The 63,064-nt window shown below is 39.7% G+C and overlaps 2 protein-coding genes across 11 annotated transcripts; one reads left to right on the forward strand and one right to left on the reverse strand.

The window, feature by feature from the left end:
- The first annotated feature begins 34,919 nt into the window (after positions 1-34,919).
- On the forward strand, positions 34,920-37,841 carry LOC133745109 (uncharacterized). Of its 4 annotated transcripts, none has more exons than XM_062173103.1 (3): positions 34,920-35,553; positions 35,806-36,440; positions 37,737-37,841. In XM_062173103.1, the coding sequence occupies exons 1-2, from the start codon at positions 35,157-35,159 to the stop codon at positions 36,426-36,428; spliced, it is 1,020 nt and encodes a 339-aa protein (XP_062029087.1). In that variant the 5' UTR covers positions 34,920-35,156; the 3' UTR covers positions 36,429-36,440; positions 37,737-37,841. The 4 variants fall into 4 exon arrangements, with proteins under 4 accessions (XP_062029087.1, XP_062029085.1, XP_062029086.1 ...); XM_062173101.1 differs by lacking the exon at positions 37,737-37,841 and adding an exon at positions 36,574-36,823; XM_062173102.1 differs by lacking the exon at positions 37,737-37,841 and adding an exon at positions 36,585-36,823.
- A 12,777-nt stretch (positions 37,842-50,618) lies between these two features.
- On the reverse strand, positions 50,619-55,686 carry LOC133745845 (uncharacterized). Of its 7 annotated transcripts, none has more exons than XR_009863819.1 (7): positions 55,199-55,686; positions 54,951-55,112; positions 53,874-54,011; positions 53,533-53,685; positions 53,160-53,449; positions 51,745-51,817; positions 50,619-51,028 (listed from the first exon to the last, which is right to left on the reverse strand). XR_009863819.1 is itself a non-coding variant. In XM_062174011.1 (3 exons), exons 1-3 carry the CDS (start codon positions 53,419-53,421, stop codon positions 51,001-51,003), a joined length of 363 nt encoding a protein of 120 aa, XP_062029995.1. In that variant the 5' UTR covers positions 53,422-53,482; the 3' UTR covers positions 50,619-51,000. The 7 variants fall into 7 exon arrangements, 1 of the variants encoding a protein (XP_062029995.1); XR_009863818.1 differs by having other exon boundaries at positions 53,160-53,440; positions 54,951-55,118; XR_009863817.1 differs by having other exon boundaries at positions 53,181-53,449; positions 54,951-55,118.
- Between the last annotated feature and the right edge of the window lie 7,378 nt (positions 55,687-63,064).

A 63,064-nucleotide genomic window follows, 5' to 3' on the forward strand; every position in this document is an offset into this window, starting at 1 on the left:
ACTAGGATGAGAATGACTCTCTATTATTCATATAAAAAACTAAGAACCTTTTCTTCCCATCCATAACTAGCTACTGGTTTCATCTGAGGTCTCTGCAACTTCGGCAGCAGTTAATGGTGGTGAGTTAAGGAGAACAACTCCAAGACCTATTTCATTACCAACTACAATAGGATTCTTTACATTATAAATTAGCACATCGTTAGTTGACTCATATCGTACATTTGAAAATTCCTCGTCATACTTTAGAATGTAACTGAGGTCCTTTCGAAGACTTTCGATTGAAAAAGTACTTTTGTGTGTCATCTTTGACCTCTTTTTCAAAGGAATATGAGTCTTGCCAATATTTTGTTGGACAACACCTGCATATTTAGTAGTAAGAAGAACAAATACTAATAATCCATACATGTAATGTCTATATCTATGCAAGGAATAAGTTGATGTCAGAAGGTCTATTCTCTATATTCTATAACATGCAGGAACATAATAGATATAATATGTACCAATATGAGTTGGTTTTGTTCTTCGAAGAGATTGGAGTACATTCTTAGGAGCATAGTTGTCCAGAGTTCCCTTTAACCGGTACCGAGATCCACATGCATTGCACAATATTGGCTTTTCTGGTGGTCCATTTCTCCAAAGTGGAGAACCTATATATATTTACGTGAAAAAGGTACTACATTTGATTAATTTATTTTAATTCATGAAAATAGTAATTAAATTAACTCAGCTTATACGTTTCATGCATTAATCATATTTATGAGTTGGTACATATATGCAGGCATAAAACTTACGTGCCTCTATGTATGGATATGGAATAAGAAATTCATCATATTTCGAAAAGTAAGAAACCACTTTTGTACTCGATCTTTTTACCCAAAATTTATAATGTTATCTATGGTAGTGATGTAAGTTATATCAATGGTTAGTTGACCATAAGTTCAGTCTATGTTAATTAATTCAAGATTTTGTGGGACAGAGAAGTTCAATTGCATAGAAATTGTAATATAAACCGTTCACAATTTATTTATTCAGTATAGTATTAGTCATAAACTCATTAGGCAAGCCTCGATCAACAAAATAGAAGAATATGTTGTCATGTAGTATTCCCAATAGAAAATAGTAATGGGATTAATATCATAATCAAATCATATATATAGTCAAAACTTTTGGGTATGTTTGGGATTTTGTCTGAAAGACTTGAAATTGCTTTTAAAATTTGCAAATAACTATTTTCTACGAGGAAGCACTTGTCATGTGTTTCTGAAAATCACTTTCTAGTGCCAGTAGAACTCATTAAAGAAGCAATTTCATTTTTTCTACAAATATTTTTTTAGTGATAGTCAATTTTTTAATTAATTTAATATCTTTTTTGGTTATCCGGCAAGTAAACTCAAACAAGCCTTTATCCTATTATTGTTGTAGAGAAATTTGTCATGATGTACTTTACCATTTATTAGCAATACATTCTCATGTATGCATTCAATAATTTGATCTTAGGGCCTAAAGAACTAAAGAACATTCAGGAATTTTCATGGACATGATCGATCATCATATATATTTTTGTTTGCAAATACAACCAATTTTTCATGTACTTAAACACTCATTAGCAATACATTCTCATGTTTTCATTCAATACTATGGCCTTGGGGACCAAAGAAAATTCAAGAATTTTCATGTAAATGATGATCATATATTATTTATATTTGCAAATACAACCAAATTTTCTTTTTTGGACTATTCAGCTAGATAACGTAATCATTAACACTATTTTTGATGTTTATTACATTTCCTGTTTAAAATGATGTTCTATTATTAAGTTTTGCAATCAATAGTTGGCTTATAATGACACTTTTAACACGTTCACAAGAGCTTATAGTGTGAGAATTTTTTGCCAAGGGTTTCAACCCACAACAAAGTTTCTCTAGGTGTTGACTTACTTGGCATTATTTTAATACAGCAGAAATTCGTTATTATTTTCCGAGGATTTTCCGGAATTTAATTAGTGGTTATTGGACGATTTCGTGGTTCGTGGATAGAGCGGAAGTGTTTTGGACGAATTTTTATTCGAAAAGTATGGTTTTAGGGAGGGCGCAAAAGTTGACTTTTTATACGTTGGGTTTCTCCTAAAACATCCTTCACGAAAGTCGTAGAGCGCGTCGATATGAGTTCGTGGACATGTGGCACGTGTCAATCGGAGTTTGTATGAGAAAGTTATTTGCGATTGAAGATTGGGGAAAATTCTATAAATAGGAAAAATTATGAGATTTTTTCATAAATCCCAAAATTTTCCATTTTCTCATTTTCTCCCCCAGATTCTCTCTGTTCTCTCTCCTCCGCACAACCCAAAGCCGCGCGCAAACCCGGTGACCCGACCAGAATTTTCCTGCCAGCTCCGACGTCCCCCGGCGGTGAAACCACCGCCAACCGTCTCAGACTTCCATCCTCTCCTTCCCCCAGCCATCAAATCACTCCCAAGTACACTACAAGCGACGGATCGAAAGGCGGCAGTGACGGCTCCATCGGACCCGATCAGAATTTCATTTTCTGGCAACATCTCAGGCCGATCGTCATATTTCTGGAATCCTCTCCTCCTCTAGATCATCCCCATACCCGCTTGAAGGACAATTTTGCGTGTGGAGTGAAAGATCAAGGTTTGAAGAACAATGGTGCACAACGAATCTGGAGCTTGATCAGATTGCAGAGATTGATCGATCCTGCAAGCTTGATCTAGGACTATCTAGATCGATCCAGACTTAGCTCTAAGTATGAAATTTGCTCAACTCTTCATGATGAACATGTTTGATGGCCTTGATTTTCCGGTTGTCGAGTTTGACCTAGCTGCGGTGCCACCGCCTGTGGCAGCGTTATGGTGGGGTTTCGACCATGTAAGGGACAGTTTCTGGTTTTATATATCATCTACTCATCGATACGAGCGTTTTGATATATAATACGTAATTTTTGGAGATCGTATGAATATGTTATGATTTTTACGGTTTCGAACCGTTCGATTATTCGATCCGTGAGGATTCGAGTGTTCGATCGACTTGAGGTTTTGACATATCGATCGGAGGATTGTTCTGAAGACTTTGGCTGGCCTCGGATGTGGTAGTTTAGCCTCGATTGGAGTCACTTTTGGGGATTTTAGTTCAAAACGGGGGTTTCAGACTTAAATCGCTTGTGATTTATATACTAAGTTGAGACCGTATGTGATTAGGTACTTGACGAAGTACTTTTGGACGGATATTTTGTGGTTGTGCTACTCTGTTATGTATAGAAGACGCAGCAGGATTCAGAGGTGAGTAATCTCACAATGTTCATTTACGAACGGAGTTACCTTTATCATTTTGGGAGTTATTTATTTAACTGCAAACTATAGTTGGTATTAGTGGCATTCCTGAGTGAATGACTACGTGTGTGTGTGTGTGTGTGTGTATATATATATTTATTTATTTATTTACGTGAAATATGTATATTCTTATGGGTTGATGTGTGATTTAAACAATATGGATTGATGGGTTTCATTATATTGTTTTGAGGCTTGACTTTTCGGGAAACATTGTTTTAGAAATTGGGAATTTCTATTGTTTGAAAAGTGTCAAGATTTGGTGTGAGTTGCTTTAATGAGATTTGAACATTTTGATCTAACGACCGGGGGTCTGAAGATCTGAGAGTCACAGGTAATGATTTCTCATTTTGAGTTGATTTATTATTTTGGATCCAGAGTGACTTGCTTAATGTTTTGATCTGGCGACCGGGGAGGTCTGATGATCGGAGGTGACGAGGTGACATCTCCTTTTGATTTGGTTTAACATTCTGAGTGTAGAGTGACTTGCTTAATGTTTTGATCTAGCAACCGGGGGATCAGATGATCGGAGCTCACGGGGTGACATCTCCTTTTGATTTGTTTTGATCTGACAACCAGGGAGGTCGGATGATTGGGGGTCATAGGTGGTGGCATCTCATTTGAGAGTTGAGTAGGGCTGGGCATTTAAGCCCGAAAACCCGCAAATCCGGACCGGCCCGTGAAAGCCAGACCCGTACGGGCCGAGCCTTATTTTTTTTTCGTCAAAACGGTTCGGGCCGGGCTTTAACTTTCGAAATACGGTTCGGGCCCGGGCCTGGACTTTCAGAAATGAAAAAGCCCGTCAGGCCCGTTTGACATAAAAAAGACATGTGTCTCTATACTATTGGCTATAAAATAGCCATTATTTTTATGTTGTTAGTCTTCATTACTAGTATAGACCTCCCCACACCAAATCATTCTCTTTAATATTAATTCCTAACCCTACTCTCTCTCCTATCTTCTCTTTTCACACTGCATAACCCCATTTCTCTCTTCTCTTTTCACTCTGCCGCATAGCCCCATTTCTCTCTTCTTCTTTTTTGGTTACAACAACTCCATTCTCTCTTTTCTTCCTTTGATTCTTTGAAGCTTCTCATCTTTGAAATCCAGAACCTTCCTCATGGCCATCGTCTCACCGATCTCATCGCCTCGTCTTCACTCACCGATCTCATCGCCCCGATCTCATCGTCTCACAGATTCCCATAACCTCTTTCTCTCTCCAATTGGATCCTCCCCTTCCATGGATCCCACGGTTTGCTCTTCCTCTCCTGCCCGCCATGGAAGGATCAGTTAATTGATTCAATTTTTTTTTGTTTTGTAAAAATCAGATTTGATAGTTATGTTGTTCGTTGATAATTAACTATATGAACATGGTACTCATATCTTTGTTATGTTGTTCAGTTGTTTTGGATTTAGAACGCTACTGATCTTCTTCTTGTTTTTTTTTGTTTTTTTTTTGTTGTTTTTTTTTTTTCTGTTAATGGTAGCATTATAAGCCTTAATGCCCAGAAAAAGGATATCTCTATTCAGCCAAAGCTTAATGGAGGCATTAAAAGCTTAATTGATTTGTATTTGGACTTTGAATATGTTGAGATCTAGAAATACATTAAAAGCTTAATGGATTTGTATTTGGACTTTGAATATGTTGAAATCTGGAAATATAATGAAAATTGGTATTTGGGCCCGAAAACCCGGAAGGCCGGCCCGAAATGAAACGGGCCGGTCCCTGATGGTGGAAAAACGGGCTTTGGGCCCGAACCGTAAAAAACGGGCCTGTTCCAGGCCCAGTAAAATTTTAGTTGGACCCGGCCCGTGCCCAGCCCTAGAGTTGAGTAACATTTTGGTCTTGAGTGACCGCTTTTAAATGTTTTGATCTGACGGCAGGGGAGGTCTGAGGATTCGGGGTCGCTGGGAGTGACCTCAGGCATATATATCGGGACTTCACGCTTTTGGCTGGGTGAGTGGATACGATTAGTTAGAGCTCTAGTCTGTTGCCATTGTACATCATGGGGAGTAGTGGGGAGCTATTTGATGCTCATGAGTACGCGTTTTAAAAGGGAGTTTCGGGAATTCTTTCTTTTAAATGTCCAAGTGGGACTTGTGGTCATATTGAATTGTCAGAGTTTCAATTAATATGATTTTGTCACAGGGTGACTTTTGTTGTGTTCTTTGGGAAAAAGCATATTTAATTGTCAGAGTTTTAATTAATATGATTTGTCACGGGGTGACTTTTGTTGATTTGAGAACGTATTTTAAAAGGGAGTTTCAGAGATTCTTTCTTTTAAACGTCCAGGGTGAACTTGTGTATCATATTTAATTATCAGAGTTTTAATTATTATGATTTTGTCACTGGGTGACTTTTGTTGTTTTCTTTTGGGAAAAGAATATTGTTTTGGGAAGCATGGTATGCGTTCCTTTTTCTCGAGTTAAAAGGTTTTCCTCGTTATGGTGTGAGTTGTGTGGAGTTTTGTTTTGAGTTACTCATACGAGCTTTCATAAGCTTACCGGGTTTGTTGTGTGACAACCCGGTGCACTATTCCATGGTGTAGGATTTTATCCTGTAGGTCAGGATAATTGTGGCTGAAGCTGAGCTTCCGATAGTTGTAGCTTTACGGTAGGAAGCCAATTTTGTGACTTTACCGTTATTAAGATTTCCGCTTGTACTAAGCTCTGAGGAGCATTTACTTATTATATTGTTGTGGCAATTAATTTAATTTGTAAACTTGTGTGTAATATATGACTCTACGGAGCAAGTATATATTGACATTATGAGTTCAGGACATCAGTATGTACTTGGTTTAAAAGGAAAAAGTTTTCCAGGTATTTTGTATTGATGACTGAACCATCACGCATGTATAATTATGAGATTATATATTGATTTTTTAAGTGTGTTTAAAAATCGGGGCGTGACAATTATCTTCTCTCGCCTTTTTTCCTCTTATTTAGCATGGTCATGGATGTTGACGATTTTTAAAACTGTGTGAACCTGAAATTGAACAATTTGCCCTATATTGGTTATCGTTGTTATTTTATCTTTGATGTATCCATCTTCACTTGTGTGATCTTATGTCAAATCCAATTTTTCAGCAATGTCTTTGCTTTGGTGCAACAATTGTAACATCATATCAGAGTTGATCAAATTACTTTGGTCCATGCAAATGTTGTTCTAGCATTAGTTCCTTTTATTTTAGGTTTTCTTCTAGAGGACAAGTTTGGTCTTGATCACTTAAATCATCTTATATTAAGTGATTGTGGTTTGGTTATTGTCTCTCAGATAACTTTGTTTCGAGAATTGTTTATACACAGTTTATATCCTCGGAAGTTCTCATTTCAATTGTAATTCTCTTAGATGTTTATAAGTTTTTCGCACTTTTGCAATAACTTTATAGAAGCGGGTTTCATATAGATCATTCTTCGGTTATAAGTTGGTGATGTACACTGCGATTGCCTGATATTTTTGTAATCTTTGTTGCTTTAATGAGTTTAGTTGCAAAATTATACTCATTTTTATTGCATTTAGTGCAAGTCTCAAATTTCCTCTATGCTTGTTATTTATCTGTCTCTTATATATTGGTTTTGTTGCAATTAGTTAATCTTTGATATGTTTTTTTTGTAATGACTCATTTCTACATTAGATTTCTTACAATAAAATATCCACATTTTGTTTTTAAAAAAATTAAGGACGAATCTTGATGCATATATTAGAGCATGGCTTTCAAGACTTCCCAATTTATGAAAAGAGCCGAGAAATGCATCTTTGCCTATAAATGAAGACTATCAAGTGAGGATTTATGTCTATGTTAATAAAAGGACCAAACTAAATATGAGTCCTTGATCCTCCCATATTAAATAGAAGTTATCAACTTGATCTTTATAAAGTTAAAAATGAGTTCGGGTGGATCCATCTTTTTCTTCTAATACATGATTAACATGAGTAAATCGCACAATCGGTTAGATAATAAAAATTAATTAAGAAATAAAAAAAGGTGTGTTGATAACAATTTGAGTGCATTGATAAGAACACTGCTGATAAGAAAGATTTAGTAAGTCAATTTAAGAACACTCTTAGATAAGTTTCTTTTCAAATGTGGTAGATATTTTAATTATTATTTCTATCTTATTATAGATCTAGGTATTGTTTTATTAACTACATCTGTACTTGTTTGCACCAATTAATGCTTGTTTCCTTATCCAACTTTTTTGGGCTTTTTCTACCTGGCTTGTTCATATATGTACCTACCTTTTAATTTAATTATTTACTAAAAAATAATTTAATTTTTATACTAAAAAAGGGATAATATGCATATATAGCATGTTTGTATGCACAACACTTTCAATCTCTTTTCTGTAGTGATGTTTCAATTGTGAATTATTATTTTTTAATTGAAGAAGGCACAATACTAAGTATTTTACATTCATATTGAGGGATGCGAATGATTAAAATGCTAAAAAGTACATTCAAATGAGACAATGGAAGAAAATAATGAAAAACATATTATATGCCACTGAAAAGAGAACTTACATTTAGTTCCACAATGAAAACAAGGTCCTTTTTTTCCCATTTATCGATTTATATCCTCCAAAAGAATTTTGCAAGTATGTCTCAGTTTTAAGAGTGAAAGATAAATAATTTACACAATAAACAAATAAAATTGTAAAAGAATGTAAAGGAAACAAACTCATAAAGAACCGGTAAGAATGAAAAAAAAACTCACCAAATAGATCTTATCAGGACCTTCAAATTCCTCAGAAAGAGAGAGAGGCGCCCGCGGGGGGGGGGGGGAAGAGAAGGTTTTGTTTGAATCTATTTCGGTTTGGGCTCTAATTCACTACTCTAGGTTTTAAGGATGCATATAAGGTAGCTTGTAACTTCACTTATCTGAGTTGTGTAGACTCAAACTATTAAATATTAACATATATGGAAATTTTATTATGTTGGTAAGTGTTATTTCTGTCATCTATATACAATGCACTTATAGGAGGATAAGCGCAAATGACACATCATTATATGCATTAACTATAACCAGTTCATATTTATATTTCTAGTTTATCATTTTGCACACCAGAACTAATCTTTTGTGATCCAAAAAACACACTATTCGACTTAAGAGAAGCAATAACATTACCCATGTGATGCCCCGGAAATTCGTATTTATTTTCCGAGGATTTTCCAGAATTAATTTTATGGTTATTGGATGGTTTCGTGGCTCGTGGACGGAGCGGAAGTGTTCCGGACGAATTTTTATTCGAAAATTGTGGATTTAGAGGAGGGGGGGGGGGGGGGGGGTTCAAGGTTGACTTTTGAAACATTGAGATTCTCTGAAAATTTCCTTCACGAAAGTTGTAGACTGCGTCGATACGAGTTCATGGATATGTGGAACGCGGAAATCGGAGTTCGTATGAGAAAGTTATGATCATTTGAAAATTTGGAAAGTTACCATATATAGGGATTTCCGTTTTTGGAAGGTTACTATTTTCATTTTGGCAAGTTTCCATTTCCGGAAACTCACAAACTCTCCGTTCTCTCTCCTGATTTTCGACTAACCCGACCCGGATCCGCCCGATCCGACCTGACTTTTCCGGTGAGCTCCGGCGGCGAAACTTTCCAGATCGACTCGCCACCTTGTTCCGCTCCTCCCTGTGGTGACCTCTAACGGCGATTCTCCTCCACGGCGGCGCTGCAAGGTGGCAAAAATTTGTGCATTCGGACCTGATCGGTTCTCCGATCTCCGACGTCGGTAAAGGTTCAAACTAGGCTTGGGGAACTCGCAGCAGCCTCCTTGATCGATCTGTGGTGTTGTTTAGGATCGATTCACGTCGGAATCGGATCAACTCAAGGTGAACAGTTCACGGCGGCTTGTGACGGCGATCTAGGCCGAGTTGGCTTGAACCCCAGGTATTAAAGTTGATCTATTTGATGTTCTTGATATTTTGGACGGATGGATTAAGCTAGTTTTGAGTTTTGGCCGGCGGTGGTGGTGGTGGGTGCAGCACCGACTGTGTAACGCCCCAAGCTGCACCTCACCAGCTTAAGCACGTCACAGTGCCGCGAGCCTCTAAAACATAAACCGAACGCTCGATTTACATTCTAGAGAACCGCTAGGCATTTTGTTTGAAAACTTTTCGTAAAACACAGCGAAAGCTAGAAATATTTTTGAGGTGAAAATCTTTGAGTTGCCCAAAAATCATTTTGTTCGTCCAGACTTGAAATGAATGCTCACTCAGGAGGCACAAGATTTAAGGACTAGGAATTTAACCACGTTTGACCCAAGAATTCTGGGACACAAAGTTCGAGAAATAAAAAGCAGAATAAAGCCCAGAAGGCGGTTTACCAAACTTGTTCCGCACACCCAGCTCCGTCCGCCATTGTCCCGTCACCAGTGCACAGTACCTGCATCCATACTGTTGTAGGGGTGAGCTTTCGTCCTCGCTGCTCAACAGGAACTCTACCTCAACTAGACTCAAAACCAATAAACAAATATTTGGGCTGCCCAGTATGAAAACATATTTAAACCAAATATTTAAAAGAACGACAAACTTTAATGATTTTCAACTTGAAAACCGATGCATGATGCTTAAATAAATACGGCGCCAAATCCAAGTATTACCTGATGGCCGGTCCCATAGACCCACTACACGACCTTACCTCAAATTAATTTATCACCAGGTAAGCGTAGCGAGAGCGTCCACTACCTAGCTACACACACGTACCGGGCCCGTCATTACAATCGGAATACCCGGACGACCGGCGTAACTAACCCTCCGGAGGTTAAGGGGATCGAACCCAAGGAAGTCAGAGCCACCCTTCGCTCTCAAGCCATCACACATTTTCTCACGGATTGGTTAGTATGCATTGCATTTTACATAACCAACCCATACCACTTATCATGCATCACATTAATAAAATATAAAAGAAAATCACCAACCGAGGAGAGTCCTGAATCCCTACCTGGATTCCGACGCTTTCTCTCACGTACTCCGAGAGTCACGAACCTTCCGTTCCTCGGGTAACTGGAGTCCTAGATTCTGACATTTCAATAGTCAATATCTTTTGAACAATTATACGAAATCTCGACGATTAATATGTCGTCCAAACCAAGTTTTCCTGGTTTGACCAGGAGTTGACCAAGGTTTGACCAACCTTTCCTGGTTTGACCAAGATTGACTAACTTTGACCATTGTTTGACCAATTGCGACAAGTTCGATAATTAAACTCCAAATTACCGAACATTTACTTGAAATTTACAATATCGACCAATTACGACTATGTCGAAGTAAATCAAGCAACGACTTAATTTCAAACATATTAGGCGTACCCGAAATTTACTAAGGCCACCCAATATGCTATTTTCATTTCTTTACTTATTAGCCTCACAAGGTGTGTCCAAACTACTAAGGACACCCAAAATCACACGTGACCAAGTTCACTCTTCACAACCATTTCCTTGATAATTTACCTTATAAACCATAACAAAACATCAAGTTTACCAATTATCCACTTCAAGATCACAATACCCGATTATCAACTCTCAACAACTTAATAAACTTGAACACACAACCAGGGTAATCCGAATTCAACCACAACACTGTTCATAACACATACAAACAATCAACTCCACCAAACTTAATTCCTAATTCGAGCATAAACTCCAAAAGCCATCAGTAAACTAACTTAACACAATCGATATCAGATAGAGATTTCATCTCACCATACCAAACCAAACTCAGTTTCCTATCTTCCAAGAACCAAACCAAGATCAAAACTTGATTCGAGGTTTGAAATATACCTTCAAAATCCCACTGCAATCAAGCCAAACCACGTGCCGAAACTAGGTAGCTGAGGGACTGAGGATGTTGACGTAATCTACCCAGAAAGCTGGCCAATATCTTGCCTACAGTTGCAGTCGAGCAAGAAACAAAGCCCATCAATGCCGGAAAAGCTACCGGCGTCGAAGAATTTCGACGGAGCCGAAGTCACCCAAGAACGAAAAACATCAAAACTTAATCCAATTTGTAAACTATGTACACAAACGTGTAGAGCATGACGAGGGGATAGTTTTTCATACCACTTGCAGCTCCGACGGTGGCCGGAAATTGCAGAACTCGCCGGAGAGACTCAGACCTTCTCACTGACGTTTCTCCCTCCTCGTCCGGTGCATGGGCAATCGAAGACCATAGGAGTGACGGCGACGACGAGAGGAGGCGATAGACATAAATTTCTCGGCCAACGGTGGCCGGAGGTGAGATTTCCGGTCGGGTTTCTCTTCCGGGTCGGCGCTCTCCCTTCGGGTCAGAAGCTTCGAGCTTCTCTCTCGAGATTTCTGGATCACTCCTCTGATCCCAGGCCCATTTATAAACTCCTTTATTTGTTTTTGGACGGCAGTGATCAAGCGGTGCCTAATGGACGGCCTTGATTGCACCGTTGGTTTTCTTTTTATTTTCTAAAATCTCTAAACTTCAGAAAATCACGGTAAATAGCTCGAGTATCCGAAAAATCTCCCGAAAATTTCCACGAACTCGTCGGGTCGTGTACTTTATTATCCAACTCCTAAATTGAGGATTTCACTTTATGAAAATTTCTGAAAATTTTCTCGAGCATCTTGACATTTATCGAGATCATAAATAAATAACTTGTTGAACGATCTCAATTTAAGCTCGATAAATTTTCCGGGGCCCACAGTTCCACCCCCCTTAAATAAATTTCGTCCTCGAAATTTCCTGATTGGTCAAATGGTCAACAATACTTTACTTTTCATGTTGGACTCCAGTACCCATAACTATTTCTCAGTCTAATTTCTTGTGGTACAATTCGACTATTACTAGTCATACATATCAACACCGGAGCTAGCATTTCTCTTTACCAAGTGTTCCTCAGTTATCACCAACAGGATACACTTTGCTCCGCTATTTTTCACTTTTCTGTAACCACAAGACTTTGGTTAGAACAACTGGACTGAGTGATTAACAATCTCATTACTCTCCTCATAACACTGCCATACTTGGCATTTCCACAGACAATTTATGTCTATACCAAATAAAACTGGGTAACTACCAACCCTGTTACCCTAACTCAATATTGCCACAGTTGGCAACTCATAGCCGATTCACGTCTTCATTCAATTCCCGCTCATTACAAGCACAACGTTCCGGGAATTGCAGTTTTGTCAAAAGACATACTTAAGTATTCGTAGTCAAATACACCTACCCGTAGGTAAAATTATGTTCCTCACGCGGGACCTATGTCAACTATGAGAGCAAGTCGACGTAGTCGCCGCGACTCATAGCTTCTAGCGACCATTAACGTCCAATGGAAAACACTTTGTTAACAATTCACTGGTCGTCACTAACATGGAATTCGCGATTCATCGTGGAAGACATATCTGTCCTCAAAAGGACAACCACACGCGAAGCTGGCTGAGTACCCGTCTTTTCTAGTCAAGCTATACAAGAAAAGCACAACGGAACCTAACAGCCGATTTCCAAAAGTTATTCCACGAATTTCCACGTGACGACACTTGACGAATTTTCTCGTAGTGCACCCGAGTTCGTTACGTATTCGTTTATGACCGCCGTCTCGGCTAACACATCCATTCCACAAACTCAAAAGTGAAGCACTCCTTCCAACCACATGGACGATATGCGTCGTGTTACCAACATCGAATCATGTTGCCCTACCTGCAACAGCCACGTGCCAACGGATCTTTGGACACTGGTTCGACGAACTGATGATCAGTCTTGAAAATGAGATTCAACAAATGCTTCCGTTACTATCTGACGAAATTCGAGGATCACCGTTAAAGGTTTACCTCTTGAAGGCTCCAGTTCAGACGCTTCCCTTTCGAGCATAGCGTCAATCTCGGAAACTTGGCAGCCAAAATGTAGGGGAGCTGATGGTTAAGCAACCATGAATAGCAGTCATAACGTACTTGACGTCAAATCACTTTTCCAGGTCACACGTCGTTCAGACCATGTCAAGCTATGTTGCTGAAGTCGCAAGTTGCGTTTCCAGCGATGACAAGGCAAACTTCCCACTTTTTGTTCTGTGCACATCTCTTCCTTAACTTTCGGTTGCTAATCGTCTAGTAGTGTAGAGAATATCCTCCTTTACTACAATTTACGTTGAACTTGACTTTTATGAATAAGCAACCGAAAACAATGCCCAAAACTTCGCTTTGCAAATTTCCTAAGAAAATGAATTTGAGCTCTAGGAAATTCCAAATGATTTTCAATACCACAACTGCAAACTTCCAAGAAGGGAAGAGAAAGGAAGTGAAAATTTTTACCAAAACAACTTGCAGAGAAGTTTTCAAATTTTCCTTTCTCGTAAAGCAGATTTAGAAAAATGGCCACGACTTCAAGTCCAGTCAAAATGAAGTGAAATTTTCCAGATCATTGGCCAAGATGCTGAACATTGTTGTGTTAAAATTTTAAGATTTCAGAGCTCGGGAAGTCATTAGAAATTGATTCCAAAGTTGCAATAACGGGGAAATCAGCAGAACCTGAGGTTAAAAATCTCAGCTTTGAGACTGATTCGAAGGGTTAAAATTTATCACCTTTGGGTGAAATTTATTGGAATTGCAAACAATTTTGAAAATAACTTTGAAATACTTTTGCAACCCGAAAAACATTTTCAAAACACAAGATTTTCTAAACCTTTGAAACAACTCAAATGGAGAGGTCTAAATGTTGAACTAGCATGATTACAACCACAACCAGAACGTCAGAGAATTGAGAAACAAAATCAACCAAAGGAAGAAAATAAAAGTCAACGTAACTATTTACAAGGAAGAAATACTCGCAGTCCTTCTAGGATCCTTACCGGTAACACGTGTTGTTGTAAATGGCCAGAATCCCAGAGAGTCGCTTACCCTTCCTTGAAATACGTTTTACTTGATGACCTTTCACCTAGAGTCAAGCCGTTTGGTCCACGGAACAAAGTAGCCTTATTTCCTCGTACGTACGCGAATCTCGACGTCCAAAAACTCGAGTCAACTGTTTGGCTCCAATTTTGTTGCAGCTGGTCAACAGTCTCTTTTCTTGCGCGGGCGTGCCAGCACCGTTCGGGTGCGGTCGTCGGGGGTGTCCCTTGACCTGACTTCTTTCAAGCAATTGTGAACGAGGAGAGCACCAACCTCGTCGTGGGATTCTTTGTGCCTCGTGGTGAGGACTTTGCTGAAGTTTCTTCTTGTTCACAAGTCGATACTCAATATTGCAGATTGAGCAGAGCGAAATCACCGGGAAATGTTGAGATCTTGCTAAAGCGTGACTTTAGCTTGGCTGGGTTGCTAGGGCGTTACCCTTGCTTGGCTGGTTCTGTAACCGTTGTGGTCGCGGCACTACCGTCGGCTCCCGAGGAGACTAGGACAGAAGCACGTTGACAGAGGGTTTGGTGGCACTGAAGGTCGGCTTCTGAGAAGACTAGGACTAGGAGTGTGATCACCGCTAAGAGAAAGAGAATGAGAGGAGTTGCTCTTAGAGAGGTTTGCTCTAGAGAGAACTTAGATCATCTTAGAGATGTTGTTGTTGAATGTGAATGTGTGATTTAGAATGAGAAGAGAAGGTGTTTATATAGGGAAGAAAAAGAAGAGTGAAATGATGAGTGGAAGAAAAATAATGAAAGTGGAATATGAAAGTGATTTGTAAAATATGGAAAAGATAGAGAAATGATGAAATGAAAGCAAGGCATGAAGGTGCAACAACATGGAAGTGATGATGATCTATTAAAGAGATTGTCTTGAAAAATATATCCAAGGAAAAGAAGAAAAGCATCTAGCTTTCTTCATGTGGGTAGGAAACATGAACATGGGAATATTGAGCTGATTTTAGGTCAGTTTCTGCCCCTTTATTCCTTCAATTATTTCTCCAACAAGACTTCAGAATGAGCTTTCGACTTCTTCATAAAAAATGTTCCACTATGAGTGTAGATCACCCTGCTAAAATTTCAGATTTTTATTCCATGTGGTTGGGCCGAAAATGCTGCTGGACCTCTTACAGGTCCAGTTTTCCAGTTTTGCTTCTGTAGAAAATTGGGCTGATTGTTTGAAGGCCTTCCACTCAAAAAAAACTCTTGCACTCTTCATAAGAAATGATCCTTGGGCTGTCTAGAATGGATCTGGAAAGTTTCAGCACATTTCGATTTCATTTGGTAAGTCTGCCACCCCTCCTTCCTTGTCTAGCTCGGTTTTTTTTCTAGCCGAAGTAGGAAAATATGCTAAAGTTGACTTGTCATACTTCCATAGTAGGCTTTATTTAGCCTCTAAATATATATTTCGAGCTTGTCGACAATATATAGCTTGAGCCACTGACATTGGCTCAATCTCTCCAAGACACGCCTTGTCAGGCCAAAATGTTCATTTTGGGTCCAAACATTGCCCCCCAGACCTCGAAGTCAAAGGTCTTCGTCTTGACTGAAGAGGTCTTGAATCAGCACTCCTCTTATAATGTCGTTGCTCCAAAGCCACTTGTATTGGCTTGACTGCTTCCATATAGGCCTCTAAATAGGCCATAAAGCTTGAATGCCACTACTGGATTGCCTTTGTTATGAACTGATGCTTCCTTTGCCAACTTTATTGCCCCCCATGGATCTGGCGAAACTTGAGCAGGTTGTAGGAGATCAGAACTTTAGCGTGCCCCCCATGCGAAGGAGACTGCTTTTGATCGCGAATGAGTATCCTTCTCTTCCTTGGTGGTAGCTTCGCTATGTGAATAGCATCAAGTATCTGCCTTGTTTGCTAGCTCTCTGTTGAGAATGCAACTGCTGCAAAAGAAAACCCAACTCGATGAACCTTTGGATGCTTCTGAAGAAATGGGCGGCAACCTGGCCCGTGCCAGAGAATGGGCCACTCAGGCCGAAGCTGGTGCCATTGTGGCGGAACTCCGCGTGGAGGAACTTTGCTTGAGATTGAGATTCGCGGGCCAATCTCTATAGGCCCCCTCGAAAACCGTTCGGTCTCCTCACATGCTGTTAATCCCTTCTTTTCCGAGATTTAAGGCATTAATCACTCGTTGAAAAACAGCGGTCGTGAAAAAATAATCTCGTGAAAAGAACAGTTACTTCCTCGAAAACCGTTCGGTTTCCCCACATGCTATTATTCCTCTAATAATAGCTAACTCCTCAAAAATCGCTCCTCACATGCTGCTAATCCCTTTTTTACTCGAGATTTGGAATCACTAATCTTGATTTATTGACATCGGTTTTGAAATAGAGCTTCATTCAAGGGTGGGGATTTGTCTGAATTTCCTATAAATAGTTGTATTTTGGGAAGGGAATACTCACAACAATTTTTCTGAAATATTCAAGAAATGGCCTTTCAGTCCTTGCTTCTTTTTCTCCTTCTTCACAAATCTTCCCCTCATGAAATGACCTTTAGCCTCTAAATTTTAGGCTTTATGGCGTAATCTTAAGCCTGGGTTAGGCCTCATGGCGTAATCTTAGGCAAACCCTTGTTTCGTCCTTCTGGGAGTCTGTAACAACAATGCCAGGCTTCAGATTGGTTTAGAAACGCGAGGGGGCTCCGAGTGTGGGATCTCCGGTCATGTAAGATCATTTTTTGTTAGGATCCCCCACTTGGAGCAAATCGGGGAAGGGAGGGAAGCCAAATTGAGGTTCGTCTTTCCTCCTCTGTTTCCTTCCTTCTGGACCCGGCCTGTGTTGTGCCCTCCAGATGGAAGGGGCTTTGGTTCTCACCTCCTTCTCCCCCTTTCTCTTCTTGATAGAATCTTGGAGGGATGAGAAAGGATGGACTCTTTGAAGGAATGGGTTCAAGCTACAGAATGGCTGTTCCTGTACTTCACGTCCAGCTAATGGTGGTTACCAAGGCTAGAGGGGGTGCAGAGACTCAAGCTGATATTTGGTTCCTTCACTCTCTACCCCTCCAGGAGATAATGGCGCGGCTCAACCCGGCGTTGGATTCCATAGCTGCTTCCACTTGAGAAAAGATTTAGAAGATAATCCGAAGATTCTTGTTTTGTATTCTAGCCACTTTTGGCTTTGTAATGAATGTATTGCTTTTGGCCGCAAAGCCACTTTATGAATACAATAATATTTTCTTATCCTGATATCCAAATATCCGTGAGAAGCCAATAATTGTGTCTCGCAAGGCCCCAAATATAGGCCCCCATAGTTGTATATTGAAAATAATATGAACTTTTAAAATATGCTCCGCGTCAAAAAGAGCCTCGTGGCGAGGTTTTTGAGGACATATGTATCTTTTGGATCCACTTGCTGGCTCCCAACTCAAAACTCTTAGCGACAATAACTCCTTCTTTTCCGAGATTTAAGGCACTAATCACTCGTTGAAAAACAACAGTCATGAAAAATAATCTCGTGAAAAGAACAGCTACCTCCTCGGAAACCGTTCGGTTTCCCCACGCGCCAATAATCCATTCTTTTCCGAGATTTAAGGCAACTTTAATCACGCTTTACTGACACTTAGTTTGACTCTTCTCTTTGACCGTCCATCCAAGGGTGGATATTTGCATGCCTATATCTTCCTCCACATTATAAACCCAAATTTCCAATCCCAAAATCATATCATCAACTCGAATATTTCTAACAACAATTATTCATCATCATCACTCTTCAATTCTCGCATTCTCTCAATCCATCACCAATGGAACCACAAACCCAGCAACCAACCGAGGATGGAGGAAGCAACAAAGCAGCCGGGAGTAGTGCTAACATGCTTTGTAGGCGGAGCAGGTGGACTCCCACTACAGATCATATAAGAATCCTCAATGAGCTTTTCTACAACAAGGGAGTTAGGTCCCCAACTATAGAGCAGGTTCAGAGGATCTGTCTCCAGCTGAAATGGTACGGCAAGATCGAGTTCAAGAACGTCTATTATTGGTTCGTGAACCAAAGGTCTCGAGAGAAGCAGAAGAAAAAGTCCACTTCGGATGTTCATGTGCCCTTGCAAAGATCAGGGCTTGTTGGTGATGACAAAGTTACCAATTGGAAACATGAGGATCAGTATATTAACTTTGGATCTTCTGCACCTGCTTCTTCTTCCGCTGGTGTGATGATTGCTTTTAACGGGCAGATGGGGAACTATGGCGATTATGGATCTATGAACATGGAGATTGAAACCCTTCCTCTGTTTCCCATGCATGGTGAGGACATCTTTGGCAACATGAAGACTACTTCCGATGGAGGTGGCGGTCACGGTGGTGGCTCTTACATTTCCCTTGAGCTCAGCCTTTCCTGCGAGGGCAAAGCTGGAAAAAGTTTTTGGAGCCGCTGACTCGGCTTAGTAGCTTTGCGAGTGTAGGAACACTTAGAATTGCCCCCTAAGAGTTGTATTTATGACTTTTTAAATTTTTTTTTTTTTATTATTATTTTTTTTATATATATATATATATATATATATATATATATATTTTATTATTATTATTATTATTTTTTTTTTATAAGTAGTTGAATTCAATAAGACAATGTGAATCAAGGTTTAGACATGCGGCCCAAGTATAGTCGCCTAGACACAAATTTTCTTTCAAATCCTTTGGGCAACCTTACTGAAATGGCCAGGTGGGGGAGGGCGAACAAGAGAGGCAGAATCCATTTTGGCATGAGCTACTCCCACATAGTGGTTTAGGCCCATTTGCACGCACTTCTGGATTCAAGAACCTGTCATGAACGTTGTCCCCTTTCTAGACACCATTTCACATAGGCTATACTTACTAAGATGAGAAAGGTCATAAGTGTGAAGACAGTTCAACAAGTGTTAATAAAAGCCGCCCTTAACCTTAAGGGACCTGAACTAGGCACCAATAAGGAGTTTAGGCCAATATTAACAAAAGAGACTTCACCTATTCCGTTATGATTCACAACCCCTTTACCAAATTCAACTTTTTTTTTTTTTTTTTATTTTATTTTTTTTTTTTATAAAAAGAAAAATAGAAACGAAAAATTAACAAAAAATTAAAAGCAAAGAAAGAAAGAAGCTAGCAACACTATGTTTGGCTAACCTCTAGAAGACCACGGGGGAGGCCATCTATGCTTCATTCCAAGCTCCGATGTATCAAAATTTGTAGGGTAAAAATCCCTCCTGTGAGAGCTTGTAGGAAAAGAACAAAGATACTTCTCATCGAAAACTTGGGAAAAATTTGGCTCATAGGAGGAGTAATCTTGCCCCCCAAGTATCTTTGTTGGTTGGCGAAACATGATCTTCAATTGCACCTTTGGCGATGAAGATGTTCCAAGATCGGCTTTGTTGCCAACTACCATGTCATAGAACATGGTGTCTTCAGGATTAGCCACAGATTGGCCATTATAGACGACCACTTGCTGGTCTGAATTCTCCATATCAAGAGCTTCACTTGCTGGATAATTGTAAACAAGAGTTAACTTGTATTGATGATACTCAAATTTATAGTTGCGAAGGACAACTTGGCCACTAGAATAATTGTTCTGGCCATTCATGCAACGTGGGTTGTAGATGTGCCCTCCACATATATCAAAGCCACCGCTTGGCCTTGAAGAATATATGAAGAACTTCAAGTTGAATTGATTAATAAAGCCACAAATTGGCTTCTGTAGACCACAACTTAATTGATAATTAAGTTGGCTCTGATTTTGATCACCTTCACCAAGACGTCCAGTAGCAGAGTCATAATTAAAATGATCATGAACTTGCTTCTTTTGATCAAAGGGATGATCATGGGCCATATCTTGCCCCCCATGCATCTGATCAGTAGCCACGTATTTGGCTTGATCAGTGGAGAAATCAGCTATCTGTTCAGAGACAATTTCATTGTCAGAAAAACATTTTTGTGGACCGTCTTCTCCATGCACAGCCTCTGTGTAAGGCTGTGACTCACCAGTGAGACCCTTAGGTTGATTGCCACCTATAGGCAAGTTAGTCTCAGAAATGACCTTTTCGCGAGCAGCTTCTTGATGTTCCAATTTGCCCTGCTGCGAATTAGCCAAGCTGAAACCTTCCTCGCGTAAGGTCGCGAACTCCGATGAGGTCTGTTTGTGCTCGGTCGCGACGACATTCATCGACTGCTGGTGGTTTTCTTGGGCTGGTTGGGTCACGTCGGCCAGCTGCTCCCAAGTCTGCCACGAATCTTGTTGGGCTGATTGGAAAAGTTCATCCATCCTCTTCTGCTGCGCCGCCAGGACATTTTTCAAATTCGCATAATACGAAGCAGTGTTCTGTTGAAAGATAGCAAGTCGCTCCTCTATGCTCGCATTCTCCGGAATGGGAATGGGCACATAGCCTTCTATCGTCGCCATGACTTCAGGAATTTCTTTTGGTAAAGATTTTCCTCTGGCATCCCAATGATGGTGAACACAAAAAGACTCTGATATAGTCCCACTGGGCGTGCCAAAATGTTTGGTTTTGAAGCCCGGTGGTTGAATGTGCTTCAAGAAAAAAAAATTCTAACCTTGTCCCACTGGGCGTGCCAAAATGTTTGGCTCCAATTTTGTTGCAGCTGGTCAACAGTCTCTTTTCTTGCGCGGGCGTGCCAGCACCGTTCGGGTGCGGTCGTCGGGGGTGTCCCTTGACCTGACTTCTTTCAAGCAATTGTGGACGAGGAGAGCACCAACCTCGTCGTGGGATTCTTTGTGCCTCGTGGTGAGGACTTTGCTGAAGTTTCTTCTTGTTCACAAGTCGATACTCAATATTGCAGATTGAGCAGAGCGAAATCACCGGGAAATGTTGAGATCTTGCTAAAGCGTGACTTTAGCTTGGCTGGGTTGCTAGGGCGTTACCCTTGCTTGGCTGGTTCTGTAACCGTTGTGGTCGCGGCACTACCGTCGGCTCCCGAGGAGACTAGGACCGAAGCACGTTGACAGAGGGTTTGGTGGCACTGAAGGTCGGCTTCTGAGAAGACTAGGACTAGGAGTGTGATCACCGCTAAGAGAAAGAGAAGGAGAGGAGTTGCTCTTAGAGAGGTTTGCTCTAGAGAGAACTTAGATCATCTTAGAGATGTTGTTGTTGAATGTGAATGTGTGATTTAGAATGAGAAGAGAAGGTGTTTATATAGGGAAGAAAAAGAAGAGTGAAATGATGAGTGGAAGAAAAATAATGAAAGTGGAATATGAAAGTGATTTGTAAAATATGGAAAAGATAGAGAAATGATGAAATGAAAGCAAGGCATGAAGGTGCAACAACATGGAAGTGATGATGATCTATTAAAGAGATTGTCTTGAAAAATATATCCAAGGAAAAGAAGAAAAGCATCTAGCTTTCTTCATGTGGGTAGGAAACATGAACATGTGAATATTGAGCTGATTTTAGGTCAGTTTCTGCCCCTTTATTCCTTCAATTATTTCTCCAACAAGACTTCAGAATGAGCTTTCGACTTCTTCATAAAAAATGTTCCACTATGAGTGTAGATCACCCTGCTAAAATTTCAGATTTTTATTCCATGTGGTTGGGCCGAAAATGCTGCTGGACCTCTTACAGGTCCAGTTTTCCAGTTTTGCTTCTGTAGAAAATTGGGCTGATTGTTTGAAGGCCTTCCACTCAAAAAAAACTCTTGCACTCTTCATAAGAAATGATCCTTGGGCTGTCTAGAATGGATCTGGAAAGTTTCAGCACATTTCGATTTCATTTGGTAAGTCTGCCACCCCTCCTTCCTTGTCTAGCTCGGTTTTTTTCTAGCCGAAGTAGGAAAATATGCTAAAGTTGACTTGTCATACTTCCATAGTAGGCTTTATTTAGCCTCTAAATATATATTTCGAGCTTGTCGACAATATATAGCTTGAGCCACTGACATTGGCTCAATCTCTCCAAGACACGCCTTGTCAGGCCAAAATGTTCATTTTGGGTCCAAACATCAACTATAGCCATAAGTGACATGGAGTTTCTGCCGCATATACGAGTGAGTCGAAGAAACATAGTTCGAGAAGTCGCCATAGAGGTCGCACAGTGGACACACACCTCTTTTCCTTCTTTCCTTATGATACACTTCTGGCCCATGCTGAATACGCATTAACTTGCTAAAGCACTTCCGAGGAGGTCTATACACTACACAGGGTGACCTTAGTCAAACCTATAAATTTTCTAATCGCGTAGCTTCCCCGGCTACCCCAAAGCAACTCCTTATATGGTACCACTCGCCGAAACCATGCTTTCAGATTTTACAATCCTAAAATTCCACAAGCAACGTTAAATGGCGAGTACTAAAGCACAATTAAATCTCTCTTACTTAATTTCGAAGTCGACATGTCTCAGCGAGGAATTTCATTCCGCTGTTCAGTAGATTAAGTAGCTGAAGATCCACTTTTCCTTGACTCGTACCCCTGAGGCATAAGAAACGTCAACGAGTTGCGCTCGACGGGATCTTCCCGAAATAATGATTCAAATCCCTCGAGAGTTCTCAAATGACATTTCAAGTCAAGTCTAACATGAGACCAACAATCAACATCACTCAGACAACTAAAAGAAATTCACAAGACAGTTGTCCAAACATCCACTATGCTTATAGGGACCCAAAGTTTGTCGTTCACGTACCTTTTTCTTTTTACTTTTACCTCATACTGGGCCCACGTAATCTTTATGGCGGTCTGTGCACTGTGGAGGAGCTTTGGGTGGCAATACTCATTCAGATTCAAAGAACAAATAAAAGGATGAACATTAACTGGACTCGATAAAGATTACAAGACAAATGCAACATCGAGTCTTACCAACAATATTTCAATGAACAGGATTCATGTGATTATGCACAATTTGGAAGTGAATCCATAACCAATTCAACATAATGTATAAACATACAACAGTTGGACTTGAAAAGATGATGAGACAAATCACAACAATCGAGTCTATGGAAGAAATCAAGTAAACTAGACTCAACAGGATATCCAAGGAAGAATCAATTAGCAAGTCCAACTTCAATAGCAATAAGCACAATTTTTAACAAACCAGATTCACTGAACAAAGCGATGGCAAACAACCAAATCGGTAAGTGAATCCAACAATATAACAACATTCAAAAGGATAGAAAATCACGCAACCACAATTTCAATTACAAAGACAAGTCGGAACATAAGTCAACCTTTCGAAGAAGGGATAACGATTTTCGGATTAAGGAATCCAAAAAGAAAACAAACAATAGTTCCGACTGACAACACGTCGAAGTTTCTGACAACACGTCGGTAAGTGCATTTTACGACTGACAGGAAGTCAAAGTTTCAGGAAATAGCTCTCGAGTACTTTAGTTGTCACAGGTTGTATTCAATAATTAACAACTTCAACCCCGGTATACATTAGGGGAATCCGGTGGCCAGTCGGGCCCTAAACCGTGTGAAGAGTTGTAATTATATGAACACACACTAGCAACCATCCTTTTTAACAACTCGCCTTTCAAAGCACTTTAGCTTTTGGCACCCTTTTTTTTTTTTTTTCGAAATCACTTTTCGGAATCACCTTTAAAATCAGCTCGTGAACCTTATTTTCGAAATCCTTTTTCCGAAAACTTCCTCGAACGTTTCAAAACTCGGTCTTAAAAACCGAAGTCAAACCTTTTCAAGTCAAAGGTTCGGAAACACGTTCTCGAACAAGCATGTCTCAAGTCAATCTTTTAACAGGATTTGAAAATTTTTCACGAGCCAGCAGAACTTTTTCGGGTATCAGAGGTTTTTCAATCGTTGAAATCGAAAACTCGGAAGCATTGCTCTGATACCACTTTCTGTAACGCCCCAAACTGCACCTCACCAGCTTAAGCACGTCACAGTGCCGCGAATCTCTAAAACATAAACCGAACGCTCGATTTACATTCTACAGACAGCTAGACATTTTATTTGAAAAACTTTTTGTAGAAACACAGCGGAAGCCTCAAATGTAAAAACCCACGTTAAAGGTAAACAACGATTTTTCCGCTAAAACTTCCCTTTTTCGGTCAAAAGCGTCTTTCCGACAAAACACATTTCAAAGTCGGTACGGGTTTAAGAACGTAAATAATAAACACCGAAAACCAAAACTTTTGAACAGTAACGGGAGGTCAAACCTTTTCAAATGTTAGGTAGAATTTCTAACAACTTTTCAAGTCAAAGGTTCCGACTTCCGAAACACGTTCTTAAACAACCATTTCCCAAGTCAACTTTTTACCAGGACTTGGAAATTTTTACGAGCCGACAGAAACTTTTTCGGGTATCAGAGGTTTTTAAATCGTTGAAATTGAAAACTCGGAAGCATTGCTCTGATACCACTTTCTGTAACGCCCCAAGCTGCACCTCACCAGCTTAAGCACGTCACAGTGCCGCGAGCCTCTAAAACATAAACCGAACGCTCGATTTACATTCTAGAGAACCGCTAGGCATTTTGTTTGAAAACTTTTCGTAAAACACAGCGAAAGCTAGAAATATTTTTGAGGTGAAAATCTTTGAGTTGCCCAAAAATCATTGTGTTCGTCCAGACTTGAAATGAATGCTCACTCAGGAGGCACAAGATTTAAGGACTAGGAATTTAACCACGTTTGACCCAAGAATTCTGGGACACAAAGTTCGAGAAATAAAAAGCAGAATAAAGCCCAGAAGGCGGTTTACCAAACTTGTTCCGCACACCCAGCTCCGTCCGCCATTGTCCCGTCACCAGTGCACAGTACCTGCATCCATACTGTTGTAGGGGGTGAGCTTTCGTCCTCGCTGCTCAACAGGAACTCTACCTCAACTAGACTCAAAACCAATAAACAAATATTTGGGCTGCCCAGTATGAAAACATATTTAAACCAAATATTTAAAAGAACGACAAACTTTAATGATTTTCAACTTGAAAACCGATGCATGATGCTTAAATAAATACGGCGCCAAATCCAAGTATTACCTGATGGCCGGTCCCATAGACCCACTACACGACCTTACCTCAAATTAATTTATCACCAGGTAAGCGTAGCGAGAGCGTCCACTACCTAGCTACACACACGTACCGGGCCCGTCATTACAATCGGAATACCCGGACGACCGGCGTAACTAACCCTCCGGAGGTTAAGGGGATCGAACCCAAGGAAGTCAGAGCCACCCTTCGCTCTCAAGCCATCACACATTTTCTCACGGATTGGTTAGTATGCATTGCATTTTACATAACCAACCCATACCACTTATCATGCATCACATTAATAAAATATAAAAGAAAATCACCAACCGAGGAGAGTCCTGAATCCCTACCTGGATTCCGACGCTTTCTCTCACGTACTCCGAGAGTCACGAACCTTCCGTTCCTCGGGTAACTGGAGTCCTAGATTCTGACATTTCAATAGTCAATATCTTTTGAACAATTATACGAAATCTCGACGATTAATATGTCGTCCAAACCAAGTTTTCCTGGTTTGACCAGGAGTTGACCAAGGTTTGACCAACCTTTCCTGGTTTGACCAAGATTGACTAACTTTGACCATTGTTTGACCAATTGCGACAAGTTCGATAATTAAACTCCAAATTACCGAACATTTACTTGAAATTTACAATATCGACCAATTACGACTATGTCGAAGTAAATCAAGCAACGACTTAATTTCAAACATATTAGGCGTACCCGAAATTTACTAAGGCCACCCAATATGCTATTTTCATTTCTTTACTTATTAGCCTCACAAGGTGTGTCCAAACTACTAAGGACACCCAAAATCACACGTGACCAAGTTCACTCTTCACAACCATTTCCTTGATAATTTACCTTATAAACCATAACAAAACATCAAGTTTACCAATTATCCACTTCAAGATCACAATACCCGATTATCAACTCTCAACAACTTAATAAACTTGAACACACAACCAGGGTAATCCGAATTCAACCACAACACTGTTCATAACACATACAAACAATCAACTCCACCAAACTTAATTCCTAATTCGAGCATAAACTCCAAAAGCCATCAGTAAACTAACTTAACACAATCGATATCAGATAGAGATTTCATCTCACCATACCAAACCAAACTCAGTTTCCTATCTTCCAAGAACCAAACCAAGATCAAAACTTGATTCGAGGTTTGAAATATACCTTCAAAATCCCACTGCAATCAAGCCAAACCACGTGCCGAAACTAGGTAGCTGAGGGACTGAGGATGTTGACGTAATCTACCCAGAAAGCTGGCCAATATCTTGCCTACAGTTGCAGTCGAGCAAGAAACAAAGCCCATCAATGCCGGAAAAGCTACCGGCGTCGAAGAATTTCGACGGAGCCGAAGTCACCCAAGAACGAAAAACATCAAAACTTAATCCAATTTGTAAACTATGTACACAAACGTGTAGAGCATGACGAGGGGATAGTTTTTCATACCACTTGCAGCTCCGACGGTGGCCGGAAATTGCAGAACTCGCCGGAGAGACTCAGACCTTCTCACTGACGTTTCTCCCTCCTCGTCCGGTGCATGGGCAATCGAAGACCATAGGAGTGACGGCGACGACGAGAGGAGGCGATAGACATAAATTTCTCGGCCAACGGTGGCCGGAGGTGAGATTTCCGGTCGGGTTTCTCTTCCGGGTCGGCGCTCTCCCTTCGGGTCAGAAGCTTCGAGCTTCTCTCTCGAGATTTCTGGATCACTCCTCTGATCCCAGGCCCATTTATAAACTCCTTTATTTGTTTTTGGACGGCAGTGATCAAGCGGTGCCTAATGGACGGCCTTGATTGCACCGTTGGTTTTCTTTTTATTTTCTAAAATCTCTAAACTTCAGAAAATCACGGTAAATAGCTCGAGTATCCGAAAAATCTCCCGAAAATTTCCACGAACTTGTCGGGTCGTGTACTTTATTATCCAACTCCTAAATTGAGGATTTCACTTTATGAAAATTTCTGAAAATTTTCTCGAGCATCTTGACATTTATCGAGATCATAAATAAATAACTTGTTGAACGATCTCAATTTAAGCTCGATAAATTTTCCGGGGCCCACAGACTGTGGTGGAGTTTTGGCAACCTTCCGGCCATGTAAGGGATAGTTTCTGGTATTATATATCTTCTACTCGTCGATGCGAGCGTTTCGATATATAATATGCAATTTTTGGAGATCGTATGAATATATTGTGATTTTTACTGTTTCGGACCATTTGATGATTTGATTCGGGAGGATTTGAGCGTCCGATCGACTTGTGATTTTGACATATCGATCGTAGAAGTATTCCGGAGACATTGGATGGTCTCGGATGTGGTTTCGCCTCAATTGGCATCACTTTGAGATTTTAGTTCGATTTAGGGTTTCGAACGTTATTTCTTGTGTTCCATTGACTGAATCTAGGCTGTGTTTTCCTTAGGTGCTTGACACAGTGCGTTTTGTAAGTAGTCTAGTGGTGTGAAGAGTCAGCGGGAGTTTCGAGGTGAGTAATCTCACAAGGTTCATTTACGAACGGAATTACCTTTATTGTTTTCAGAGTTATTGATTTAACTGCAAACTATAGTTGGTATTAGTAGGCATTCCTGAGCGGATGACTATGTATATATATATTTACGTGAAATATATATGTATTTGTTGGATTTTGTTGATTTATGAAAACAATATGCATGAATGATGCTTTTCATTGTTTTGTGTTATGGCTTTTCGGAAAACAAATGATTGTGGAAATGTTGATTTCGATTTGTTTTGAAAAGCGTTGAGATTTGTGTAACATTTTGGGTCAAGTGCGATTCCTTTAATGTTTTATTCCGAGGTACTGAGAAGTCCGAGGAATGAAGGTCTATGACCTTGGGCAGAATATCAGGTAATCACGTCTTTGGCAGGACGAGTAGTTACGAATTCAGTTAGAGCTCTAGTATGTCTACCATTTGTGATTCATGGGGTAACGGTGCAAGGTTATATCTAACTCATGAGATTACGTTTTTTTAGGGAACAAGGTGTGAGTTGCTTCCTTATTAACGGTTTTTAAGGGGACAAGGTGTAAGTTGTTTTCCTTATTAACGATTGATAGAAATCAAGGTGTGTGTTGCTTTCTATGGTACGATTGATAGAAATCAAGGTGTGAGTTGCTTTCTATGGTACGATTGATAGAAATCAAGGTGTGAGTTGCTTTCTATGTTACGTTTGATAAAAATCAAGGGGTGAGTTGTTTTCCTTCGTTTTGGTGTGAGCTGATTTGTGGTGGTTTTGAGTTACTCATACGGGCTTGCAAAAGCTTACCGGGTTTGTTGTGTGGCAACCCGGTGCACCATTCAAACGGTGTAGGGGTTAATCATGCAGGTTAGGATAATCGTGGTTGAAGCTGAGGTAGCGCCTTTGCAGCTTTACGGTAGGAAGCCATTTTTGTGACTTTACCGTTGATAAAGACTTCCGTTGTGTAGTTAACTCTGAAGAGCATTTACGTTTTATTTTGTTGTTGACAATTTAATTTGTAAGCTTATGTAATATATGACTCTACGGAGCGGGTCAATATTGACATAGTGGGTTCAGGGCATCAATATGTATTTAATTTAAAGGGAAAAAGTTTCAAGGTATTTTGTATTGATGGCTGAACGATCACGCATGTATAATTATGGGATTATATATCGATTTTTATTTGTGTTAAAAATCAGGGGCGCGACAACCCAAACCTTCCTTAGGCCCAGTTTGGGATTGATTTTGGAGCTGCTTTTGGGACCAAAAGTGCTTTTACAATTTAGTTGGGCTGTTTGGTAAAACCTCTACAATCAGCTTCCGGATGGAAGCGCTTCCTTCAACCGCGGAAATCAAGAAGCTCAATTTTGTAGCTTTGGAAATCTGCTTCTGCGGGAATCAAGTTGAAGACGCGGAAGAGTTAATGAAATTTCCAATATTGGCGAAATTGTCCTCCTGGTTTTCTTTTTTATCCTTCGCTCTCTCACTGCTTCTTCTTCTCTGACTGGCAAGAAGCCAACCCATATCGTCAAAGGTATGCCCCTCATCCTCCAGATCCAGGTGCAAAATTAAAAGCCAGATGAATCATTCTTCTTCAAGAGAGCAACATCCCACAATTTTGAAGAGGTAAAACATCTGACCCATAATCTCAAACGCTCAAAATCAATCCCATCTCCATATCTCAAGAGCTCATCAACATCGAATTGAAACCCAGAAAAAGCATCTCAAAATTCCCAGAAAAGAAACTCAGATGTATAATTGAATTATAGAAACCTTCAGCTACAAACCCCAATTTATGTAGCGTCTCATTTCCATGGGAATTGAAAATTCTGGAGTCTTTCTTACGGAGCTATTGATGAAAGAAATATTAGCATCAGGAATACCTGAGAGCTGAGTCTGGTCAGATTCCGGAGGAGGCTGGGGCGGTCCCGATTTGGCGGCGAGGCAACGGCCGGGATTGCGAGGAAGAGAACCCGATGACCGGCGGCGATGAAGCGGGAAGGGATTGGTGGAAGTAGGAAGAGGAAGAGGAGGAGGGGTGAAGTGATGACGGGTGAAGGAGAGTTTGAGGAAGAGAGTAGATAATGGTCTTCTCATTCTTTTTTTTACTATTTGTGTCTTGTTTTTAAGCTTATTTGTTGTTGGTTTTTTTCTTTTGGTAATTCATTCGTTGTTTCTTTGGGCTGGTCCTTAATGAGATATCCACTCCAAAAAACCAAAAGGAAAAATCAATAGAAAAATGCACTCCAAAAAGAAAAAAAAAAGGAAAAATCAATAGAAAATATAAAAAGAATTAGATGAACATAATTTTTTAATTTTTTTTTTCAACATTTATGTCTTTTTTAGTAATTATAAACCGTCACAGCACTTTTTATTCACAATTTACCAAACACTCCGAAATTGCTTTTCGTTCTCACAACACTTTCAAAAACAGTTTACCAAACACTCAGCTACTTCCTGTCACAGCAAAATCAGAAGTGCTTCCTCTCACAGCAAATTTAAAAGTGCTTTCGCTCACAGCACAACAATCCCAAACTAAGTCTTAGTCTTTGTTACAATATCAAGCCCTACATAAGTTCCAAATTTCAAGTTTTACAACGACCTACAATTTATTAATTTATTTATAGAAGAACTCTAGTTGTCCTTCCATGTATAGTAAATGATGAGACACTTTAGGAAATAGTTTTTTCAATATCATGACAACAAGGAACCATAATTCTATTTAAAATTTCTTAAGATTCAAATATGGTAAAACACTTAGTAGCGAAGTGATATATAGTGTCTTTGACTCAATGAAGTGATTCTTCCATCATACGTCAAATACCATCATAGTATTCCAAAATCATTTAACTTACTAAAACTCTACAGACAAAAAAAAGTAAAAGAAAAAAAAAATGCTAAAACTACTTCCAAATACAAAAGTAATACTAAATTTTTTTGTTAACGTGTCCTCATGAAACCGATGAGAATTCCCAATATTTGAATTAAGAGGACATATAAAAATAAATTCTCTTTCTCTTTAGAACTATGGTCATCGAATTTTAAGCACCTAAATTTGAATGCAAGGTGTGAATTTAAAATATAACATAAAGTATATATTTTTAATATGGTCGAAAATCATATATTTGAAATAACAAATCTTTACAAATGAAATCTTCATCATTTCTCACATTCTAACTAAATATATCTCGAGTAATTATTTCGAAGCTCGTGCTCTCATACCTGCAACAGCTTTCAATATGAGTGAGCTTAACTGAATAGCGTCACACCTTTTTAGGTTATTATTAGCTAAATAATAAAGAAGTTACAATAAAAGAAAAATGAAAGATAATGTAAAAAAATACGATTAACTCATAACTCGTCTCATGCCTTTCAAATCTATACTACATTTCTCTTTTCTTAAGATTATATTGTTACAATGCTTCACATCGCCTGTGACCCTGTGTGTATATGCAACATGATAATTTTATTAACCTCGTTGGAATGGCTTTACTTGTTTATTTGCGCATATTGAGCTGACATATATTCTTTGGTCCTTGTCGAGAATTCAACTCAACTACACAAAGAGCTCTTTTCTCTCAGTCCATTTAGATTTCAGTATGTCGCTTATCGATCCATATGTTGCACCAAAAAAAAAAGACATCGTTGTGTCTGCTTTGAGATTAGAACTTTGCAAGAAACTACTCTGGGTCATTATTAAGTTTGCTTCATTGATAACTTGGGACAATGACATATACTGCCACTTTTAGTAACTTTATTATTTTCTAAACCACCCAATATTTGCTTTATTCACAAGGCCACAAAAAATTATCAAAATTTACAAAAATGCCACTGTATTTTTGATTTTGTTTATATACGAAAATATCTCAATGCATCCAAACAGTTATTGTTATTAATTAAAAAACGAAGGTTGACAAACAAAACAGCTACTGTCGACGAACTAAAAAGTTATTGTGATTCTCCAGATTAAAAAAAAAAAATACTATCATTTGTTGATAAATCACTACATACTGTCTTTCCAAAAGCTACTGCTCCAAACCAAAAAGTTGTTCTTGACGAACTGAAATGTTATTGTCATTGTCACGCCCCGATTTTCAGACACAATTAACAATCAAAATAAAGAATAACAAAATCCATCGGGGGTGATGGTTCGGACATCAACACTAAACAACTGTAAATTTTATTTTTTTTAACACAAGCAACAAAGATGTCCCGAACCCATAATGTGAATACAGACTCATTCTTTAGACTGAAATAACAATTCAATAAGTAAACTCATGCACTACGCTCATTACACATCAGAAGACGAACAAATGCATAACAAAATTAGGTTACTAAACCTACCACTGCAACAGCAAGGAAGCTCTCTACTTCAACCACGTTCATCCTAACCTGCAGGATAAACCCCTACACCATTAAATAGTGCATCGAATTGCAACAATGAACCCGATAAGCTTTTTAAGCTTGTATGAGTAAACTCAACAATCATAACAGAAAGCACATGCTTTAGATATCTCAACTTAACATCAATTAAGAAATAAAACACTCATCAACAATTTCACATCATCATCATGCTCAATAACCCACTTCGTGATTAAAATCACCAACATATGATATCTCAACTTAAGATCCCAAACCACTCAACCCCAACTCATTATAGTATTAACACTTAAATCATAACCATTTCCTCTTGGAATGAAGCAAATATCTATCCTCTTAGTGACATTGTGAAATCAATTAGAAATCTCACAACACAATCACTCAAATCCCCTTCCTGTTATTTTAGAAGATGAAATTAACGCCTCAGCTGAGACATGTCAACTTATCTAAAAATCTCAAACAACCATTCTACTTCGATTCCATAGCCAAAACTAATAAGTAATTCCTGCATATAATGTAGTTCAGGAATTTTCAAACACAATCAAGCAATATAAACATAAAGTAATCCCTGCATATAATTTAGTTCAGGAAATTATTTCAATCACACCATTCAATATCATAGTAATCCCTTTGCGTATAATTTAGTTCAGAAGATTATATTAAAATCAACAATTCAGAAAGACGGTAAACCCTGCATATAATTTTCTTTAGGAGATTTTGATGAAATCAAATAGCTAACACAACTGACACTCTTTACAACAACAATCACCACACAAGTCAATCACCACATAGGTCACCACACAGGTCAACCACCACATAGGTCAATCACCACACATGTTGCCTACATCATCCCTCTGGGACAATAAAGTCCCTCTTGGACAATAAATGAAAAATACTTTGAAACTCATTTTATTCACCACACAGGTCATTAATTTACTCTTCACGGTCACACCAGATCCAAAATGTTTCACAACTCAAAACACTTTATTAAAGCAATACAAATCACCTTTTTCACAATATATGCTTTTCCTTAAAAAAGTCAAGCCTCAAAGCAAAAATAAGAACAATTTCACTACTATTGTTTCCACCACACAATAATTTCCACCAAGATATATATATATATATATATATATATATATATATATATATATATATATTTCACGTAAATATGTATATATATACGTAGTCATTCACTCAAGAATGCCACCAATACCAAGCATAGTTCACACATAGCAAAACTCAAGAAAATTATTTTTATAACAAAACCTCATTTAAATAACCTATGAACCGTACGCGATCAAGTTCATATAATTTAAAACAAATATTTATTTCTGAAAATGATTTCACAATTTAGCAAATAATTCCAAAACGATAAAGTGAACTTCTTTCATAAATGAACCTCGTGAGACTTACTCACCTCTAAATCCCACTGCGTCTTCTCTCACAGACGAGATAACATACAGAACACACTCCGTCAAGAACCTAAGAAAATAAGGTCTCAACTTAGTACACAACTAAAAACGAAAGTGGTTACGGTTTGAATCGAGCACTTGAACCAAAACCGTTAATCAAGAAAAACTTCCTCCGAAACCTCCCAAGGTCTCCAGAACACTTCTAGGATCAATTTCTCAAAATTATACGACGATCTAACGATTGGATCCTCGCAAACTGAGTAAACCGAAACGACGCCAAACCTAACATGCTTCAAATGATCACAACAAGACTCCATTATATATCAACATACTCGTATCGACGAGTAGAAGACAACTGTGAAAATAAAAGTTTAAAAAGTGGCCGGGTCAACCTCAAAATTAGGTTGATCCAACCGTCCAGAATGTAGAGTACAATGAGAGGAGCAACTTTCATACTTGGAGCTAAGATCGATTCGGCCGAGATCATGCCCGAAAGCTAGATCGACGTAAATCGCCGTGAAATTTCAAATCCAAATTCCGGTCACCACACCTCAAATCGGTCTTCAAGGCTTGCATGGATGGAAAGAGCATAAGGAGAACTTCAAAACCCAGTCAGGGTTGAGCCATGAAACAGCCGGAGCAACATCGGCGGCCCGCCACCGTGTTTCGGCCCTTGCTGTGCCGTGCACGGTGGTTTATGAGAAGGGTGAGTGGTAGGGACATGTAGAGGGGAGAGAGAGAGAGGGGAAGAAAACGGCGGTGGTGGCGTTGCTGGAGGACGCCGGATGCCGAAGATGGGTCCTGGTCGGGTCTGCGGCGGTCCAAGTCGGCTAGGGTTTTCTGGAGAGATTTTTGGGGTTTTCGGATTTGGAAACTTTCCAAAAATAAATTTTGACTTTTTATTCGTTGGAGAAACTCAACGAATAAAAAGTCAACCCTTAACCCATTGAAAATAAAACGTTTCGCGTCATTATTCGTCCGAAACACTTTCACTTCACCCCCGAACCACGTAACTAGCAACCGGCTTAATAATTTTTAGGAGATCATCAGAAATTAATAACGAATTTTCAGGGGGATTATAGCCATCCTCTCAAAGAATTATTGGCATTCACAATAATCTTTTGAAAAACTATAGGTACCTTTCAAAAAGTCATTGTTCACGAACCAAAAGTTACTATTAGAAAACTCAAAAGCTACTGCTGATGAACTAAAAAGCTAATGCTGGAGAACCGAAACGCTACTGAACCGTTTTCAAGGCAAATTTGACTTTATCGGATATACAATGTGCGGCCAACTTTTAACAATGGAATTGTATCCCTCTCTCTGATTTTTTTTTTTTTTTTGGTGATAAGAGTGTTTATGTGAGGGATAAAAATTTATGTTCACTTAATTGATAATATAAATGTTTAACAAAAAAAGTATTTAGTTGATTGTTTGCCACAAAGGAGAAGAAGCAATCTATGACCAAAAAAAAAAGGAGAAGAAGCAATCAAATTAAAAAATAAAAATAAAAATAAAGAGAGAGGGGTACCTCTCGCAGTCTTTCACCAACAGTCCAACACCACCTCACTATCTCTTTCACCGTTCTTCTTCACCTTGATTGCATCGATCTGTTCTTCCACCCAAAATATTTTTTCGGGTCACTAAATTTTCCCCTCGCTAGTCCTTCAAAATCAAAATCCCTAATGACCCTGTCCCAGTTACTCATTCTGGATTAAATTCCAATTCCTACCACTTCCCGATCGACTTAAACCTTGGCTCTCACCTTCAATGGCTGCATCTGAATCCAGGAAGAGAAAGCAGCCTACTCACAGAAAGCTACTCAGAAATGCCAAGGTCGAAATGAGAAGTGAAGAAGAAGGGTTTCAGGGCTCCTGGCACCCGGGGACTGTAATTTCCGTCGACTGCAAACGACGTCGTCACGTTCAGTACCATCATTTTCTGAACGATGATGGTGATAGTCTTGTTGATGTTGTTTCCGTTTCACCCATTTTGGATGGCATTGATTCCGGCAATGTGGACCGGACTTGCTATCGGGGGAATATAAGGCCGTTGCCGCCGAAGATCGAGTTATCAAAATCTAGGCTTCAGTATGGTCTCTGTGTTGATGTGTTCCATAATGATGCTTGGTGGGAAGGTGTCATCTTTGATCATGATGATGATTCAGGTTTTGAGTTTGACATTTCAATAATGCCATGCAAATTTATCAAACTAGTACTGATAGTTTCTTTTCAGTGCATGTTCCTCAATCTATAGAATGGATTTTGATTTTGTCTCTTGAGAGTTGAGACAAAGTAGACTTAGAAAGTTGTAGTGTAATAATGTATTGTGACCCCTGAAATATAATCTGTATAAGTTTCTTTAAAATCGATGTTTTATTTGGTATATCAGTTGAGATTGATATGTATTATCATTTCAGAGGAGAGGATGATCTTCTTTCCGGATCTGGGGGACGAGCTCAAGACTGGAATCGACACTCTGCGAATTACTCAGGACTGGGATGAGGTTACAGACAATTGGCGGCAGCGTGGGATTTGGGTGTTTCTTGAGCTGATTCAGAAATACAAGCAAGAATGGTACATTGCTGGTGTTTCCCTGAAGCAGATTTGGTATGACGTGCGGGACAAGGAGGGGTTTGAGGAGCAGATCAAGGAGTGGACGTGCCCGATTAGAGATGTGTGGGAAGAACTGGTTGTGATGGTAATTGATGATAACATAAACATCACTGTGGACACACTGCTTGGTTTTTTGGATTTGCCAAGATGCATGTCACCAGAGGCAGAAAAGAGCCAGATAGAATTGGATTCTGCTGGTTTTGTTTCTGATGCTAATCTGAATCCTTTTTCCTGGTCTTGTGACCAATTCCTAAAGAATACTAAATCCGAAGTGGTAGTCCCTTTTCCTGATGTGACCAAGTGTATTCTGCCTGTGGAAGATAAGAACCGGTTGAGTTGTAACCGAGTATATTCTAGGAAGAGAATCGGTAGGTTTAAGAGGAGATTGGGAACACCGCAGATGGCAACTCCAAATACTACAAGCTGAGGAAGATATCAGGTAATGCAAGTTTAACAGCAGCCATAGCTAGTTGAATTAGATTGTAAATGTACTGTCAAGTAGTTTTTGCAGTATGGTTGTGCTTATAACAGATCACGAAGTCATTTCTAAAGCTTTTTTGATACTCGGGAAGGCTTGGTGCAGCCGAGTAATCTTTTGGAGCTTTGATAGTGTGGAAAGTAAGATAGTTGAAAGAATGGCATATATTGTAGTTGCAAGAAGTCTATTGGGAACAATGCAGATGGGCTACAAGTACTACAAGATCAGGGAGGATAACAGCCAGTAGAAGCTGATTAGCAGCTATCACTGCTTGAACTAAAAATATGTACTATATTGTGCTTGTATGTACTATGTTCATATTAATGGATGTTGTTTTTGCCCAAGGGTTATATTTGTAAAGTTGTTTATCTATATCCCTGAAGAAAAATGTACTTTTTTACTTTTCTTTCCTCGGAGATGGTTTGAACTCGTGGTGTTTTCTTTATGGTAAATCCTGAAGAAAATTTGACCCCAGTTTATGGATATGATGAACAAGAATCATGTTGCACCTCTCCTGATCGATGTTATGTATGAACTAAACGAAAAAAGAACATATGGGCTGTATGAATCTCAATGTGTACAAGTCTTTCTGGACTACGCTGCTGAAGATGATGCAGCATTTACTTGAAGAACTTTCGACAAATCCCATGGCATGTGGTTAATGTGAACTTAACTAGAGATGTGGTTAGTTGTTACTGCCCTGTGGAACATGCTGTCTGAAACGTCCTTTGCTATTATGTCTGCGCTTCGGAGATGATGAATGAGTTTGGAGTATATATAAATGATATTAGTAAATGAAGCCCAAACAACTTCTAACATAATCCTCGTACAAAGCCAAATCAAAGTGATCAAACACCAGCTAACAAACCAAAGCTAATAGCTACAAAAATAGACAAGCGTCCAGCCAAAACAAAAGGTAAAACAAACTTTAGCAACCAAGAAATAGAAATAACTAGAGAAGCGTGTACTTCAAGGTATAAGATTCTAATATGAAAGGTTCCGTTAGAAGAATAGGCCTTAAAGTGCAGGCAGGAAACTAGAGCAGCAAAGACTCGAGCACATTAGAACAGTTCCTAAAGAATCCTAAATCCGAAGTGGTAGTCTCTTTTCCTGATGTAACCAAGTGTATTCTGCCTTTGGAACATAAGAACCGGTTGAGTTGTAACCGAGTATATTCTAGTAAAAGAATTGGTAGTTTAAGAGGAGATTGGGAACACCGCAGATGGCAACTCCAAGTACTACAAGCTAAGATATCAGGTAATGTAAGTTTAACAGCAGCCATAGCTAGTTGAATTAGATTGTAAATGTACTGTCAAGTAGTTTTTTGCAGTATGGTCGTGCTTATAACAGATCATGAAGTCATTTCTAAGCTTTTTTGATACTCGGGAAGGCTTGGTGCGGCCGAGTAATCTTTTGGAGCTCTGATAGTGTGGAAAGTAAGGTAGTTAAAAGTTAAAAGAATGGCATATATTGTAGTTGTAAGAAGTCTATTGGGAACAATGCAGATGGGCTACAAGTACTGAAAGATCAGGGAGGATAACAGCCAGTAGAAGCTGATTAGCAGCAGCAGCTATCACTGCTTGAACTAAAAATCTGTACTGTATTGTGCTTGTATGTACAATGCTCATATTAATGGAAGTTGTTTTTGCCCAAGGGTTATATTTGTAAAGTTGTTTTTACTTTTCTTTCCTCGGAGACGGTTTGAACTTGTGGTGGTTTTTTTTTTTTTTTTAATGGTAAATCCTGAAGAAAATTTGACCCAAATTTATTTTGATTAGTTTGAACTCATTCAGTCATTATACTGTGAGACATGGATATGATAAGAAAGCATCATGTTGCACCTCTCCTGATCAATATTATGAATTGAACGGAAAAATAACATATGGGCTGTATGAATCTCAATGCGTGCAAGTCTTTCTGGACTAAGCTGTTGAAGATGATGCAGCATTTACTTGAAGAATTTTCGACAAATCCCATGGCATATGGTTAATGTGAACTTAATTAGAGATGTGGTTTTTAGTTACTGCCTTGTGATCATGGTAAACAGCCAAATCAAAGTGATCAAACACCAGCTAACATTTCCAAAAAAAACACCAGCTAACAAACCAAAGCTAATATAGCTAGCAAAAATAGACAAGCGATCAGCCAAAACAAAAGGTACTTTAGCAACCGAGAAATAGAAATAACTAGAGAAGCGTGTACCTCAAGGTATCAAATATTAGGAAAATTCTAGTCCATCTTTTTTTCTTCTTTTGATTCAAAACATAGTGATTTTCATTCAACTCAAGTCAGAATGGCACGAATACATACCTTCCACTACCAACACAACAGGCAACTATGAAAAGTGGCATGCTAGCACCACTCACTATTACATCCAATGCTCACTTATTAAGAGAGAGCTTATGAACTATGAAACATACATAGCAAATAGGCAAAAAAAAAAGACACACACACACACACACAAAAGTGCATAGTTCCCTACAAAAGCAGGGAATAGGAAAGCAAAGAAAAACTAAGCTAATTAGAAGGGCAACAGTCCAATGGCCTAAAAGAACATTCCAGCCCAAAGCCCAAACAGATGGATTGGTCCACCTCAGCCAAGAGTTGCCACGCTGTATAGTCGTCAATGCATGCCGCGACCGCCTTCATCTCCACAAACCAGTGCCTCATGTCGCACAAAAATCGATGCCATTGAGTTGTTGCCTGGAAATAGATCCAAACCCAACCATGTTGCTTAAGCCACTACTGCATCCTTCATAGATAAGCTGCAAGACCGAGTCCGGCAACACCATCCTGTTCAACCTCCAAGCCAAGACTATCTTGAAACTCACAGAACACGCCCTGTATGCATCGCCCATCCAGCAGCAACACCACAATGTCAGCGTGACCAAAGTCGACACCGGCTAGAATAAATTAATGAACGAACCAAATCTGTCAAACTTGAACCGTTCATATTTATAATCTTAAGTCGCCGTTTTGAATGCCTTAACGATAATCAATTTGGTTGAAAATTTGCAGAAGTGATCTACACATTTGGACCTAAAATCTGAACAGTTAAGATGTTAAAATATGATCGAAAATTTGGTCTAATGCCTTATCCCTATAAAAGACCAAAAAAAGGGATCCCTCATTAGAAGGACCCTGTGTGTGTGTGTGTGTGTATAATCTTGCTCTGCTACGGAGGTCCTTAACTTAACTTAAGGAACGGATTTCCATATTTACCACTTTCCGATCACATATTCACATCTTAACAATTCAGTTTTTAGGTATATATGAGTAGATTATCTCTAAACAAATTTTCAGTTAAACTGATAATCGTTAAGGCATCCAAAACTGCAATTTACACGAAAGATCCGAATCAACGAATTTCCAGGTTCTTATATATATGGCTCTTCAACTAAGGGATCTTTTTTTTTTTTTTTTGTCATTTTAAGGGATTACTTGTATGACCCACTTTTCAATGACATATCAACCGTTAGATTTTTAGGTCTCCATCAGTAGATCATTTTTGTAAATTTTCAACCAAATATAAATAATTACGTGATCTACTCATGAACACCTAAAAACTTAACGATCAATATGCCGATATGTGATTAAAAAAAAGGGTTCCATAAACAATCCATTAAATGACCAAAAATTGGATCCCTCACTAAGAGAATGCCCCTGAATAAGTTTGCACATCATGTGGCGAATGAATAAAAGCTATATAGGTGTGGATATGGCGTGTGTGTGTGTGTAAAGCCAGAGAATTTGTAATGGTCAAAGAAAACCCTAGATTAAAGTTGCAATCTTTATCTCTCGTTAGCGTTTTTTCAAAGCACCAGAATTTGACAAAGACGAAGAAGAAGAGATGAGACCAATACTAGCTAGTGCACTGTGTGGGGTGGAAGAGAAGGTCAAAAACAACAAGAATAATTGGAGTGTGTCTTATATATATGTTATAGAACGCGTCGATACAAGTTCGTGCATATATGGAACGTGAAAATCAGAGTTTGTATGAAGAAGTTATGGCATCAGAAAAGGTTCTATTTTGGTTAAATAGGAAAAAATTTAGAAAATTCAGAAAAAAAACCTAAGTTTCTATTTTTGGAAACTTTTTCCTCTCTCCCGAGCCATTTCCGAGCAGCCGACTTTGTCCGGTATTTTCTCCTTCGTCTGACCACCATTTGACACGCCATCGGTCACTATCAACTCGTCTATCATTTCTCTTCAAGTCTGCGGCGGTGTGGTGGCTCGGTTTGAGCCATGGACGGCGTAGCAAGGGCGGAAAGAGGTGGCGGCGCTGCAATCGGGGTCATCCTTGGAACTTCCTATTCTGACCATCTCAGGAGACGTTTCTTGAGGGCTTTTGGAGTCCAGAAGACGTAGAAGGCTTCCCCCTAAGCTGCTTGCATTGATTCAAAGCATGGAGGTCAAATTTTGGAATTGAAATTCTAGGGTTTCACCGGATTTCAGACATTTCGAGGTAAATTCCGGCCACATGGCTTTAGTTCAAATTTTTTGCTAGTTATGTATGTTGTTGTACATATTAAGAGTAACATTTTGGCATAGGTCTAGCCACCCAATTTGGAGGTTGCCGGCGGTGTGTGAAACCTATGCTTAGCTACTGTCGACAGTGCGTAGCCGTACATCCGTCTGTGTCTGGGCAATTTCATGTTTCATTTATTGTTTACTCGTTGATACAAGCATTTCGATATATGATATGTAATTTTTGAAGATCGTATGAGCATGTTAGGGTTTTTAGAGTTTTCGATTTGCTCGATTTTCGATCCTTGAGGATTTGACTGTTCGATCGACTTGTAATTTTGTCATATCTATCGTAGAAGTATTTCGGAGACTTTGGGTGATCTCTATGAAGTTCGCCTCAATTGGCATTACTTTCAGGGTTTTAGTTCAAACGGGGATTCGAACTTTAATCGCTTTTTGATTCGTGTACTAAGTTGAGACCTATTTTACTTAGGTGATTGACGGAGAGTATTCTATACTTATCTCAGCTATAAGAGAAGACGCAGCAGAACCTAGAGGTGAGTAAATCTCACGTGGTTCATTTACGAACCAAGTTACATTATTGTTCGGTTTAATCGTTAAATTATGAAATCGTTTTCAAAAATAAATATTTGTTTTAAATTATATGAACTTGATTGTCAACGGTTCATAGGTAAGTAAAATGAAGTTTTATTATAAAAATGATTTTTCACAGGTTTTGTATGTGTGAACTATAGTTGGTATTAGTAGTATTCCTGAGCGGGTGACTACGTATATATATATATATATATATATATATATATATATATACACATATTTATGTGATATATATATATATATATATATATATATATATATATATATATATATATTGGTGCAGTTAATCAACATGTTTTGTGTGTTCGATGTTGCTATTGTTGTGATTTAATTTTCAAAGAAAATGAATAAAATTTGGTTGCTTTGGAATGGAAACAATTTTATTTTGACGTTTCGTATTCGAGAGTTTTACTTGTTAAATAATTGTGCTGGTGGTTTAAGGGGTGAAAACAATATTTTGAAATTGATTTCTTTATTGTTTTTGAGAAGAGAGTTGAGCTTTGAAAAACAATATTTGTTGCAGTCAATTATATTGTTTTGGAAAGTATTGAGGTAATGAAACATTTTGAGTCTTGAGTGACTTTTTAAATGTTTTGGTCTTTGTACCGAGGGTGGTTATTGGAACCATGCCCTTGGCCGGGGTATGATTACGACTCAGTTAGAGCTCTTGTCTATCTGCCTCACTCATGACGTGGTCGTACACGGCATTTGGATGATTGTAATTGAGGTGATAGAGGAGTGGCCCTTTGAGGAGTCCCTGCTTGAAAGCCGCTGAAGCCATTGTTTTATCAAGATCGCGGCACTGAGATGCTGCCGCCCGCCACCTTGTGACAAATGCCTTCAGTGTTTCTTCCGTGCCCTGCTTGACGTTGAACAACTGACTTGTGTTGTGGTGTCCAGCAGATAGTAGGATGAACCGGGAAAGGAGGCGTGTGATAATGCGTGGAATGAGTCGATGGATCCCGGCAGACATTCGAAGAACCAGTTCATTGCCTCACTGTCCAACGTTTCGCTGAATAAGTGGCACAGGGTGGCGTCATCGAATCCCTTGTTGTAGGTGACCTTCTTGAAGGTGTCCATATGGACGAAGGGATCGGACCTACCGCTGTAATGTGACATTTTTGGAGTTTTTGCATGCGTTGGCCTGACAGCCTGCAAGATCGTAGCGGTGAATGGTCCTGGCCTGGACGCGAAAAGGGGATTTGAAATTGGCGATGGGGCTCCCGACTCCGCCCGGATTAACCTTTGCTCCAACTGTTGCATCATTTCCAGTATTTGGGCGGTTGCGTCACCAACGGGGCCTGGCCGGATATTCCGCTGGACTGGTCATCGCCTGGGGGCAGGTGGATTTCCCTCAGTCCTAGCCCTAGCCCCTGAGCGGTAGGTGTGCGGCAATGATTCCGCCTCCTGTTCCATCATTAGCTGGGGCACGGGGGGTGGCCCCATTCCCAATAGCTCTGGTGGGTCCAGCGGGACTTGCATCTGCAAGACTGGTGCCGGTACTAATATGTCGGTATTAGGCCAGCTGTGCCTGGTGCTCCGTGATTGTTTGCTCTGCGCTGGATTGGCGTTTACTTCCCGCACCCTTTTTAGTTCATCGACCCGTGACAACAACGTGGCCACCTGCCTTTGGGCCTCGGCCTTTTCCTTGCGCTCCTGTTCACGCTATCTGTTTGCCTTGTGGAGGTCCGCCAGTGCCAGCTCATACAGAGCGGTGAGATCTTGGCCCGGTGGGCAGCTGCTACTTGGATTTACCTCACCGCCGGGGTTGGCCGAGGTGCTAAATAGTGCGCGGTTAATGTTTGCCGCTGAATTGGTGGGTTGGGGAATGGCGGACTGGTCCGCCTGCTCTTCAGCGTTTCCTCCGCTACTGTTAGTCATGGTAGTTGTGGTGGGATGACCTTTTGTTCAAGGATTTTCCCACCGACGGCGCCAATGTTAATGCTCAAAGTTTGGCGGTAGCCGAACCTTCGTTTAACGCGGGTCCGGTGGGCGGACCGCTACTCTGAGGACTTAGTGATCTTCGCTAGCTACCAAATGAAAGACAGAGCGTCAAAGGGAGACCGCGTTGGGCGGTCTTCTCTTCTCCGATGCCTAAGTCAGTCAATGCATACAGACAGCATAACAATAAATGAGTAGTAAATGCGTAATTAATGAGGAGAGAGGAGAGAACCTTTTATAGGTGAGGAGAGATCTGCTCTTTTCCTTGTTTTCAATGTGGGACTGATGTGCTTCGATTCCCAGCATCTGGAGCTTCTGATGCTATCTTGACGCGGCACGTGGCGGCGCGTCAGCGGTGATCTGGGGGCAATCCAGGGCTCAGGCGGTAGCCCGCCTAGCTGTGTTTCCATAGTTCACTCCTTTGGTGGGAGTCAGTACTGCTGGCGGTACTATGATCGTGGCTCCTTATAGCTAATTATGCTTGCAAATGTACATGTATGTACATGTTTACATCACGACAAAGCCACCAATACATATATATTTCACGTAAATATATATACACATAGTCATCCACTCAGAAATGCCACTAATACCAACTATAGTCATAGTTAACTTAATAACTCCAAGACAATATGGTAATTATGCTCGTAACGAATATCGTGAGATTTACTCAACTCTGAATCCCGCTGCGTCTTCACACGCTAACCAAGACAAGCACAAATCACCGCAATCCGCTCAACACAAGCCTGTCAAGTACCTAAACACATACGGTATCGATTCAGTGCATGAATCACAAGTGATTAAAGTCTGAAACCCTGTTTTGAACTAAAGCCACAAAAGTGACGCCAATCGAGGCGAAACCACATCCGAGACCACCCAAAGTCTCCGGAATACTTCTACGATCGATACGTCAAATCCACAAGTCGATCGAACACTCGAATCCTCACGGATCTAATAATTGAACGGTTCGAAACTGTAAAAACCCTAACATGCTCATACGATTTCCAAAAATTACAATCTACATATCAAAATGCTCGTATCGACGAGTAGATCACAATCAGGAACATAAACTATCCCTGAGGTGGCCAGAAACCGCTGAAAAACACCACCACAGTCGCGGCCTAGCCGCCGGCCCAAAGTCGGAATTTGACAAAACTTCCAACACAAAAGTTCTTCATCTCAACTCCAATTACAACTTTCATAACTAGCACAAAGTCTGAATCAAAGCCATTTGGCCGGGATTTACCTCGAAAGCTTTGAATTCCAATGAACCCTAGAATCCCAAACTCCAAAATTCGATCTCTACAAGTTGAATCGTTTTCAGGCACCTAAGGAGAAAGATTCTACGTCCTCTGGGCTCCAAAAGCCCTCAAAAATCACCGGTTGTGGTGGCCGAAATCTCCAGTTCCAATGAAGGCGAAATGTGGCAGCGCCTTCGCCACTTCTCGGCGTTACTGCGCCGTGCACAGGCCAACCCACACCGTGAAACTTCCCGGACTTGGAGATGGGACCGAGGCAAAGAGAATGGGTCAAACGGTTTGTCGATTGGTGGCCGGACGGTGGAGAACGAAGCCGGCGAAGGGAGAGAAGCGATGCGGGCTCGGGGAGAGAGAAAGAGGGACGGGTTTCCAGATTTGGAAATCTGTCATTCTATGCAATTTTTGCAAAAATTTGTCCTTCATACAAAAATGGAAAGTTTTTCCGAAGCCCATAACTTCTTCATACGAGCTCCAATTTCTGTGTTCCGCATGTCCACGAACTCGTATCGACGTGCTCTACGACTTTCGTGAAGGAAGTTTTCGGAGAAACCCAATGAATAAAAAGTCAACCCTTGCGGCCCCCTAAAATGACGCTTCTTGAATAATTATTTGCCCGAAACACTTCCGTTCCATCCACGAGCCATGAAACCGTCCGATAACCACTAATTAAATTCTGAAAAATCCTCAGAAAATAATAAAGAATTTCTGGGGCACTACAGAGGTGGAGGGCGAAGACTACAAGTTATCGTCTCAGCCTCACACTGGCGATGGAGCTGGCCGTGGGTGATTTCTCATTCTCCTCAACTGATGACGCCATTTTGTAAAGCTTAGGAAAACCTAAAATGAATCTCGGCTAGCTATTTTTGTAATTCAGCAGGAGGGATTTGATGAGAGAGACCACTACAGGTAGAATTTGAATTTTGAGTTGATTGCGTTTGTATAATGGTTCTGATTATTTTAGGGTTTCTGAGTTTGGGAGTGTGATTTTGGGGTTGTGGTAATTTTGAGCTATGTACTACTCGTTCTTGTCATAAGAGTTCAATTGTTGACTTGCTTTATGGCCTTTGATAGGTGGAAATCAAGAAGACAATACCTAGGGCAGCAATGGGTCGAAGGATTTCAAGACAAAGAAGATTTTTGTGGGTGGAATATAATTCCCACAACAGTGAATGAAGGTGATCAATGATTTGCTGTTCTCTATCCAGTTTAATGTTCATATTTGAATATTGGATGTGGAGGTACTTACATGCGTGCTATTTGAAAATGGGCAGATGAGTTTGTATCTCTAAGCCTAATATTACATGGAAATGAGCTTCTTGCAAGCTCAATTTTTTAAAAATGGATGGCATCTTGTTAAAATTCAGTTTGCTATAATCTTATGCAATTCACCTCACTCTCTAGAAATAGTGGTGGATTTTGTAGTGTTGATTCACAGCAGGATATTTCTAACCTTTGAAATAGGACTTAATTCTCACGTCCAAGATCAATTTACATCATTTTGACCTTTCAAATAGGACTTGCTTCTCATGTACAGTTCATATTACATCATCCTAAAACAACTTAGACTTTGAATTTGTTACAATTTCCATCTCATTCACTTCCTAATGCCTTGTCTTATTGGATGCAATTTAATGGTCTCTGAGATGTCAAAGTTTAAACCAAGCATTTAGATGTACCTTTTTGTTTTGTTTGGTATAAGCTATGATTGAATTATATAGTTTGTAGAAAGATGGTATACCATAACTTGAAGAACTACTATGCTGTTTGCAGTATTTGAATGATATAAGAGAAAATAAATAGGAATTTTCGTTGCTAATATGTTGCTAGCAGATCTATTATAGTGGGAATTTCATTAGGGAAAAGTCCACATGACAAATGTCTTCGACTTTTTCTAGTGCGAAGTGTAATTTTGATATGGGCCGGGAAAGAGCTAATGTATGATAAACAAGAACAACTGCAAGTTCCTCTATTATTCTATAAACAGATAACTATATATGCGACAACTTGATTGAATTTTAGCAGTCTACCTTTCAAGATTTGATTAAAAAAAAAATTCTAAAGGAAGATTACAGGGAAGGAAAATGATGTAACATTTAGTTGCCCTCTTTTTTGTATTACAATATTAAAATTGATGTTATGGTACTTAATGAGTTTGCTCTATTTGTATTTTCGGATTTGGTCAACAACCTTGGTACCATTGCAAGGTCTAGCACCAAGGAACTCATGAAAATCTAGGCTGCTGGAGCTGATGTTAGCGTGATTGGTCAGTTTGGTGTTGGGTTCTACTTTGGATATCTTGTTGCCGAGAAGGAAGAGGAAGGAAAGGTATAGAGCTAGGAAGTTGATAAAGAGAAGAAAGTGGACTAGTACAACATGTTTCTGGCCTTGATGTTTAGGTAGGGTTAGTATGTTAATGTTGGGATGATGATGGAATGAATTGGTTTTGAATGTTTAATCAATGGATATATGTTTTTGAATGTTGGTCGATTGGTTTTGGTTAAATGCTATGTGCAGGATATGTCTTGTGACTCTCTCTCATACCATTTCATTCCAAATGAAAACTATTGTCTAACAATGGAACATTATAAAATGGTATTCAAAAATTGTTGCATGAACAATCTAACTACAATACTTTTCAAACACTTTCAATTGGCCAACTAGAAAAAACACAACAATAAAGTACCATGTTTTGTAGTATCAAACCCAAACAAACAATGCTTTCTACAAACATCTGTTGCGCGCTTTGCTTCAATTCACACAACAGGGTTATCTCAAAAAAGTGATGTAGAACATTTAAAGGGACAACAGTTTCTACACAACTGATCTTGTCAAACTTTGCTTCACAAGTTACTTTCCATGAGATTGCTGCTGAATTAATATGACTTGCACAATGGACACTATACAGTTGTATGTCATCCTTTCTGGTATTCAGACAACACGCATATTAATGCTGGCACTTGTTCAAATTGGATCGATTCAGACGACAGTTTGGCGATGTCGTCTGATACCCTGCATCAGACGGCAGGAGTATTAACAACAGCTTTTAACCCTATCAGACGACAGTGAAAAACTGTCGTCTGATTCGTTTTTTGGCATAGCGACAGGACCCACCACTTCCCAACTCTATGCATGTCCATCAAATCAATGATAAAAATATGGATTAAATTCAGTTTAGTCCCTCAAACTTTAGGTCAAACATCAGTTTGGTCCCTCAACTTTTTTTTTAATCAAACTCATCCCTGATCTCCCAAATTGCATCAACCTCGTCCAAAATTTGAATTTGACTCCGAAGATGACGTCATGCGCTGAGTTGGAGCCGATAAGGAGGTCCCGCATTTCTGATTTTGAACCCATAAGAAGGGCAAAATAGACATTTCAAATTTAATCCAATTTCTAATTTTTTTTCTTCTCTTATTTTCTCTTTCTTCTACCTCTCACTCGATTTCCTCTCTCTCTCTCTCTCTCTACTCTCTCTCTCATTCAGAGTCATTAGCTCCAATATCTCACAGAAACTACAAATTTACAAATGAAGCCACACAATCTGACCTTCAGCTAGCTTTGCAGAGAGGTCCTATGCTCTTGAATCAGCTTCCAAGTGTTCTTCTCTAAGGTGCTTCAGAGCCTCTTCTGCCGCAGCTCGTGTTTGCTTCTCTTCCTCAAGCTGTGTTCAATGACTCAATGCTCTGCCGGAGTCGTTCAACCTCTTCGGAACCACCGCCTCCACTCGGTTCTGCTGGCTGTAAACTCTGAAAGCCTTCAATCTGAGACTTGAGGAATTCGTTCTGGAATTTGAGCTTCGTGACCATCTGCACAAGCTGATCATGAGCATCGCCTGCGCTTCCATTCTCCAATGCGAGATCTCCATTGCTATCGCTTCCGTGCCTCTGCGGTTTCGAATTGTCCTCCATTTGAGCCACCTCGGTCTCTTCAGCCATTCTTCCGCTTTCTCCAATCCAACTCCTACCTGAGGCTGAGAAACACACAAATTCAATCTGATAATCAATTTTCGGATCTCCTCTCTCTCTCTCTACTCTCTCTCTCGTTAAGGGCGATTAGCACTCCTCCTCAACTTGTTGAGTTCGTCAACGGCCTCGACAAGGTCGTCCTCCGTGATCCGCGCGACAGTTTCGCCGAGTTACTCCATTAAACGCCGTCGCATTCTCTGCCCTCTGAGGTTTCTCACTTTCTGTGATCCGTCGAGATCTGATGCTTTCTTTGATTTCGTTTTTGCTGAGATTTTTGGATTGCTTTTTCTTTCGATTGTCTGGTTTTGGTTGATTGTTTGTGTTAGATCTGTTTAGCCTGAGCGGGTGACTACATATATATATATATATATACACACACACACACACACACACACACATATAGGGCCTTTCTAGTGAGGGATCCTTTATTTTCTTTGGTCTATCTAGGAATAGGGCATTAGACCAACTTTTCAATCATATTTTGGCATCTCAACCGTTTAGTTTTTAGGTCCTAATGTGTAGATCACTTCTGCAAATTTTCAGCCAAATTGATTATCGTGAAGGCATTTAAAATAGCGATTTAAGATTATAAGTATGAACAGTTAAAGTTTAACAGATTTGGTTCGTCCATTGATTTAATCTAGTTTGATACCTTAACCATCACTGATTTGGCTAAAAATTTGCAGAAATAATCTACATATTAGGACCTAAAACATGAAGGGTTGAGATGCCAAAATGCGATCAAAAAGTTAGTCTAATGCCCTATCCCTATAAAAGACCAAAAAAATGGATCCCATAGTGGAATTATGTATGGATGCATGCATGCATGTGTGTGAGTGTGTGTGTGTGTGTGTGTGTGTATGTATGTATACCAAATTAGATCAAATTAATGGAAGAAACGAATCTGTCCAACTTGAACCGTTCATGTTCATAATTGTAAATCACAATTTGACTGAAAATTTGCAGAAATGATCTATTCATGGAACTCTAAGAATTGAACAATAGAGATGTCCATATATAATCGAAAAGTATGTCCCACAATGGATTGAACTATATTTTTTTGGAAAGACATTGTTCATTATTGTTATTTTTTTTAATATTAGAGAGGATTGTACTATTAACATAGCCTAGTTCTAATCCAATTTCCCACCCTCCCTTACTAGAAGAGACACTGTACTTAAACTCAATTTCGATACAGTTTGTGACCTAATTTTTTAGTGTTCTGATTTAAGAGTAATTATTGGGGAGGAGTTTGATGAGATGATAGAAGTAGCATCAGTGACATAGCTTCTAAATCCGGCTGCCACAGAAGTTTTCGCTATGTAGGGTTTAGGAGTTCACTTTCACCTATTCACTACACCAATTTTTCAATCAGACGACAGTTTTTCACTGTCGTCTGATTATATACTTTTCTGTTGTCTATCTCAATGCCGTCTGATACATGGATCAGACAATACCAAAAAACTGTCGTCTGATAAAGTTTACTACAACAGCGACTACTATGCTGTCTGTTGTCTGAACACCAAGAAAAACAACAGCGGCTTATATACTTACTGTTGTCTGAATGTTATGCCAGACAACAGGGGCTTATATTCTTGCTGTTGTCTGAAGGCTGTGCCAGACAACATGGGCTTATATGCTTGCTGTTGTCTGAAGGCTTAGTCAGACAATATGTACTTGCAAATCCCATTGTCCATCCATTACTGATACTATAGATTTCTCCAAAAAACTGTTGTTTGTTGTTTTGCTGGACAATGACTTTCTCGTTCTTTTAGTCCTTATAGTATTATAGTTAGATGGCTCATACAACAATTTTTGTTAGGCATTTTGTGATGATCAATTATTGCACAATAGTTTTTAGCTGGATTGAATGGTCTGATATACATTCAAAATGACATCACATCCAAAACACATTCATTCATGTAAAAATCCGATACATTCATCCATATATCCAACAAAGTCATTACATCAACAGAACTAGTTTTCTAACAACATTTAGTGAAATGTTGAAACCAACCAAGTCTTGAAGAACACTTTGTGGTGATAATGAGGATGCCAGCAGAAGAGCAGAATCTATGTAAACAATTTCATACCGCAATAGTAAGGTTTGTATAATTATACATTCACAAAAAAATCAAAGTGGCAGAGTATAGGGGGAGATAGGAGCCAACTTGATTATGCCTTGGTCCTCTTTATCAGACACAGGCTTGAACAGATTAGCAATCATTTCTACTTTTGGTGATTGAGTACGAACTGCAGCTCGGTAACGAGAAATCAAAGGCCATTTCCTAGAACTGACCACCTACAAAATTCCCATTTTTAATATGTAAATCGTTAACATATATAATACAGCAACAGACTCTCTAAGAGAATGTGGAATATGCAATAGTAGTAAAATTTATGGGAAAAACTAATGTAATGTGCAGTGGAGAAAAAACTATAGCATGTAATGTGCAGTCAAGAAGAAAAAATGTGAGACTTAATTAATGAGTTGTACTGATGAACATACCCTGGAAACAAAAAGCAATAATATGAGACTTAATTTCCATCAGATTAAGAGCTCATGCTCTGTATGCAGGCTAGCATGCTTGGTGGAGAATTGCTTTGTATCAAATGCATTATTGAGTATAAGGACATTCTTTTCCCATCCTTGGCATTAATAATTGTAACTAAAAATGCCATTGAACATCAAACTAGGGGATAAGGGGTTTTCAAGTCTCTAAATAAGACCAGATGTCACTTCTGGTCTCTAATCCTCAAGTGACAACCAAGAAAGTCGCTCAACTAACATATGACACTCCAAGTTTCATAATCAAATGGCACAAATAAACTCACCAAATAAGGGGTTTTCAAATCTGAATAAATAGATATGTTTTAGATTTGGAAACTAGCTCATATTCTGGCCACATTATAAACGTTTTCAAAATCATGAACCAGAAACTATGAAAGGGATGAGAGCAACATATTGTTATAAGAGTAATACGGCCATCGTCATAATAGATATGGTGATTTGTATACCTCAATATTGCTGGTAGAGTCAGGAAACTGATGTGAGGTCTCCAGACCATGACGAGTAACATTGCAGAGGTTCCTAACATTCAAGCAAGATATTCAAAAACAGAATCAGTCATAAAAATGATGAGAAAAAGATAGCTAGGTAGCAATAATCACATATAACCAAGGTTCTAACAATAATCATTCATGATTCATACTGCTATGGAAACAGCTATGAAATATCATGAATTCATGACAATTATGGAAGGTGTACTGCTAGTCTACTAAAGGAGAATTATTTATTATTGAGTACACAAGAGTATAAGACTATAAGAGTCTTGACATTAAACAAAGCTGCATGATTTTTATCGAAAAACAAAGCTGCTTGATATATATAGAAAACTTGATTTTCAAATTTTGAGATTAAAAAGCAGTTCCATAAAACACCAACTGGCTGCTGTGTCAAAATATGAGAACTAAAGAATCAAACAAGAAAGAACAACTGTAGGCTTTTGTTTTATTTTCTGGAATTTCTAGGTTTTCTCTTAGTATTGAGCATTCATATGTTCTTGGTTATAATTATCTTCAGCTTCTTAAGGCTGACATGCCAAAAGACCACCTTGCATATTTAATCAATCCTCGGTCTTTAAAGCTTAAGTTTATTTGACCCCCAATGACATACCAGAAAGAATAAATAACCTTAAAGCTTAAGTTCAGAATAAGTACCAAGAAATGGAAATCCTCGGACGAATTTAGCAAGTTGCAGTATTTAATCAATCACAAGAAAAAAAAAAATACTCCAGTCAACTATTTTCATAGCAAGTTGCAGTATACATGTCATAGAAGACGAAACTTATTAAGAGCTTTATGAAAACAGTACTGACATGCCAAAAGACCACCTTGCATATTGATTTACACATTTTACCAACACCAAACATATATACACTGTTAAGCATTATAGGAAATGGTCAGTAAACAATCAGAATGATATGTCCTAACAAGTACCAGGATTGATGATGTCCATGTCAATGCACATCTTGATTTTAATCTTTAGTTACATAATGCTATATTCATTTTTACATATGGAAGAAAAAGTCAATAAAGATGCAAATTTTTGTGAGTTTAACACAGCTAATCCACATCTAGGACCTGCGCTCATAACAGATTTTATGGTAACTATGAAACACAATGACAATTTGGACTGAATGGTGAGCTGGTAACTGGAAATTAGATTGCGTAATAAAAATAGGAGCCCAATGTGGTTTTTCTATAGAGGAACTGCATTCTGATTTTATTCAACACTGATTGGCATTAGATACAATTTTAATCCACCTCTTATCGATCATAACAGAGAATGATTGGTTTCGACATTGAAAAGCCAAATCAATTGCTAGTGACAGAGAAGATAAAGTTTTTGAATATTCATAGCTCAATATTACCTTCATCCAGAAGGAACACACCTTTGTGAATTCTGCCGATTGGACTTAGACCACGTTTTAGGTGGGTTTTACAAATCACACTTCTTAGGTGCCAATGCTGTTCTGAGTGTGCAAGGACCAGGGAAAGGAGGTGACAATGAGCTTCCAAGGGATGTCCCATCAGTACAATCAGTGTAAATGAGAACAGCAAATGTAAAGGTTGACCCAAAAACTTTTCAGCTTCTTCAACTGTGTCATTACATATATCTGCATAAACACCCATGTGCTTTCCAGTTTTTCATCTGAGACAACTAAAAGAAACTTAATCATCACTTTCTTCATACGAAGACTATCTAAAAAAATATGCAATGAAATCCTTCATACCAAGACTAACCCAAATCTAAATGAAGCTGAGCGTAGCTTCTCTTCTTGTTGAATTGATGATATCAAATATTGGGTGACCCACCGGTACTATATCTGGGAAAAACATCCATGGGAGCTTTTGGCTTATAGTTAACATCAGTTCTAGTGGTATTTCCATTATCACCTGTGAAATTGAGCATAAAGCTACATTAACACCAAAAACTTAACACCTAATCAACAACTAGTACTATGATATCCATCATAAACACTGAATTGCATTGGCTGCATTATTCATGCAACTGTATTGTTAACACACTCTAGCAAGTGCAATAGATTATCCAAAAAAAAAAAAAAACCAGAGAAACAACTCACCCTAGCACGGCGAAGTGGTTCAACATCCTTGGAAGCATAAACTCCAAACCCATCTGGGCCTTCTTTAAATTCAATTCCATAAGCTCTCATACTTCTAACAAACCCTATCTTGTAGAAATCAGGATCTGCTGGCTCCAACTATATGTTGGAGAGGAAAGATCCCACATTGGAAAAGTGACAAATAAAATATAACTTATAAGTGGGTGGATCTCACCCAATTGTACCGAGGCCTTTTGTGATTAAAACCCAACACCTAACGGGTGGTTAAGTTGGGACAGTATCGGTACAATGGTGGGCCACTGGCCACGCTTGTCGCTGTTTAACATGGTATCAGAGCGGGTCCCTCTCCAATTGCGTCTCCACGTAGGCACGTATCATGAGCCCAAATTGGGGTTCCTTGTATTGCCATTGAAATGAAATTACCAAGTGTCCAATGTGGGCCTTGGATTGTATTGACCAAGTCTCCAATATGAGACTTGTGTCCCAATTTCCAATATGGGAATTGGATGAATGAATTTCACGTGCAGACCTAGAGCTAGGTTGCACGTGAGGGGGCGTGTTGGAGAGGAAAGATCCCACATTGGAAAAGTGACAAATAAAATATAACTTATAAGTGGGTGGCTCTTACCCAATTGTACCGAGGCCTTTTGTGATTAAAACCCAACACCTAACGGGTGGTTAAGTTGGGACAGTATCGGTACAATGGTGGGCCACTGGCCACGCTTGTCGCTGTTTAACACTATAGACATTAAGAACATGGATAAGATTTTAGCAATGAAAGAAAAAAAAAAATTCATTAAAAGTAAACACCTTTCAGTCCAAATTCATAACATCATGTTGTCCTTGTTTCCAATGAACACAATTCACATTAACAACTAAGCAACTGTTTGGCTAATTAGCATTAAACACTATGAAGATACTGATTCATTTCAGTTCTAGAGGCAAGAAAGTTGAAACCTTTAATCGAAAAACCAAATTTTGATGAATTCCCAAGGGCTGTGAAATCCAAATTACATTGCTTCAAGTCTCTAAGCAACCAAACAGAGCATAAAAGGAGAATCAGAAATGGGTATTTACCTCAGAGGGAGAGTCTTTAGCTCGGGGAGACTGAAGCAGAGGAAACGGAGAGGCCTCGGTGGTTGCTGCTTTGGCTTTAATGGGTTGAATGCGAATGCCTTTGTCAGTGTCTTTAGTGGTGAAAGAGAATCTGGGTCTTAGTGAGCCTCCATAGTTGAAGCCCTGCAACTGATTCATACACACATCAAAATTAATAAGACAGAAGAAGAAAATGGAAATGAGAAATGAAGATGAGAGAGAGAAGGGACCTGAGGATTGGAGATGAGGCAGTGGGAAGGGTGCTGAAGAGGAAGAGAAGAAACTTAAATTCAAGGGACAAAGCCACTTAAATGGGTAGAAACCCATTTCAACAATTCAAACCTTGCCTCCGTCACGATCTGGAGGTTGGGTGCTGAACAGAAAGGAAACAAGAACTCATATTCGTGGAGGAGAGAGAAAGTGGATCTGGAGGACTCTCTCTCCTCCGTCACGATCTCCAACCACCGGAGTGGGCTCACCGTAGCCACCATCTTCTTCGCCTTCCTCCAACGAGTCAACGCCAGGCTACACCTCCGAGATGAGCCACAAAGAAATCTCTGCGAATTCGTTTTCTAGGGTTTTGTGGTTCCGGTTCTATTGGGACACAGGGGGAGAGATGGAGAGAGAGAGAGAGAGAGGAGGAGGAGAGGGATAGGGTTTCGGATAAGGGCGAGAGAGATGGGCGCTGTGAGAAGAGAGAGGTAGTTTTGTTGAGTGGGAGAGATGGATGGCTAGTGAGCTCGGGGAGATGAAGGGTGATTTTGAGAGAGGGAAGCGCGAGCTTGGGTTTTGGTCGAATGGTGGGAAGTGAAAAATTGAAAATTTGGCCAAAGTGTTAAAGTCAATTAAGAAGGGCGCCAGCATATATATATATTGAATCCTAAAACTCAGACAACATCAATTCAAGTACATTGTCTGATGGAGAATGGCACAATAGACAACTAAAAACTGTTGTGTGAATTAAGAATCAGACGACATCTATTTCAACCATTGTCTGAATTAACAATCAGACGACATCTATTTCAACCATTGTCTGAATTAACAATCAGACGACATCTATTTCAACCATTGTGTAAATACTAATTGCACAACAGAGAAGTAATAACTGTTGTGTGATTAAAACAATCAGACAACATCTTTTCTCAACCATTGTGTTAATCAATCTTGGACAATACCAATGTAATAACTGTTGTCTGAATTGATTGATTCAGACAACATCAAAAAAAATAACCATTGTCTGAATTACAATTGCACAACAGCAATGTAACAACTGTTGTCTGATTCAAAAATTCAGACGACAGAAAAATTCTTGCTGTCGTCTGATTATTTCAGACGACAGTTAAAATGTTTGCTGTCGTCTGATATGTGTTGTCTGATTCCGAAATTGGTGTAGTGATTGTATAATTATTTTTGAAGAAATATGTCAACTCTTTTATTGATTAGTAAAAGCATACATAATGATTTACCTCAGTCTGGCTGACAAAAAAACCATTTTACTTGAACAATTCTACATTTTAAAAAACAATGAAGCACAACAAAAAAAAATTCTAATTCATCCATGAAAAATCAAGAGTCATAGATGAAAGAAACGCCCTTGGCAGTTGGCACCATATCTCACCATTAGCAAAATTATGTGCCATGTCCAATTGCCCTAACACACCAAGGTCTGAATCCTAGGGCTGGGCAGGTTAAACCGAAGTACCGAACCCGTCCCGAACCCGTACCGAAAATAGGTGGGACGGGACGGTATCAAAAATATGAAAATCACTATTCAGCCCGGCCCGTACCGAACCGAATAAAAACGGGACGGGATCGGTATTAGTGTTTTAATTACCGAACAGGCCGGGCCCGTACCGATTTATATATATATATATATTTTTATTTATATATTATATACATATATGTGTACAATATCTTGTCTTCCTTTTCTTCTTTTATGAGAGTATGGGACCATCAGACCACACATGCCTCCCACTTTCGCAACTGTCTATCTGTTGTCATAAACAAACTCTCTCTCTCTCTCTGTTTGTCACTTTGTCATCAGAGAAAAAAACTCTCTCTCTCTCTCTCTCTGTTTATCCTCTCCCTCCCTATCTGTTCACTGTCCTCTCTCTCGTTCTCATCCTTTATTCAGCCTCTATTTCGAATTTATATCGGCACTCTAGACATCACCACCTCACCATCTTCGATCGACACAGGTAGCACAACCATCATCGCACCACCCACAAGAAACGTTGCCCAGATCTGTCCCCATCAATCTTGATGATCTTTTTTAAGATCTGGGTTTGTCAAATTGTGCATGTTCAATGAGGAAAATAGAATTTGCAGGATGGATTAAAGTTTTGTGTTTGTTTATGGGTTTAGGTTTGAATCTTTTTTAAACTCCCTCTCTCTGTTGCACTGAATTTTATTAATTTGTGTTTTTGTTTTGAGGCAAAACAAAGAAAGAAAAGGAATGCTTTTGATTGCAGGAGGACAAAACCCAGAACTCCTGAAGTGCAGTTTGCAACTTTGCAACTTTTTTTTTTTTTTTTTTTTTTTTTTTTTTTTCCGGGTCAGTCCCGTAATCGGCCCGAGCTCGGCCCGAAACCGATCGGGTTCGGTACTGTCGGTATCAAATCTCAAAAAGCCCCTTACCGTCCCGATTTATAATTCCGGGCCAGGGATCGGGTTTACCCCAAATCTGGCCCGTCCCGGCCCGTGCCCAGCCCTACTGAATACCAGCTCACCCCAATAACCCAAACCCTGACAAGTCTTGAGAACCAAGCCCAACTATAAGCCCAAATACCTGAAGGTCTAAGCACCCTAGACACAGTGCAGCCGTCGCCAAAGATTGGTTTGTCGCCCCCATCTCAAGCATCCCCGCCGGCACCTTCCCGGAGACGATCTGCCAGGACCTGCCCCGAGTTGTTAAACCAGTGCCTAGGTAGCCGCGACCACCTTTGCATCACCAATAGAAGTTGTGCAGCCACCGTGCTACCATTACTGTAACCACACTAGTGACGCTACCAAGCCTCCCAATAAAGCCCACCAAACCACACTACCCCATCAGGCCTCGCAGCCACGTCCATTGACCGGAGCAACACCTGTCAACGAGCGTCTACAAGCCGCTCCACCACGAACCTCACACCAGGCCATCAGCACAACCGCAAACTGTTGGCGTGAGTCATACTTACCTTATTTATGTAGATATTCTGTAATATTCTGTGATCTGTAATATTCTGTAATATCTGTAGTATTATTTGATTTACTACTTACCTTAGAAATAGTACTTGTCTTATTAAGCACAATTGTAATTTGTATATAATTCCTTCTTGTAAGGTGAATGAATGAAGAATTATTCAGCCAAAATTGTCTCTTGTTTCTTGTTATATTTTGACTTGGTATCAGAGCGGAGATCCGATCCTGGACTCTGACTCATTGTTCTTTGATCCTTGACTCTTGTTCATTGTGCTTGGATTTGTTCCTTGTCCTTTGATCCTTTCATCACCGTTGCCTTCTTATACTTCCAAGAACTTTGTTGTTTTTTTTTTCTTCCGCTGCATATTCACCATGGCTAAAGATCAAGATGTTTCGACCGTAATCAAGCAAGATGGAGATGGTGAGACGTCTCATGGTTCCAACCAAATTTCTGTCTCCGTTAAAGATGATTCAACTGGAAGTTATGGAGGTGTCAAGCTCAATGGCTCTAATTACCGAACCTGGAAGAAGATGATGGAGGCTCACCTCTGTGGAATCGATAAGGTGGGCTATGTTGATGGTTCAATTGCTGAACCACCAATTGCAGCCAACAATTCTTCAAAATGGAAGACTGCAAATGGCTCGGTAACCTCTATTCTTTACAAATCCATGACTGAAGATGTTTCACAGATGATTATGGGATGTAATACAGCTGAAGAAATTTGGGAAAGCCTTAAGGAGATCTACTTTAACGGAACAGATTTTGCCGAGGTTTATGAGTTGAGCACTCAAGCCGCCCGTATGACACAAGATGGAAAACCAGTTGCCAAGTATTTTGCAAAACTAAAGGGGATTTGGCAAGAAATTGATCAGATGCGTCCATGTCGCATGAAGTGCCCGGATGATGTCAAGATTTATAAGGAGGAACAGGATCTCATGAGAGTTCTTGTTTTTTTGGCTGGCCTAGATCCAATATTTGAGAATGCAAGGAGCGAATTACTTCGCCAGACTACCACACCAACCTTGCAGCAAGCCTTTGCTTATATTCGCAAAGATGAGACCCAGAGGGCTGGGACTAGAGCAGTTACTTCAGAAGTTGCAGGCCTTGCAATCCAATCAAAGCCATCCAATTCCTCAAGTAATCGGTCACTCTCAGGCAATCGGCCTCCTTCTTCTCTGCGTCCCTCTCCTCAAGGTCCTCCTCCCGGGTTCTCCTCAAATCTGACTTGTAACTACTGCTAGAATCCAGGCCATATCAAAGCAAATTGTTACAGGTTGGTTGGTTTTCCAGCAGGCTACTTTGAGAGGCCTCGACCTCAGGACAACAAACCCAAGGGAAAGGCTGCTGTTCATCTTGTTCAAGACCAAGATTACTATGCGGTGACAGAACCAGATCACACCAACTTGGCTGGTAAGGATACCGCATCAGTAAATCGCAGTGGTAATGGTAAGATTGGAATTGCTTTAAAAATTTCTAGCTTTACTGGTGGCAATACTTGGATAATTGATTCTGGAGCATCTGACCATATGACCTATGATCGTAGTTTCTTCCTTTTTCTCAATCCACCCTCTATTTCCTCAGTTGTCAATGCCAATGGTGATTCTTTTCCTGTTTTAGGCATAGGGTCTGTTCGTCTCACTCCTTCTTTGACACTACATAATGTTCTTTATGTCCCTGATCTCTCTCATCATCTCATATCTCTGTGCCTCAGCTTAATACTCAATCTCGGTGTTCTGTAACATTTTTTCCTTTGTATGTGATTTTTCAGGACCTCCTCACCAGGGAAATAATCGGCAGGGGTTATCTGAGGGGTCGACTATTTCATCTGGATTGCATGTTCGCCGGAATGAAGCCGGAGAAGGCAGTCCAAGCAGCTTTGAATTCAACTGGGGTTACTAATCAAGTTGAAGAATTATGGCTATGGCATCGGAGATTGGGACATCCCTCCTTTAGTGTCATGAAGAAATCTATGCCATCCTTGTTTCTGGGCATTGATGAGTCTAAGTTGCATTGTGAGTCATGTGTCTTAGCTAAAAGTCATCGTACTAGTTATCCTTTGAGTACTACTAGGAGTTCTTTTCCTTTTGAGCTTATTCATTCTGATGTATGGGGACCTTCCCGTGAGTCAACCTTGTCTGGCAAACATTGGTTTGTTTTGTTTATCGATGATTATACCCGTCTTACTTGGGTCTCTTTATTGAAACACAAATATGAAGTTTTCTCTGCTTTCCAAGAATTTTTTGCTCTTGTTCAAAATCAATTTGGAGCCAATATTAAAGTCTTTCGTTCTGATAATGGGGGGGGGGGGGGGGGGGAGTTTGTCAATTCTCAGTTTCACCAATTCTTTCATTCTCATGGGATTGTTCATCAAACTACTTGCCCTCAAACCCCTGAACAAAATGGGGTGTCAGAAAGAAAGAATCGTCATGTTCTTGACATAGCTCGGTCTCTTCTATTTAGTGCTCATATGCCTAAGTATCTTTGGGGAGATGCAATTCTCACTGCTTGCCATCTCATAAATAGGCTACCTTCTTCTGTTCTCAATGGTCAAACCCCTTATGTTGCCCTTTCAAATCATGTGTCTGTCCCTTCGTTTTCTAATCTCCCTGCTCGTGTCTTTGGGTGTGTAGTGTTTGTCCATGTCCCTAAGAATCAACGGTCCAAACTCGATGCCAGGGCATTAAAGTGTGTATTTGTGGGCTATGGTGTTAATCAGAAGGGCTACAAGTGTTTTCATCCTCCTACACAGAAAGTTTATGTTACCATGGATGTCACCTTTTATGAGGATGCATGTTATTTTTCTTCCACCAATCCTTCACTTCAGGGGGAGAAACACACCTTTTTGGAAGAGAAGTCTTGTGGGATTAATATTCAGCCAATTGAAGATGATGGTCATGTAATTTCGGGTCCAATGATTGATGACCAGAATGCCAGCGATCGAACACCAGACATGGTCATTGAAGAAGACAGTAGCGAAACGATCGATCGTTCCATTCCTGGCGATCGATCGTTCAGCGAAGCAGAAGCTCCCAGTAGCAAAACGATCGATCCTTCCATTCCTGACAATCGATCGCCAGCAGAACTAGAACACGATGACCGAAATTTAGCAGTCCAAGAAGGCCAAGCTCCTGCACCCCTCTCAGATACAGATAACCCTTGTCAACCAATCCCTGAGGAGCGTCCCAATATTGAGGTTAGTGGTGTTTCTTCTAACTCTAATAATAGTGATAGTGTGTATGTTTTGCCTCCTAGGTCTACCCGTGGTAAACCACCTCGTCAATATGAACCAAGTTTAGATGTTAAGTCTAAGTATGCCATAGCTAACTTTGTATCCACCCATCGGTTATCCAAATCCCATGCTTCATTTGTGAATCAAATATCCTCTGTATGTGTTCCCAGTAAAGTGCAGGATGCTCTCAAGGATCCCAAATGGTGTCAAGCGATGAATGAAGAGATGGAGGCATTGGAGAAGAGTAATACTTGGGAGTTGGTGCCACCTCCACAAGGAAAGAGAGTTGTTGGATGTAGATGGGTGTTCACTATCAAACATAATGCAGATGGCTCAGTGAACAGATATAAGGCAAGACTTGTTGCAAAGGGATATACTCAAACATATGGCGTGGATTATGAGGAGACCTTTGCTCCAGTAGCAAAGATTAATACTGTTCGAGTGTTGATGTCTCTAGCAGCTAATCTAGATTGGCCTTTGCAACAGTTTGATGTGAAGAATGCCTTTTTACATGGAGAACTATCTGAAGAAGTCTACATGGATCTACCACCAGGATATGAGGCAAGCACAAGAGGAAGATTTGTGTGTAAGTTGAATAAGTCCTTGTATGGACTCAAACAATCACCACGAGCTTGGTTTGGTAGATTCTCTCAAGCTATGCGTCGTTTTGGGTACAAACAGAGTAATTCTGACCATACATTGTTTCTGAAACGCCGTGAAGGTAAATTAACTGCCTTGATTATTTATGTTGATGATATGATAATTACTGGTGATAATTCAGAGGAGGTTGAAAGATTAAAAGACTTGCTTGGATCAGAGTTTGAAATGAAAGATCTTGGTGCTCTTAAATATTTTTTGGGGATTGAGGTCGCCAGGGGGAGTTCAGGAATTTTCTTGTGTCAGAGAAAATATGTGCTTGACTTGTTGACAGAGACAGGAATGCTAGGTTGTAGACCTGCTGGTACTCCTATTGAGCAGAATCATAAACTGGCTGAGTACCCTAATCAAACTCTTACAGATAAGGCTCGCTATCAGAGGTTAGTTGGCAGATTAATCTATCTCTCACATACTCGGCCAGATATTGCATATGCAGTTAGTGTTGTGAGTCAATTCATGCATAATCCAAGTGAAACTCATATGGAAGCTGTGATCCATATTCTGAGGTATTTAAAGTCTGCACCTGGAAAAGGCTTGATGTTTTCAAAGCATAATCATCTGGATGTTAGTGGTTATACAGATGCAGACTGGGCAGGTTGTATTACGGATAGAAAATCCACTTCTGGTTACTTCACTTTTGTAGGTGGTAATCTTGTTACTTGGAGAAGTAAGAAACAAAAGGTTGTGGCTAGGTCGAGTGCTGAAGCAGAGTATAGAGGTATGGCTCATGGAGTTTGTGAGTTACTTTGGTTGAGAAATTTACTTCGTGATTTGGGATTTAAACCCAAACGAGCCATGGATTTGTATTGTGATAATAAGGCAGCGGTGGATATTGCTCACAACCCAGTACAACATGATAGAACTAAGCATGTTGAGGTTGACAGACATTTCATTAAAGAGAAGCTTGATGCTAAGCTTATCTCTTTTCCATTTGTCCACTCAGAAGAACAGTTGGCTGATGTTCTCACTAAGGCAGTATCGAGTAAGGCATTTCATGACTCACTTGACAAGTTGGGCATTCGTGATCTG

The sequence above is a fragment of the Rosa rugosa genome, chromosome 4 (assembly GCF_958449725.1).
Source record: "Rosa rugosa chromosome 4, drRosRugo1.1, whole genome shotgun sequence".
In the NCBI taxonomy this organism is placed as follows: domain Eukaryota; kingdom Viridiplantae; phylum Streptophyta; class Magnoliopsida; order Rosales; family Rosaceae; genus Rosa; species Rosa rugosa.

What these genes read in the sequence shown, in the direction of transcription:
- LOC133745109 (XM_062173103.1), top strand. Translation starts at nt 35,157, where the DNA reads ATGGCTGCATCTGAATCCAGGAAGAGAAAGCAGCCTACTCACAGAAAG. An exon ending in TGATCATGATGATGATTCAG is followed by an intron (nt 35,554 to 35,805) that starts GTTTTGAGTTTG and finishes TTATCATTTCAG; the next exon opens with AGGAGAGGATGATCTTCTTT.
- LOC133745845 (XM_062174011.1), bottom strand. Translation starts at nt 53,421, where the DNA reads ATGGGTGTTTATGCAGATATATGTAATGACACAGTTGAAGAAGCTGAA. An exon ending in TGTGTTCCTTCTGGATGAAG is followed by an intron (nt 51,818 to 53,159) that starts GTAATATTGAGC and finishes CTTGAATGTTAG; the next exon opens with GAACCTCTGCAATGTTACTC. An exon ending in ACTCTACCAGCAATATTGAG is followed by an intron (nt 51,029 to 51,744) that starts GTATACAAATCA and finishes GGAATTTTGTAG; the next exon opens with GTGGTCAGTTCTAGGAAATG.